At 53.2% G+C, this 68,594-nt stretch overlaps 1 protein-coding gene, 9 non-coding genes and 1 pseudogene across 11 annotated transcripts; 4 read left to right on the top strand and 7 right to left on the bottom strand.

The window, feature by feature from the left end:
- Positions 1–1,447: 1,447 nt before the first annotated feature.
- Positions 1,448–1,529, top strand: TRNAS-GCU (transfer RNA serine (anticodon GCU)). The gene has a single exon. It is a non-coding gene; the product is annotated as a tRNA-Ser (tRNA).
- A 6,178-nt stretch (positions 1,530–7,707) lies between these two features.
- TRNAF-GAA (transfer RNA phenylalanine (anticodon GAA)) lies at positions 7,708–7,780 on the bottom strand. Its single transcript has one exon. It is a non-coding gene; the product is annotated as a tRNA-Phe (tRNA).
- Positions 7,781–8,373: 593 nt separating this feature from the next.
- On the bottom strand, positions 8,374–8,445 carry TRNAE-UUC (transfer RNA glutamic acid (anticodon UUC)). The gene has a single exon. It is a non-coding gene; the product is annotated as a tRNA-Glu (tRNA).
- A 1,045-nt stretch (positions 8,446–9,490) lies between these two features.
- TRNAT-AGU (transfer RNA threonine (anticodon AGU)) lies at positions 9,491–9,564 on the bottom strand. The gene has a single exon. It is a non-coding gene; the product is annotated as a tRNA-Thr (tRNA).
- A 1,807-nt stretch (positions 9,565–11,371) lies between these two features.
- TRNAI-UAU (transfer RNA isoleucine (anticodon UAU)) lies at positions 11,372–11,465 on the bottom strand. Its single transcript has 2 exons — positions 11,428–11,465; positions 11,372–11,407 (listed from the first exon to the last, which is right to left on the bottom strand). It is a non-coding gene; the product is annotated as a tRNA-Ile (tRNA).
- Positions 11,466–15,822: 4,357 nt separating this feature from the next.
- TRNAS-GCU (transfer RNA serine (anticodon GCU)) lies at positions 15,823–15,904 on the bottom strand. The gene has a single exon. It is a non-coding gene; the product is annotated as a tRNA-Ser (tRNA).
- Positions 15,905–18,884: 2,980 nt separating this feature from the next.
- On the bottom strand, positions 18,885–18,956 carry TRNAQ-UUG (transfer RNA glutamine (anticodon UUG)). Its single transcript has one exon. It is a non-coding gene; the product is annotated as a tRNA-Gln (tRNA).
- A 987-nt stretch (positions 18,957–19,943) lies between these two features.
- On the top strand, positions 19,944–20,015 carry TRNAC-GCA (transfer RNA cysteine (anticodon GCA)). The gene has a single exon. It is a non-coding gene; the product is annotated as a tRNA-Cys (tRNA).
- A 4,051-nt stretch (positions 20,016–24,066) lies between these two features.
- On the top strand, positions 24,067–24,139 carry TRNAL-AAG (transfer RNA leucine (anticodon AAG)). The gene has a single exon. It is a non-coding gene; the product is annotated as a tRNA-Val (tRNA).
- Positions 24,140–43,082: 18,943 nt separating this feature from the next.
- LOC149522765 (uncharacterized) lies at positions 43,083–56,935 on the bottom strand. Its single transcript, XM_089770911.1, has 10 exons — positions 56,528–56,935; positions 55,646–56,102; positions 52,047–52,142; positions 51,264–51,494; positions 50,926–50,948; positions 50,119–50,234; positions 49,497–49,556; positions 48,436–48,636; positions 45,619–45,732; positions 43,083–45,332 (listed from the first exon to the last, which is right to left on the bottom strand). Exons 2-10 carry the CDS (start codon positions 56,015–56,017, stop codon positions 43,921–43,923), a joined length of 2,625 nt encoding a protein of 874 aa, XP_089627037.1. The 5' UTR covers positions 56,018–56,102; positions 56,528–56,935; the 3' UTR covers positions 43,083–43,920.
- A 2,244-nt stretch (positions 56,936–59,179) lies between these two features.
- On the top strand, positions 59,180–68,377 carry LOC149522764 (zinc finger protein RFP-like; annotated as a pseudogene). The gene is made up of 7 exons (XR_016347368.1): positions 59,180–59,702; positions 62,989–63,084; positions 63,511–63,741; positions 64,341–64,406; positions 65,183–65,327; positions 66,283–66,342; positions 67,222–68,377. The product of XR_016347368.1 is annotated as a zinc finger protein RFP-like (transcript).
- The last annotated feature ends 217 nt before the right edge of the window (positions 68,378–68,594 follow it).

Here is a 68,594-nt window from a genome sequence, read left to right as displayed (position 1 = left end):
TGTCTCTTTTGGGTGAGAAGGAAGGAAGATGGAGGGGGCCACTGAAATTAAAAGAGAGAGCTGTAACTGGAGAATGTGGGCATTGATGCCACTGCCTCTTGCATGCTAAGCGAGCACTCTACCACTTGAGCTAATTCCCCTGCCTGTGAAAGGCTTTGCTGCCTCACCCACCTTGTTCCAGAGCCCACAACATCCCTGCGAGTGCTACTTGTGAGACTCACAACTGTGGGTCGGCTAGCTCAGAGGTTTAGAGGACGTGGTGCTCATATCACACTGACGCGTCTTAAGAGCAAGCCCCTTATTTCAAGCTATAACAGGCTCGCTATTCCGACGTCCCTGCATGGGGATTTATTTCAAAGTGCTGTGTAGCCAGCGCCAAATTACAAAATAAGCTATTTCAAAATAGGCGCATTGATTATTTTGAAGTACGGGACGCACCCCTAGTGAGTTAGAGCTGAACTCTGCCCCCAGCTCCCTGCTTCACCCACCTACCTACTGACTCCCTCGCTGCCATGGGGCTGTTTGCATTGGCCTCTTCTCTCTGTCGCCAGGCTTCAGCCAGGACTGAGACTCAGGCAGGAGAATGTGACCCGGCTCCCTGCACCTGGGCCCTGCATTTCTCATCCCTTCAGAGACACTTGTTAGTGGAGGAATAAATCACAGTCACATGAGTGTAGATTATAAAACTTTGTAGTTGTTGTTGCCTTGGAAACTCCCCACAGACCTTCCCCTGGGGTCCCGGGCAGCCGCTCACATTGCACAGCTCACTTCGAGGTGAGGGTGCTGTGTAGACGTGCCCGTCCTGTTGAGGACCAGCCTGCTGGGGTGAGGCTCTGGCCACTTCATTTCCTCGTGCCTCTCAGGCTGTGTCTACACTGCAGGGCTACGTCTACACAGCAGGCTTTTTGTGCTAGAGCAACTGCTCTTGTGTAAAAACTTGCAGAGCGTCTACACTGAAGGCACATTTTTGCACAAGTAAATTTATAGTGCAGCATCAGACAACAGGGCTTCTTGCACAGAAGTTATTGCTCTCCCCATGAGTAATAAGCCCTCTTGTGCAAGAACTCGTAGACAAGGAGGCAGTGTGGACCGACAACAGGGGTTTCTTGCTCAAGAAAGCCAAATATCTAAAATGCCCGTCAGAGCTTTCCTACGCAGGAGACCGTCCACACTGCCATGGCTGCTTAACAGAAAAGCACTTCTCTTGTGCAACAGCACATGGCAGTGTGGACACACTGTTGGGCAAGACCTTTTGCACAAAACAGGGTAGATGTAGCCAGGGGGTGTTTGGGTTTGTTACGAGCACTGAGCTTTGTACAACAGCCCAGGGAACATTGTGAAAAGCCAAAACCTTCCAGCCCTGGGTGTCCTTGGCCAGTCAGCAAGTGGCAGAAAGGTTCCCTGAAGTGCTGACTTCATGTGATTTGAAGCAAATTGTAACAGCTCAGGTGAGGTGGCCGAGTGGTTAAGGCGATGGACTGCTAATCCATTGTGCTCTGCATGCATGGGTTCAAATCCCATCCTCACCGGGTGCTTGCAGCCCTTTCTCTTGCCTCTCTTGGAGGTTCAGTGCCAGCCTCTCCTGCAACCCTGCCTGCCCCACAGGGGAAATCTCCAGAGAGACACTCCCAGCTGGGACCCTCAATCCCTTCTGACCTCAAGGGGAAACCTCACAAAGGAGATTCCAGGCAGCCAGGCCATGGGGGTCTCTGAGATGCCCCAGCCCTGCAGCCTGTCCCACCTGGCTGTTGCCATGGTCCCTCTGTGAGGTCACTGCCTCCCAGCCAATGAGCTGAGGTGCTGAACAAGGCCCCTGTGATGTCACTGCTGCCTCCCAGGGCTCATGTCCTGCTCCTGGCCAGCCCCTTGGCATGTGTGAGCTGCTCCCCCTCTGCCCCCCTTACTCAGGGCTGGTTCTGGGGCTCACACAGGGAACATCAGAGGCTGCTCAGGGGTTCACATTGCTAGGCCAGGGACCCTCCTGTGGGGCTGTGAGTGTTGCTGTCCCTGCTGTACAGACACGGCCATAGAGCCTCAGGAGGCTGCAGCAGTGGGAGACACTTCCCTGGTTTCGGGAGGGAGACGAGATGTCAAGTCCCATGACTTGGAGCCAGCTACAGATACCCATGGAAAGTTGATTTTCAGAGAGGTGTGATCAGCCCTTCCTGTGTATCTGGCTTCTTCAAAGGGGCTTAATCAGGAGCTAAAGTTGAAGAAGGGACAGTTAGAAGGTGAATTTCTGTCTCTGGCACTGTCCCACCTGACAAAGAATTTACATTCCTCTGCTTTCTGAGACAGTTGACAAGGATGCTCCACAGTGGCTCTCTCTCTCTCTCCCTCTCTGCAGAAGCTGTTCAGACCCCTCACTAGCCAATGCTGGTGTTAGGTGCAGCTCTGAGTGCTAAAATCCCAGGTGTGCAAAGTCAGAATGAAGGGGATGCATTTTGCTCTAGAAGTGACAGCCGGAGGGAGGTGGCTGGAGCAGAGCAGGGTCTTTCTGGAGAAAAAGCAGAGCCTGAGGATGAGAAGGCCCATGAGAGGCAGAGACTCCAGAGTGGGGGGGCTAGTTATTTGGTCTGGCAAACTGGCATGTCCCAGTCTGGCTGCTTTGATGTTCTATTTGGCTGTTCTTGTCCCCTCTGGGCAAGGGAGAATGGACCCTCCCCGCATCCTGAAGTGGACATTAAATGGCCTGTGAAAGGCTAGTGTAGGTGAGCAAGGAGACATGCTTTATGTGTCTCTGAGGGTCTAGTGGTTAGGATCCAGCACTTTCACTGCTGTGGCCTGGGTTCAATTCCCAGTCAGGGAAGCAGCTGGCAACTTTTACCAAACAACTCCATAGTCTACTTTCATGGCCTTAGTCAACTTTCTTGCCACATGTTACAGCAGCTGTGACCCAAGAGGTTAACTCAGGCTCCTTTCCCACCTCTCCCTCACTGCTTAAAAAAAAGGGTCTAATGGTGCCAGCAGCCTTTCAGAACATCCCCCAGCCCTTCCCTCCCCCTTGGCTGGGCACTGCCTGGACTCAGGCGTCCCCAGTTCCAGCCTAAGGGCTCTGGAGAGGACAGGGCAGCTCCAGGGGCAGAGTCCTTTTTTCTGCAGTAGTTCAAACCCAGCCCCTTGGTTCCAACTAACTTTACTCCTCATTTTTTGCCCTCTGTGTCTCCCCCGCCAACACAGCCCCTTTCCCACTCCCCCTCCCCCTCCCCGCACTGGTAACACAGTCAGGACTTTTCCCTGTTGAAACGACAAACTCTCTGGTTTTTATGTGGGGAATGTAGAACCGGGGAGGGGCTGAGGAAAGACCCTGGGAGAGGGGTGGAGGCTGGGAGGAAGGGCTAAGGCTGGCACCTTCCTCTGGTGGTCCCACTGCCTCATGTTAGGGGCCTCAGCAGCACTGGGGGGGGAGGCTACAGGGGGAGAAGCTGGTTCAGGGGAACTTGAGCTGCTGGGCCACTGAAGCAGGCCCCCAGCAGCAGCCTCTGAGCAGGGCTCACACGTTCCAGGCCTCCCAGTCATATTGAGTCTCCCCGTGTGGCTTGGGCTCCAGAGCCTGCCCCCCAGCTGGTGCCTTGAGGTAGCCACTGCAGCAGCAGGAATTTGGGCATCAGGTCCCCTGCTTTTGGGGACAGGAAGCCAGGCCAAGGCCCTTTTAGCCACTGGAGCTGTACAGGCTGGAGCCTCCCCCTACCAGATCTCTGCCCTGCTTCCTGCAAAGCTCACATTTTTGCTTCTTTCTGCTTTCCTGTCCATAACAGGCAGCTAAGGGAAGGGAAGTCACCAAACCAAACACCCCTGTGGCCAGCATGGGGCTTGAACCCATGACCTTGGCATTATTAGCACCACGCTCTAACCAGCTGAGCCGGCCTACAAAAGTGCAGTTCACCAATGGCCCTTTCAAGAAAGGATGTCTCTGCAGCTGCCAATGGCTTTTCTCTGACAGGGCCACTGGCGACTCACTGTGACGTGGGCTGGCTAGTTCAGCTGGTTTGAGGGTTGGCCAAGGTGGCTGGCGGCCGGCAGACCCAGGGCAAAGAGGCAGCCGGAATCTCTTGCTGCCAGCACCTTGCCTCCCAGCTTCTTCCCTGCCAGCAGCAGCCATAGCCCCTTTTGGCCCCTGGGTCAGCCCGGGAATGGAGGCAGGAAAGGGGCCTCAGTTTGCAGGTTTCCGAGTCCTGAGCGCTGCCCATGACACCAACCACCCCTCAATCAACTAAGCCAAACTGGTGCCCAGTTCATGCCCACTAGGACCTGCTTTACTTGGTTTCTTTCCACCCAGAGCCGGGTCACATTCTCCTGCCTGAGTCTCAGTCCTGGCTGAAGCCTGGCTACAGAGAGAAGAGGCCAATGCAAACAGCCCCATGGCAGCGAGGGAGTCAGTAGGTAGGTGGGTGGGTGGAGCAGGGAGCTGGGGGCAGAGCTGGGCTCTAACTCACTAGGGTGCATCCCATAGCTCAGAATAAGCGATGCAATTGTGTAGCTTATTTCAAGTCAATTTTGAAATAGCTTATTTTGTAATTTGGCGCTGGCTCCACGGCCCTTATTTCAAAATAAATCACTATTCCGAAACATCCCTCCCTCCTCGTGCCATGAGCTTTGCAGGGACATCAGAATAGCGAGCCCGTTATGGCTTGAAACAAGGGGCTTGCTCTTAAGATGCGCCAGTGTGATATGAGCACCATGTTCTATACCTTCAAGTTAGCCGGCCCACGGGTGTCAGTCTCACAAATGGCCCTTTCAGAAAGGAGCCTTGGGCAGCCACAGGGATGTTGTGGGCTCTGGAACAAGGTAGGTGAGGAAGCAAAGGCTTTTGCAAGCAGAGGAATTAGTTCAAGTGGTAGAATGCTTGCTTAGCATGTAAGAAGCAGTGGGATTGATACCCCCGTTCTCCAACAGCAGCTCAGTTCTCACTGGGTTCAGTTGCCCCCTCTATCTTCCTACCTGCTCTCCCAAAAGAGACAGACCTGGCTCCCCTTTCTTTTCCCCCAGCAATTGCCATGCTGCAAAGCAGAGAGTGGAGATATCAAGATCCACAGTCTGTCAGGCTCTGTGGTGCAATAGAAAGCACGTTGGACTTTTAAGCTGCAGTGGTTAGGGTGAGCCAAGTTTGACATTCAAAGGTTGTGGGTTTGAGTCACTTTAGCTGCTTTCTCATTTCCAGGGCACAGCTTTTACAGACCAGGCAATCTTTAGTCTGACACCGGGGTGGGCTTGAGTCCAGGCAGTTCCCAGCTGACCCCAGTGAGGGCGGAGGGAAGGGCTGGTTCTTGGGGTTGGGGCTGGGGGTTGTTCTGAAAGGCTGCAAGTGCCGTTAAATCGTTTTGTCCCTCCCTGTCTCTACTAGTGCTGAGCAACACTCAGGCTGTGTCTACACTGCACGGCTCTTCTGGAAAAATTCTACGCACATTTCAAGACCAAATTTGTGCAGCTTTTTCTTCTGCTATTTTTGGAAGAGGCTTTTCTGACATTTGGCCTGTGTGCACTGGGAAAGTCACGCAAGGGAGGCAGCAGGCAGAGCCGGCCCAATGCACCAGCCTCCCAGGGCAGGGGAGGCCAAGCCACAAGCCTCCAGCAGCTGCCTTGCCAGATTCATCTCCCTTCCCCAGGCTGGCACCAAGGGGCATTATCAGCTGATGTCACCCCCTCTGTCATGTGGGAGTTGGGCTCATCCCAGGCAGCAGGCGCTGTGCTTACCAGGACACCCAGAGGAGCGGTAATAAGAGAAGAGACTATGTTTCTACCTGGCTTTTGCGCAAAGAGGAGCTGTGCAGACTGGGGCTCTTCCTGCCTCCTGCTTCCCCTGGTTCCAGCCTGACCTTGGCCTGTAGTGCCTGCTTGGCAAGTAATCCTTAGGTTGCTCTGCAATTGACAAAAAGTTTGTGGGTATGAGCTGTCAATCACATTTCTTGGCTGCACAGGCCTTGAGACCCCTCTGTGGCTGGAGGGAAACGGGGAATGGCTGCACCTTGGAATTCAAAGGTGTTGTCTGGGACCATAAATTGGAACAGTTTTAGAGACACTTTTCTTTTTTCAGAAGAGGCTTTTCTGACATTTGGCCCATCTACACGGGCGCAAATGTGGGGAAAACCTTCTCTTTGGGAAGAGCCTTACTCCTAATACAGTGAGGAATACAGGGCTTCTGAAAGAACATAGCCACTTTTTTGGAAACTGATCTAAAAGAGTTGACCCATTCCATGAATGCAGCAGAGTTTTTCACAAATACAAAAGTTATCCTGAAAAAGCTCTATATTGGGGGGGGGGGGGGGGAGTAGCCAAAAAGGGCACCATGGCTTAGCTGGCTAAAGATCCTGCCTTGTAAGAAGAAAATCCTGGGTTCAAATCCCAGTGGTGCCTTGTTGCCTTTGCTCATGTTTTCCTGTGTGCTTCTGAGACAGAGAAGAGGCCTCCCATGGAGCTGCTGGTTCAGGAAAAGGCTGATTGGGGAGGTGCATTGGGAAGAAGGAAACCACAAGCCTGGAGCGGGTGCAGAGGCTGCTGTGACTGGCACTGGCAAGGCAGGGCTCTGACTCCAATTGCTGGGACAGGAAAGCCAGCACCACATGCCCTTGTCATTCCCTTGGGGTATCACTGCCCAGAGAGCCTGTGAGGGATGCAAATGTAGACACTCAACATTGGAAATGAAGCTGGGATTTAAATATCCTGCACTTCATTTGCATATTCACAGACTGGTGCTATTTGAAAATACTTTATTTTGCAATACAAAACGCTGTTGAGATACGCTTATTGCAGGAGAAAACCCTTCGTCAGAACTAACCCTTAAACCTCATTTCATAAGGAATAAGGGTGATTTTGAAAGAAGGGTTTTCTTTCCAAAGAGCTGTGTCTAGACAGCGCCTGTTAGTTCAAAATAGCATATTTCAACATAGCAGCCAGACATGATTATGCAAATCTCCGCTTCATTTGCAATGTCACTCAGCTGAATTTGCATTTCTCTCTGGAAAGAGGAATGACGTGTAGACAAACCCTCACATGGGGAGATGCAGAGATCAGAATTTCCCCACCTCCCTCAGCTTGTCTGGCTCCTTTGCCCCATTTCCTGCCTCCCTCCCTGAGCTGACCCAATGGCCGAAAGGGACAGCAGCTGCTGCTGGGTAAGGAGTGGGGGGGGAGAAGACCAGCAACAAGACCCTGGAAGCAAGAAGGGCCTTCCCTGGCCACCCACCATTCAGTCTGACAAGTCTGAAGGGGGAATTTGACTGACAGTCTCCTCTGGGCTAGAATTCCAGCTCCCACAGCGATTACTGGAAGGGGACAGCCCAGTAGGGACTGAAAACCACTGCTCCAGGTGAGGTTTGAATTCACAACCTCAGCATGTCTCCTACACACACTGCTTTATAAATACTGTGCACTGACCCATTGCGCTACTGGAGCAGACATTTGAGAGTTTTCTCCAAAGTCCTTACATTGAGAAAGTGAAGAAGCACAAAGTAGAATTGAGCCAGAGGGGCAAGAAGATCAATTCTCAAGGATTTACACAAACCACCAATTCCCTAGCACATCCCCATCAGCCCTGTTCCATATCTAGGGCCAGCACTGGGTGGGCAGTAGTCAATGAGGCAGCAATTAACAGGAAGAAGTCAGCGTCGGGGCTAATGAGATGATCTTGATTTGTCAATACCAAGCTGTAACCAAAAACAGCAAGGCAAGAATTGAACACCAGGGAAGTTACTGCCACATGCCAGCACCTGCCAAAGCCTGGGATTGAACCAGGGACCTTTAGATTTTCAGTCTAATGCTCTCCCCACTGAGCTACTTTGGCTGCTGGATGCAGGTCTCGCTAGCCTGTAATTCTCTGTCTGGGATGTTTGGCAGCCAGGCCACATGGCGTCATGCCCTGCCCAAGAAGGCGAGACTGGCCTTACCACAGCGCCCCTCCCCCACAGCCCAGAGCCAAGGTTCCCTCTAAGCCAGGCCTGGGCAATACAGGCCAGCGGGCTGGATCCAGCCCATGAAGCCACCCAACATGGCAGCAAGAAGCCTCAGGCAGATTCCCTGCTCGCCCTGCCCCCACGCACAGCTGAGAGAAGGGGCTGCTGGGCCCTTTGTGTCTCTCAGCTGGAGAGGAAAAGGCTTCATGCCTGGTCCCTGCTCCAGGCTTGTTTGTGGCCAATGGGAGCTGCCTGCTTGAAGCCCTGGCCAGTCCCCACAAGCTCTTATTCACCCAGGGGTATGACCTGTACCCCCTGCGCAGGGAAGGGGCTGCCTGAGAAATGTGCTTGGCTGCTGGGAGTGTCTCCCAGTCAGAGCCTGCCTCTGGCACCCCAGCCTCTCCCTTCCCTCAGCCCACTGGCCCTCCCTGTGATGGAAAAGGACAAAGACTTAGAAGATCTCATTAATACAGATGAGGTTGGTTTCCCTGAGTGGGAATCAAACCCAGGCAACAGCAGTGAAAGTGCTGAATCCTAACCACTAGACCATCAGGGAGATGCTTTTGAACCTGTCAAAGGGAGGTTCCTCTGTCTCCTCCCCTGGCTGGGCCTTGGCGAGTCGAACGTCCCCCAAGTGTCCCCCAGAATAGTTGTGAGCACAAGGCGGAGACGATCCTGCCAGGGTGGGGCCAGAGGCTGAGCAGCTCGCAAGGGCCCTTCAGCAGCAGCACACGGCTGCCATCCCCCAGCCCATCGTGGGGCTTGTGCATCTCCCCCCTCCCACCGCCCTGCTGGTAACACAAACAGGACTTTTCCCTGTGGAAAGAACAAACTCTCTGGTTTCTCTGTGGGGAATGTAGAACTGGGGAGGGGCTGAGGGAAGAGCCTGGGAGGTGGGAGGAGGCAGGCGAAAAGGGGAGGAAGAAAGAGGGGGGGGTCGGGGATGGGGCTGGGACTGGCGCCTGCCTCGGATGATCCCACTGCCTCATGCGCAGGGACCTCGGCAGCCGTGGGGTGCATCAGGGAGAGAAGCTGGAGGAGCAGGAGCAAGTTTGGGTTCAGGGGGCAGCTGCTGGGCCACTGAAGCAGGCGACGAGCAGTTGGCAGCAGCTCTCTGTGCTGGGCACATGCTCCAGGCCTCCTGGAGATATTGAGCCTCCCTCTATGGCTGGGCTGGGGAGCCAGGCCCCTGCAGGCAGTCTGGGGCAGCAGGAATTTGGGCATCAGGTCACCCCATTAGGGTGAACAAACATTTTGTTACTAACTCTTTGGCCAACTCAGCTTGCTGTGGGGGAAGGAATTCTCTCTTGTTAACTCTGTGCCCTCAGGAAGGGACCAAACCAAATAGGGGCCGGGCTCCACCTGGGGACTCCAACCTCAATCCTGAGACCAAGGGGTTTACAAGCCAAATAATCAAAGTTTGCTGCACTTCTCCTTCCCACAACCCTGCAGAACCTCAAAGGCCACAGACCCAGCGACTGGGGGAGCCGTGCACTCCTCCCAATCAGCCTTTTCCTGAACCAGCAGTTCCATGGGTGGCCAGGGGAGGCCTCTTCTGTGTCCCAGAAGGACCTATGAAAATGTGAGCAAAGGCTGAAACAAGGCACCACTGGGAGTTGAACCCAGGATCTCCTGTTTACTAGACAGGTGCTTTAGCCAGCTAAGCCATGGTGCCCTGGGGGGGGGGGGGGGGGGGGGCACTTGGTAAAACTGTTCTATTCTATGGTCCCAGACAACACCTTTGACTCCCAAAGTGCAGCCAATCCCCATTTCCCTCCCGCCCTGGCTGTGTCTGACTCCCTGGGCACAGAAGGCTACAGCTCAGTGGGCAGAGGCTCTGACATGCACATCTCCCCCAGCTGCTGGGACTGTAGAGTTGGCCTTGAGGTTTGGCACAGTTGGGAGAGGGAGAAGTGCAGCAAACATTGATCATCTGGCTTGTAAACCCCTGTGTCTCTGGGTCTGGGTTGGAGTTGTGGAAACCATTTCATATTTAGCTAGAAGCCATCTTGTATAACAGAAACCACTTCAGCTTCTTGCTTCTGCACAGAGACCAGAGTGAACTTTCTGTCACCCAGCGTGAGAGGCCTACAGGATGGGCTACTGGAATGTGTTAATTGAGCTGGTTGAGAGAGACGCTTCACTCCCTCGCACATGCCCTCTATCTTGCTGAGAACGGGTTCACTTTTCTAAGTTTCATTGATGATTTCTGTAATTGGATGCCCTGACGTCAGACTGTTTGGTTAAGGGTATAAAGATACTAGGATTGATTGTATTAGCAGCCTGACTGGGCCCGGCTCTGCTGGGAACACGTTTGGCACTTTGTGCCTTATTGAGCAATAAAGCTGTTTATTAGCCGCCAAACCAGAGAGGACCTTTTGCTTCAACAGAGACCCCAGGGGGCTGGCCTCCTTTGGTTTGGTCCCGTCCTGAGGGCACAGAATGAACAAGAGAGAATTCCTTAACCCCACAGCAATCGGAGTCGGCCAAAGGGTTAGTAACAGAATAGTTTCCCAAGTTTAAGCGCAGACAAAAAAAAAAAAATAAAAAAACCCCTCTGTGGTGTTGTGGTCATTGTGTTTTCTTAACATGCAGCAAGTCCTTAGTTCAAAGGCAGGTAGAGACACAGGCTCTGGAGGTCCCTTTCAGATGGGACAGGCATGTTCTACTCTGAGCCAGGGGGCTTGGGTAGCTTGTTTCTGTACTCAGAGTCGTGCAGAGGAGTTCTGGTTGGAGGGGAGTTCTTCTTCCACTTCTCGTTTCCCCTTTTCCTTCTTCTTGCTGGTCTCCTTCTTGGACCCCAGTTTATATAGTGAAAATTGAGTCCTGTGAGTTCAAACCACACCTGGAGCAGTGGTTGTTAGTCCCTGCTGTGTTGCACCCTTGCATTGGTTCCCAGAGTCTTTGGGATCATGCCCCCTCCTTTTGATTTTTAAATAACCCTCACGCCCCCCCCAGCCAAAAAAAAAAAAAAAAAAAAGAACGTGATGGGGGGAAGGGCTGAGTCACCTAATGCCCCCCCTGGAATTTCTTCAGGCTCCCCACCTTGGGACCCCATGCCTTGCAGTGAACGCTGGGGGAGCTGGGATTCCACCCCAGATGATGGGATCAGTGAAAATTCCCACTTCATATATTATGGCCCCATCACAGTGAATGCTGGGTGGGCAGGATCTGAGGCCAAGGGGCGCAGAGAGGGTTGGACCCTTGACCTGCTTTCTGCCAGGGTCTTGTTGCCCATCTTCCCCACCCCTGTCGGCAGCAGCAGCCCCTTTCAGTCACTGGGTCAGCCCAGGAAAAGAACCAGGAAATGGGACAAAGTCGCCCGTCTCTGTTCATGAGCTTCTCCAGTGGCTGAAAGGGACAGTGGCTGCTGATGGGAGCGGGGGGAAGAAAATGGGCAACAAAGACCCTCCTCTGAGCTGGAATCCCAGCTCCCCCAGCGTTCACTGGAAGGGGCCAGCCCAGCAGGGACTAAAAACCACTGCTCCAGGTGAGGTTTGAACTCACAACCTCAGCATGTCTCCTACAAGTACTGCCATATAAGTACTGTGCGCTGACCCATTGCACCACTGGAGCAGATATTTGCACTGCTTCTTCAAAGTCCTTAGATTGAAAAAGTCAAGAAGCACAAAGTGGAATTGAACAAGTGGGGCTGGAAGCTCAGTTCCGAAGGATTAGAGGCGAAGGGAGAGTCAGAGAAGCCGCTGCCGGATGCTCTGCGTGGCCCAGGGATCCGGACGAAGAGCTGTGCTCATGTCTTCAGCCATAAAGCTTTGCTTCTGGGCAGTTTGGCTAAGATCGAGGGCTTCTTGCCTCCAGGAAAGGATGGGAAGCAGTGCAAGGCAGCCTGCAGCTGCAGCACCCACGCAGGCCCATTTTGGGGAGGTTAAAGGGAAACCTCCCTGAGGAGCTTTTCTGCTTCCTCCTCAGAGTGCACTGGTTGGCAATTGAATGCAGGTTAACTGCTTGGAAAGGAGCTATGCTCACCACTGTACCACCCATGCCTGCAGCTTTGCGCGCTAGGTGAGAGGGTGCCTGCATGGTTTGGGGTAAAGCATAACTTCTTGGCCATTTGGACAAGATCGGAAGTGACGATGGGGGGAGCGGCTGCCTTGCGTTCTCCGTGACGTGAAGAGCTGGGCGGGAGAGAAGTCCCAGAGGTTTCTGGGAGGGGGCAAGTGCAGCTTCTCGACTCTTGGGCTAAGTTCAAGAGCAGCAAAGGGAGAGGCAGGGAAGTGGCTATTGGGCACGCAGAGTGACCTGGGGATCCGGCCCAAGAGCTGTTCTCGTGTTTTTTGCCGTAAAGCGTTGTTTCTTGGCCATTTGCTTAAGATCAAGCGCTTCCTGCCTCTCGGCGAGCCATGTCACAGGCACAAGCCCCCAGAGTCTACACAGCAATTCCGTTATTTTAAAATAATTCTGAAGTAACAGACGGCTTATTCCAACTTCTGCAAACCTCATTCTACGAAGAATAAATCCTGTTCTAAATTAGCTATTTCAAAATAAGGCGTCTGTAGATGCTTCACTGCTGCTATTTTAAAATAACCCCTCTCTAGGGTTATTGCAAGTTATTCCTCCTGCAGCTCTTACTTGAGATAACTCTTCTATATTAGAGGAGCCTTCCTCGGACTATTCTGAGGTTTCCCTGCAGTGCAGACGTGCTATTTCGAAAGACACGATCTTGGAATAACTCTTCCAGAATAGCCTATTCCGAAGTAAATGTGCCATGTAGAAGTAGCCAGAGAGATGAAGCAGCTGGATGGAAGCCAGGAGAGCAGAGGCCAATCTGAGACCTGAGTGCCCAGGTACCCAACACAGGTTCCCTGTCTAGGTCCCATGGTGTGAGGGGCAGCGCTCAGGACTCTAAATTCTGAGATGAATTCTCAGTAGGACTTGCTGGGGCAGGCTGGATTGGTGTGAGGTCCTTGCACTCCATGATTATGTCTACACTTGTGGCTTCTTATGTGAGTAATATGTAAATGAGGCTAAGCATGGACTATTGCCGAGCCTTATTTGCATAGCTAATGAGCCACCATATTTGCAGAAGAGGCTCTTCCCTCAAAAGGAGCTGTCTACACTGCCCCTTTTGGCGCATCAAAAACCCTTGTGCGCACTGCCGTTCTTCCTGAAAATAATGGGTGTAACAGCATTGCACAAGAAGGGGCAGTGTAGACAGCTCCTTCTGGTGCAAGAGCCTCTTCTGCAAATATGGCGGCTCATTAGCTATGCAAACGTGGCTCAGAGATATTGCACGCTTAACTTCATTTGCATATTACTCACACAAGAAGCCGCAACCCTACATGCAATAACACCTTCTGTCGACAGAACTCTGTTGACAAAAGGTGTTATGCCGTGTAAAATGAGGTTTACCAGCATCGACAAAACTGCTGAGTTCTGTCGACGTTATGTCGACAGAACTCAGTGGTAGTGTAGACGCAGGTATAGTTTTGTCGACAAAAGTCCACCCTAAATGTCACTTCTTCAACTTTTAGGTGCCTGATTGAGCCCTTTGCAGAAGCCAGATGCACAGGAAGGGCTCATCGCACCCTCTCTGAAAATAAGCTCTTGGTAGGTATCTGCAGCTGGCTCCCAGTCATGGGTGAAAATCGACACCTTGACATCTTGTCTCCCTTCGGAAGCCAGGGGCTTGTCTCCCACAGCCACAGCCTCCGCAGGGAGCCGCACTGGCACTCACTGGTCCGGGGGAAGGGAGCGGGTCCCACAGTGGCTGGGGCTTGCGGGGAATGGCCGGTTGTTACTGAAGGGGGAGGATAAAACGCAGCCACATTGTGGAGGGTGCAGGAGAGCTGCTGGGGGAGCTCTGCAATGTGACCCTGGCTCCCAAGGCAGCAAGTGCGGAATCCCCCCCTTGGCGAGCGAGAGAGGCTCCAACCGGCCTGGTTTGAATCTGGCTGAAGGGCTGGATGCTGGACGCCCCTACTGCTGGAGTGTCAGAGCCCCTGTCAACCGGCCCTGTGTTTGTCCCCTCCCCCACCAGGAAGGAAGGGCAGGGCAGGGCCCACACACCCACCAGGAGTCTCAGGCACATCTCTTGCACCCAGAGCACTGAGATGACCATGGAGCAGGTCTCGGTAGCCAATGCGTGGTACCCCAGAGGCTCTATCCTGTCAACTGTGACCCCTCCCCCCCCCAGGGGAGTCTCACACAGAGGTCTTGGGACCACAAGCTTCCTGTCACTCCCATCATGCAACAGGGGCAGGTCCAGCCTGTTCTGTGAAAGCTGCTCTGGAAATCAGAGAGCAGCTAAAGGGACACTGGTGGGATTTGAACCCACAAGCTTTGAATGACTAGTCTGGCTCACCCTGATTTCTACAGCTTAGAAATCCAACCACCTTGCTATTGCACTGTAGCTCACAGCGCCGCTCCTTGTTTCTCTCTGCTTTGCAGCAGGGCAATTGCTGGGGTAGAAGAAAGGGAGAAGCTGAACCAGAGGAACACACGCTCCCCCCCCCACACTCAGACCCCCCCATACCCAGCCCCCTATCCAGAGTCTCAGCTGTGGCTTAAACCTCGTTCCAGAGAAAAGAGGCCAATGAAAACAGCCCCTGGCAGCGAGGGAGTCAGCACCTCGGTGGGTGGGGCAGGGAGCTGGGGGCAGATTTTGGTTCTAACTCACTGAGTGACCTTGGCCTGTTCAGTGAATCTCTCCCTGGCTCTATGGCCCTGTCTGTACAGCAGAGACAGCAACACTCACAGCTCCACAGAAGGATGGTAGTTTGATGCTTCACCCCAGGGCCCAGCAATGAGCCTCCCCACCTCCCCCTGTGCTCTGGGAGGCAGGTTTGCTGTGTGAATTCTGTGGGGCAGGTGCCATCAGGCCTGGGCACTGGGATTATTTACCAGTTTCCCCGGCCCTCTGACACTGCTAAGATCAGAGCTGAGGCGGCTGAGTGGTTCAGGTTTTCGATTAGAAAGCCAATAGATTAAGCAGGTTCACAAAATCCACTAGTTCTGCAGCCCCAGGAAAGTAAATATGAACCACAGTCCTCCCTGTCCCTTCCCCTCACGCCATGGGGCTGGAACGCCAGAGGAGTGAGGTGTCTTAGTTGGGGGCCACATCACAGAGGGCTGGGGGCCTTTGGAGGAGTTTCTTTGTGTCTCACTTTTGTGGTCCCTGATTTTTCTGTGGGTCAGTGGCTCCCGACCCAGAAAAGGTTCCCCACCCCTGCCATAAATAAAGCAACATTGAAACCTTGTGTGCTGGCAGTAATGTTTTCCTTTCTTTAAAATGAAGTTTGATCAACTAACATGAGACAGTTCAAACGCTTAATCAATTTAATTATTTAAATTAAACTGTTCTCCCCAGCTGCAGCCCTAGCAAAATGGCTGGGGTGTGATTATGTCATTAGTGGCGAGTGTCCATTAGTAACCAAGAGTCCATGGAAAGGTTTGGGGAGGGCAGGGGCTCAGCAAAGGGGTGGGGTCTTGGGGAAGGGACGGGATAGATCCTGGCTTGTCCTGACATTTAAAAGGTGACCTTGGGGGCATGTGGCCCCCCTGAGCAGCCTCTGATGTTCCCTGTGTGAGCCCCAGAACATGCCAAGGGGCTGGCCAGGGGCAGGACATGAGCCTGCCAGGCAGCAGTGACATCACAAGGAACTTTTGCAGCACCTCAGCTCATTGGATGAGAGACAGTGACCTCACAAAGGGGCCATGACAACAGCCAGGTGGGACAGGCTGCAGGGCTGGGGCATCTCAGAGACCCCCATGGCCTGGCTGCCTGGAATCTCCTTTGTGAGGTTTCCCCTTGAGGGCAGAAGGGATTGAGGGTCCCAGCTGGGAGTGTCTCTGTGGAGATTTCCCCTTTCCCCAGGCTGCAGTGGGAGGGGCTGGGGCAGGCAGGGTTACAGGAGGGGCTGGCACTGAACTGAAGAGAGAGCTGGGAGAAGCAAGAGGAAGGGCTGCAAAGATGCGATGAGAATGGGATTCGAACCCATGCATGCAGAGCACAATGGATTAGCAGTCCATCGCCTTAACCACTCGGCCACCTCATCTGAACTGTTATGATTTGTTACTAATTACCCAAAACCAGCACTGCCAGGAACCTTTGTGCCACTCGTTGGCTGGCCAGGGACACCCAGGGCTGGAAGGTTTTGGCTTTTCACAATGTTCCCTGGGCTGTTGTACAAAGCTCAGTGCTCGTAACAAACCCAAACACCCCCTGGCTACATCTACCCTGCAGGCTTCTTACACAAGAACTGTTTTGTGCAAGAGTTCTTGCGCAAAATGTCTTGTGCAAGAGCATGTCCACACTGCCATGTGCTTTTGCCCAAGAATGTCCGTGGCAGTGTGCACGCTGTCTTGTGCAAGAAAGCTCTGATGGCCATTTTAGCCATAGGGATTTCTTACACAAAAAAACCCTGTTGCCCATTCATACTACCTTCTTGTGCAAGAGCTCTTGCACAAGAGGGTTTACTCCTCATGGGGAGAGGAATAACTCTTGCCCAAGAAGCCCTCTTTTCCTACGTTTTGCTGTAAATTTAGTTGCTCAAGAACACGCGTGCAGTGTAGATGCTCCTCAAGTTTATGCACAAGAACGGCCATTCTTGAGCAAGAAGCCTGCAGTGTAGACGTAGCCCCTGGGTGCCCAGAGACGGGCTGTCTAGTCACAGTCTGGCTCGGCGCGCGCTCTGCAATGGGAAGATGTCCACGGAGCAGGCAGATGGCAGCGGCGCAGGGCTCTGGTGGGCCCAGTATCCAGAGGAGCGTTTCCGATATGAGTATTTACTGACAGTGTCCGTCTCTGGTCTGATTTCACAGTGTGGTGAGACACTGGCACCCACAGCAGCATGGATGGGGTGGCTGGCGGGAGTGGCTGGCGGGCGGCTGGTAGGAGCAGTGGCAAGTGGCCAATGGAGAGGGTGAGCCTCATTTGCATATCTAATGAGCCACCATTGTTGTGGAAGAGGCTCTTGCGCCAGAAGGTGCAGGGGACAATCAGCGGGCGGAGGGTTATTTTTTCTCCCCCCTGGGCTGATGTGGCTAGAACTGAGGAGAAGAAAATCCTCTTCCCTTCTCCTCAGGAGATGGAAATTGCAGTTTGCAGGATTCAGAGTCCTGAGTGCTGCCCCTTACACCATAGGACCTGTGGTGTGAAAGTGCAGTGGGCACCTCTGACTCTCAGCTCTCAGGCTGGCCTCTGCTCTCCTGGCTCCCTCCAGCTGCTTCATCTCCCAGGACTCCCTGTAAGAAATGTGTCACTTTCACCCCTGGGAACAGCTCAGCCATGCAAAGGGGCTGCCTGGGGCAGGACATTAGCCCTGGAGGGCAGGGGTGGGTGTGGCAGTGACATCACAAGGGCCTTTTGCAGCCCCTCAGCTGATTGGCTAACGGAGGTTGGGAGGTGATGACCTCACAGAGAGTCCATGACAATGGCCAGGTGGGACAGGCTGCAGGGCAGGGGCAATCTCAGAGGCCCCCCCCCCCCCCATGGCTTTGCTGCAGGGAGTCTCCTTGAGAGTTGCCCTTGAGGCCTTTTCGGAGCCTTCTCCTTTCCCACGACTAACTGACCTAGATGACAGACGTCCCTGTGCAGAAGGGAAGAGCCTCCAAGAAGACCTCTGTAAATGCAGTAGGGGAATTAGCTCAAGTGGTAGAGCGCTTGCTTAGCATGCGAGAGGTAGTGGGATTGATGCCCATGTTCTCCAACTGCAGCTCACCTCTTATCCCTTATTTTCACTGTCCGGGGCTCAGTGGCCCCCTCCCTCTTCCTACCTGCTCTCCCAAAAGAGACAGACCTGGCTCCCCTTTCTTTGCCACCAGCAATTGCCAAGCTGCAAAGCAGAGAGTGGAGATATCAGGCTCTGTGGTGCAATGGAAAGCATGTTGGACTTTTAAGCTGCAACAAAATACAGGACTATGTAGCACTTTAAAGACTAACAAGATGGTTTATTAGATGATGAGCTTTCGTGCGCCAGACCCACTTCCTCAGATCAAATAGTGGAAGAAAATTGTCACCACCATATATATCAAAGGATACAATTAAAAAAACTGAACACATATGAAAAGGACAAGTCAAATTTCAGGACACAACAGGGATGCGGAGGGGAAGGTAAATGTCTGTGAGCTAATGATATTAGAGGTGATAATTGGGGAAGCTATCTTTGTAATGGGTAAGATAACTAGAGTCTTTGTTAGGACCCCGCCGTAAAGTGTCGGATTTTAGCATGAATAACAGTTCAGAGGATTCCCTTGAAAGTGCAGTTTTAAAAGGCTTTTGAAGCAGGATGCAGGTAATTCAGTCATTGAGATAATGTCCTTTCTGAGTTAAAATGGCAAGAAACTGGTTTTTTTCTGTATTTTGTTTCAGCTACCCTAGACTAACATGGCTATTTTTCTATCACTCTTTTAAGCTGCAGTGATTCATGTGAGCCCAGCTAGACATTCAAAGTTTGTGGGTTCAAGTCCCACGAGTGTCACTTTAGCTGCTTTCTCATTTCCAGGGCGCAGCTTTTACAGAACAGGCAATCCTTAGGGTTAAACTGGGGTGGGCTTGAGTCCAGACAGTTCCCAGCAGACCCCAGTGAGGATGGAGGGAAGGGCTGGTTCTCGCGGTTGGGGCTGGGAGTTGTTCTGAAAGGCTTCAGGTGCCATTAGATCGTTTTATCCCTCCCTGTCTCATACCAGTGCTGAGCAACACTCAGGCTATGTCTGCCCTACTGAGGGGCTGGCCCCTTTCCTGCTGCCCATCTGCCCTGGAGCCAGGACCCTTCCCCAAATATACAACCCCCCCCCCCACACACAAACCCTCTGTTCAGCTCACACTGTCTGGCTGCCTCCAGCATGGTCTGAGCAGGTGACCTGACCAACAGCTGGGAGAGCATCAGGCACCTGAGCAGAAGTCTGATCAGTCTGGGGACCAAGCTCCATTTTGCCTCAGACACCCAGCACAGGAGTAAAACTGCCTCTGGGGAACCTCAGCACAAAAAATGTAAAACCCACAGAGTACAAGGAGCTCACAGCAACCAGCCCAACAGGTCCCACTGAGACTTGAACTCAGATTGCAGGATTCAAAGTCCTGAGTGCTGCCCCTTACACCATGGGACCTACATATACAAGTTCAGGTCTCAGGCTGGCCTCTGCTCCCCTGGCTTCCCACCAATGGTATGTCTACACTCGCGGCTTCTTGTGTGAGTAATATGCAAATGAGGCTAAGTGTGTAATATCTCCAAGCCTCATTTGCATACCTAATGAGACGCCATTTTTTTCAGAAGAGGCTTTTGGGCAAGAAGGAGTTACATCTATTACTTTTCAGGAAGAACGGCATTGCGTAAGAGGGTTTTTCTTGCGCAAGAAGGGGCAGTATAGACGCTCCTCCTTGCGCAAGAGCCTCTTCTGAAAAAAATGGTGGCTCATTAGGTATGCAAATGAGGGTCAGCAAGATTCCATGCTTAGCCTAATTTGCATATTACTCACGCAAGAAGCCGCGAGTGTAGACAAAGCCCAACAGTTTCATCTCCCAGGACTCTCTGGCTACATCTCCACGGCACATTTATTTTGGAATAAGCTATTCTTGAACAGTGATTTCAAAATAGCACGTCTACACTGCAGGGAAATTTCAGAATGAGTCCGAGTCAGGCTCTGCTAATGTAGACGAGTTATCTCGATTTAGATCCCTGGTAGAAATAACTTAGAATGGGCCTAGGTAGGGGCCATTTTGAAATAGCGGAAGTGGAGCATCTCCACATGCATTATTCTGAAATAGCTAATTGGGAATAGGCGTTATTCCTCGTAGAGTGAGGTTTACAGAAGTTGGAATAAACCATCTATTACTTCAGATTATTTCACATTAACGGAATTGCTGCACAGACTTTGGCATTGTTATTCTAAATGGCCATTATTCCAAAATAACTTTTCTGTGTAGACAGAACCTGTGTCCTGTCCCAGCTCTGCTGCTTTCAGGACAAATTCCTTGTTAGCATCCATCACAGTCTGGGGTCAGTGAGGGTCTATCCCACCTGAGATGTGTGTTACGCAAAAGCCTCGTGTTCTCTGCCCAGGGCCCAACATGGGCTGCAGGTATTTGTTTTGTGTGGGGGTGGAGCTCAGTGGCAGAGTATTTGACTGCAGATCAAGTGGTCCTTGGTTCAAATCCAAGTGCCCCTTTAGGAAATCTTCCTTCAATAAACATTTACCTCTCCAGTTCTATTGCCTCCTGGATTTCTGTTGTATGTGGACTCTTTAAATGAATACAAACCATTAATGTTTTCTGGCACCAATACACATAAACCAGGTAAACCTGTTCCTCAGCTGGAACCAGCTCAAACCCGCTGTGTGTCTGGTTTGCGTTTCCAGCAATTCAACAAGGGTGTGATGTAGATGCCCATTGGCACGTCCTTGGTCTCTAAGGGCTGGGCTGTGCAGAAGAAAAAGAACCACACCCAGCTGGGGAGGACGGGCTGCGGTCAACCTTCTGGAGTTCAATTTAGTGAGTCCAACTAAGACCAGAGAGCACCTGACTAGGGGCCAGAAATCTGCTCTTGCTGCCTTTGGTTTCCTGCTGCGGGGACATGGCCAAGCTCAACTGCAGGAAGCCGACTCCAGCTACATAAGGAGGGATGGTGGGAGAAGCAGACACATTGGCCAGGCACCACTGGGGGCTGCCTCCCTCACCTCCCCCGTACCTGGCAGGTGCCTGGGCCAGCTTAGCCATGGGTCCGTTCTCTGGGACAGCAAACATGGACACAAGGCAGGATTCTCTCATTCTAGGACCATTTGTTGGTTTTTCACCTGTCACAGCTACAGACTAGCAGGGCCCCACCAAAGGGAACGACTATGTGGCCCTCAGACCTTTTGTTTGCTGTTGCCCAGGGATTGCTGAGCTCACAGCTGTGTTGGCCAAGTGATTAAGGTGTTGGACTTAAAATCCACTAGGTTTTCCCAGCTAAGGTTCAAATCCTGCTCACAGCGAGGCTTGTGTTTTGGCCACACCTCTAACCAAAGCAACAAACCCCTGAGACACTCTCACCACGCTCCCCATCCCCTGTCAATCCCCTTCTACTTCTTTCAGTGCCACGTCCAGACTGAAGAGGACACTCTTTCTACGAGGCAGAAGGGACGTGTCCAGAGAACAGGGTTTTCCAAAATGTGGTGCCATGTAGCAGCAGATGGCAGGAGCCAAAGAGGCTTGACAGCCTGTTCCATCCCAGCGCGCCGCCCTCCCAGCCTGCTGCTGCTCCAGGAGGGGGTGTCAAGCCATGTGCATCGGGGCATTGTGATGTCACGTGTGATACCAACACACAAAGCCCTGTCCCCCACCCCAGGAGCTACTGGCAGATGGGCACAGACCCTCTGTCCTCACCTCTGCAACCAGCTGTTTCCAAGAGGGTGAGTCTGGGCAGAAGGTGATTCCAGGATTCTGTTCCTGCCCCTTGTGGACAGAGACACCAGGACCAAGCAGCAGCCCCAAAAGGCCCCTCCATAGCTCAGCTTATAGAGCAGAGGACTGGAGCGGCTGCCCCTAGGTGGCTGGTTTGACTCCACCTCTAAGGAGAGTTCTTTTCCTCTCTTCTGCCTGAGGGAAGGCAGAGCAGCAGGGCAGACAAGGCTCTTCTAGGGGGACAGACAGGTTCTCCACAGAGGACTCAACCAACAACTCAGCCACAGGGACAAAGGTTTCTGCTAAAGCCTAGAATTAAACCAGGCACCTTTAAACCTTCAGTTTAACACTCTCCCCACGGAGCTAATTCAGCAGCTGTCAGGGAAGCTTTTCCCCACAGCACAGCAGCACACAAGAGAGCAGCTGTTGCCAGTGGCCCTGTAGGGCAAGATGAGCTTGACCAAGCCTCAAACCAACTGGACTAGCCAGCCCACGTCACAGTGAGTCGCAAGTGGACCCATCAGAGAAGAGCCATTGGCAGCTGCAGAAACGTCCCTGCAGCTGCCTGTGGTGTCTTTCCCAAAGGGCCACTTGTGGGCCTGCTGGCTCAGCTGTTTAGTGCTTGATACTAATAATGCCAAGGCTGTGGATTCGAGCCCCATGCTGGCCACAGAGGTGTCTGGTTTGGTGACTTGCCTTTGTGTAGCTGCCTGCTATGGACAAGGAAGGAGAAACAAGCCTTGAGAGATGAAACAGCAGAAGGGAAGCACGGAGTGGTGTCAGCTGTCAGCCCCTCTTCCTATAGCACTGCCCTTGCAGGAGAGAGAAGGGGCAGTTTGAGTCACCAGCTCTGCCCCATGTGAAAATGGCAAGTGTTGCCTTAGCAGCAAGGGAGAGGTGGGAAGGAGCCTGAAGTAACCTCTTGGGTCACAGCTGCTGTAACACGAGACAATGAGGTGAGAAAAATGACTAGGCAGTGGCCATGTGAAACATCAGGCTGGTTTCCCTGAGTGTGAATCAGACCAGCAAGAGTTTTGTATCCTAGCCACTAGACCACCAGGGACACAGGACACATGCTTCTTTGCTCACCTGCACTAGCCTTTCACAGGATGAGGGGACAAGAACAGAAACCAAACAGAACATCAAAGCAGCCAGACTGGGCCATGCCAGTTGTCTAACTAGCCCAGGATCCTGTCTCACAACAGCAGCCAATTTCATTGTCCCGAGGGAATCCTCAGGACAGACAGTTATTAAGTGATCCCTCCCGTCACCCATTCCCAGCTTCTGGAATACACCAGCTAGGGACACCTGCCCTGTCCATCCTCGTTAAATGCCTTTGATTATGGCTGCCAGGGCTCCCAAAGTTGAGTAGCTCTGCATTAAGGATTCTTATTAATGTCAAGAACCTCAAGCAATGTATAGCCAGAGTGTGATGGAACTGGAAAGGAAAATGTTTACACTAGAAGGAATTTTTTCCAAGGGGGCACTTGGAGTTGAGACAAGGACCAGTTGATCTGCAGTCAAAGACTCTATCACTGAGCTACACCCCCATGGAAGTTAGCATCAGCAGCCAATGTTGGGAACTGGGCAGGGAACAAGAGGCTTTTGTGTAACACACAACTCAGGTGCTACCCTTGGGCTTGGTCTGCACACTGAGCAGACGGGTGGCAGGGGTCTGATGCTGTCACATATGCAAGGCAAGTCACTCACCTGGCCCCTGAGGCGGGCGGGGGATTTGTATATTTTAGGAAGGGTCCTAAGTCCTGGCTCCCAGCCACGCAACTTGGCAGAAAGACCAATGGCCCCTGCACAAAGTGCATTGTGGGAATAAGAGTTGGGGCAGCAGGAAAGGGGCCGGCCTCTCAGTACCAGGGCGCAGGCAGGAGAAGACGGGAGTGAATCCTGCTACCTCTGCCATGGCCTGGCCCAGGACGGCTGGGGTCTAGCAGCTTTTCACCCCAGCTTTGTGCAAGGCCAGGTAGGAAGGGGCCTCTGGAGGCTCATAGCCCCCTGGCCTGCTGTGTCTGTGGAAAGGGGGGAAGAGGACACATACCTCTCACTGGGGAACAGGGCTCATGGATCCCACTCGTTCCTGCAGAAAATGAAACAGGCTGAGCATTTTGCATAGACCAGGCCAGAGACCTTCTCCAGTCCCAAGAGAGATAGAGATGGGGCCGTTCCTTGTGGGGAAAGAAGTGGGTGTGTCGGGAGTGGGGTTCGAGTTCAAACCTCTCCACAGACCAGAACCCCTCATTAGGGGCAAGAAAGAGCCTTGAGTCAGGCAGTGGAGAACACTTGGCTCCTGTTACCTTGAGGTGGGATATTAGGAAACTTTTCACATGCAGCCTGGCTAGCTCAGTTGCTAGAGCACGAGAGTCTTAATCTCAGGGTCATGGGTTCAAGTCCTATGCTGGGCTGTGTCCTTCCTTAACTCACATTCTCAGCCTGTGAGCAATTGGCTCTCAGTTTTCGCCAGGGTTTTAGAAAGAAAAAGTCTAGTCCTGGGGTCCAGCTTTAGGAGAACCAACTGCAATTTCCATCTTCTGAGGAGAAGGGAAGAGGATTTTCTTCTCCTCAGTTCTAGCCACATCAGACCAGGGGGGAGAAAAAATAACCCTCCGCCCCCTGATTGTCCCCTGTCTGCTTCTGTAGCTTCACCTCCTTCCACAGCAGCTTCAGCTTTGAGCTACAAATCTCAAGGGGCTGGTGAGGAAATGAGGTGCTTTCCTGAGAACAAGAGGAGGAGTGTTCACAAGGAGCATCCCCCTCCCCTGCAGAGCAGGGTGTTAGAAAGAGCCAGGAACAGAACAATCAGACAAGTTCCATCCCTTGAAGTGTGTTTCTGTGGTGTAGTGGTTATTACGTTTGCCTAACATGCAAAAGGTCCCTGGTTCAAAGCCAGGCAGGAACACAGGGTCTTCTCTTATTGCGGTGCCCAGGTAGCTGCTGATGACCAGCCTGTTGATGAGCCCAACGGTCATACGACGGGGGGTAATGTCAGCTGATGGTGCCAACCTGGGGAAGCCAGATAAATTAGGCCAGGCAGCTGCTTGTGCCTTGGCCTCCCCTGCCCTGGGAAGCTGGTGCATTGGGCTGGCTCTGCCTGCTACCTCCCTTGTGTGACTCTTCCCCCCCCCCAAAAAAAAGCAGAAGAAAAAGCTGCACACATTGGGTTTTGAAATTTGCGTAGCTTTTTCCAGAAGAGCAGTGTAGGGCAGACATAGCCTGAGTGTTGCTCAGCACTGGTAGGAGACAGGGAGGGATAAAACGATCTAATGGCACCTGAAGCCTTTCAGAACAACTCCCAGCCCCAACCGCGAGAACCAGCCCTTCCCTCCATCCTCACTGGAATTTATGGTCCCAGACAACACCTTTGAATTCCAAAGTGCAGCCATTCCCCATTTCCTTCCAGCCTCGGAGGGGTCTCAAGGCCTGTGCAGCCCAAGAAATGTGATTAGCAGCTCACACCCACAAACTTTTTGTCAATTTCAGTGCTGCCTAAGGATTACTTACGAAGCAAGCACGACAGTGCACCACTCTCCCAGCTGAGCTATCGAATGGTGCCTGAGTGCTGCTGGTTTGTCCGTGTTGGGCCGTCTACAAGTGTCAGGGCCTGTGCTCTCCCAAGTGAGTGGCATCACAGAAGAACCCAGGGGCACAGGGGAGCTTCCCATGCAGAAGGACCCCTGAGCTAGATCCATTCATGCCACAGCAAAAGAAAAATAGCTGGGTTCTTCTCATGGGTCTTTTTTTGTTTCAATGTCTCTAGGGGTGCAGAAGGGGCAGACCCAAAAGAACCAAACCGGTCGAGTGCATCTGGGTCCTGCCTCTCACTTGTGCTGCTCCCTCTCCCAGACTGTTCCTACGCCCAAGGCAATAGCTCCACACCGAATGGATGGGTTAGTAGAGGCCAGAGGGCAATAGGCAGAGCCCGGCAGCTGCTGGGACCGGACCTGAGGGCATCAGGGGAAGCAGTGAGAAACACAAACTCAGCCCCCTGCATCTCTAGCCAGGCTGGTGGGTTTCATGGCTCCAGCTCATCTGAGCCAGCCAGATGAGAGACCGAGCCCCAGTGGACATTAGACACCCAGCAGAAGGCACAAAATCTCTTCTCACCAGCCTGAGAACAAGAAACCTAAAGCAGGAGGGGTTTGCAACAACGAGCCTAGGAAAATCCCACTGACAGTTGAACTCAGGTTGCAAAGTTCAGAGCCCTGAGCGCTGCCCCTTGCAGCATCGGACAAACAGCTGATGTTTTTGGTGGGTACCTGGGGCTCTCAGCTCTCAGGCTGCCTCTGCTCTCCCGGCTCCCTCCTGCTGCCCCATCCCCACTGCTCTAGTAGAAGCCGTGTGACACTCTCCCCTCCCCCATCACAACATGGACAGGTCGCCGTCCCCAACCAGACTCTGAAATGGCCCCCTGCATTTCCCCTGGCCCCATGGGGCTGGCAGGAAAGAGGCCCAGGGCTAGGCTGGAGCCAGGGGGAGCAGGAGGCAGGGAGATCCCCAATTTACACAGCTCCTTTTTGTGCAAAAGCCTCTTGTGCAAAAACAGACCCCAATTAATTATACAAATGAGCATGGCAATATGCTAATCTGTGCTACATTTGCATGAGCTTTTGGGGAAGAGAGATGCAGTATGGAGATAGCCTAGGTGGTAGAGAGCCATGAAGTGACATAGACTCAGGAAAAATCCCTGGGCTGCAATACTTAGTTACACAAATAATTCACCAGCTCAGACGTGATTTCTAAACCCCCAAACAAGGAAAATAATAAAACCCGATGGACTAGGGAGCCTTTTACCTACCTACACATTTCAAGAAGTCCAGTTCTATGTAAGGCAAGATTGTGTGGCCTAATGGATATGGCATCTGACTTGGGATCAGAAGATTGAAGGTTTGAGTCCCTTCACAGTTTTGTTTACCTTCCTTGGTCTGTGCTTGTGGATCCTGCTGTCTTTGATCTGGAAAGATCCTATGTAACAATGTGGTTTTTCTATAACCCTATGGAAAGGCCTATAGCTATTCAGTAGGTCTAAACTAAAGCCTTCTTCTGCAGCCAAACTGAAGAGCAGCTGCAAAGCCTGGAGTCACATGATCACATTCCATCTAAATGACATTGAAATAGTGTCACACTAGGCTGAGAGAAGGAATCTTATCCTAGTGGCACCCACTGTCATCAGGCAAGAAGCAGATCTGTAGGTGGGTAGAGAAAACTTAATCAGTAGCCTTTTGTCTGGTATAAGACTGCTTACCAATAGCTGTGGTTGTGCAATTGGCATTCTATGATTCTTGTCCTCACTTACCTGTTGTTTGTCTGTAATAGTCTGGTTTGGATCTGTTTCTGTCCGCTGTATAATTGATTTTGCTAGGTGTAAATCAACTAAGGCAGTGGGATTTGATTGGTTAGGTAATTCTGTTACAGTATGTTCTGATTGGTGAGTGAAATTACACTAAAATAATTGGTTAAGGAAGAACTAAGCAGTATTGAGTTTCTCTATGTAAACTGGGGTCCAACAAGGAGACCAGCAAGAAGAAGGAAAAGGGGAGAAGAGAAGAAGAAGGAAAAGGGAAAGGAAGGGAGAAGACCAAGAAGGAGGAGAGAAGACCTTGAAGCAGAACTCACCTCCAAGGCAGCCTAAGACCAGAACAGCCAGGACTCCTCTTCACAGCTGTTGCAATGGTTTGCTGTGTGAATTCTATGGCAGGAGACGTCAGGCCTGCGCACTGGGATTATTTACCAGTTTCCCTGGCTTACCATTGCCTGCAGCTGTGATGGCCAAGTGGTTAAGGCATTGGCTGTGAAATCCAATAGGGTTTCCCTGTGCAGGTTCAAATCCTGCTCACAGTGAGGTCTGTGTTTTGGCCACACCCCTTCCTAGGGCAACAAGGGCCTCTGGTAACTAATCCCAGTGCCCAGGCCTGATGTTGCCTGCCCCACAGAATTCAAACAGGAAACCTGGCTCCTAGTGCACAGGGGGAATTTGGGGGTTTGTTGCTGAGCTGTGGGGTGAAGCATCAAACTAGGCCCTTCCTGTGAGCATTGATGAATCTGGGCCCCTGTGTCTGGACAATGGCAAACATAAGGTGTGGGGGCGACACAGACACACTGAGCAGGAAGTGGCTCTGGGACTTTTCTGTCTTTGCCTGTGGGTTTGGCTTTCTGCAGCCAGGAAACCTCCTGGCTCCTCAGACCACTGGTCTGGATGGAGCGTTACAGAAGTCAGAATAATGGAATTGCTGTGTAGACGCTCCCATTGTTATTCCCAAATAACACTGCTGTGTAGATGCAGCCTAAGAGAAATGCTGAGCAAGGGCTCCTGCAATGTCAGGGGAGATGAGGTCACCTCTCTAGATATAAACCAGATGATGTGTCAGGAGACCAGAACACCCAACTAAGGGAAAACGCATCCTTGAGTCTGGCACCTTAGACCACTCAGCCATCCTGACACCCATGCAAATACCGCCAATGGCAGTTTTCTTACATGTGTGAGTTTCTCAGGGAGGCCAAGGGGGCCCCTCTCTTTCTCTTTCCCCATCTAACAGCCACTCTACAGCACAGCTGGGTTTATCTCCATTCACCCTCATCTACCGTAGTGAGGTGCTTTGCAGGGAGCTGACAAGAAACGGAAGAGGGGAAACCGCTGGCCGGCAGAACGGAGGCCTGGGATTGTCCTGTGCCAGGGAGTCTGAGTCTGTGTCACTGCCCTTGGGGATCCTGAGCTGGGCGGCTCCTGGGTTTGTTGGCTCCAGACCAGGGGTGTCTCTTCTGCATGGCTGTGCTTGTTCCCGGGGCTAACACTTATCCCTGTGACACACTTTGTGCAGGGACCATTGGTCTTTGTGCCACAGTACATGTCTGGGACGTGGGAGTGAGGAACCTGCCTCAAATACACACGTATCCACCCCCAGCAGTGCTCTGCTTGAGACCCCGGAGCCCTGGCTTTGACTGGTGCCTGGAACGTGGGGAATTAGATCTAGGGGGAGATTTCTAGAACCCCACAACAGCTGCTGCTCGCAGGCAGATGTGCACATCTGTCTGGGGTTACTGGGCACCTGGCCTGCTTTCTGTTCCTGCCAACCTGGGCAAAGCGGCATCACTGGCTCAGAGGTTCCTCCCCTCAGCGTGCTGCAGAGAAAACCCTTGTGTGCTAAAGGGCCTCAGGGAGCCCAGAGCAGAGGGAGCTGGGAATCTAGTCCCATTGATCCCCTCAACACTCACACACAGTCCCAGCCCCAAGCACCCCCACATCCCTATTCCTGTGCCCTGACTCCCATATCCTCCCACGTCCTCACCCCTGCCCTGAGCCCCACCCCCCACTGACACACTCCCCAAGTACCTACCTTGAGCCTCCCACACTCCACTCCTCACTTTAATTTCTTACAGGTACTGTCCTAGCACAACCCCTCTCCCAACTTCCTGCCTTGAACCCCCCCCCCCCCATTCCAAAGGGTGGTGCCCAATAGAACGGTCCCTGTAAGAAATGTGTCACTTTCACCCCTGGGAGCAGCTCAGCCATGCAAAGGGGCTGCCTGGGGCAGGACATTAGCCCTGGAGGGCAGGGGTGGGTGTGGCAGTGACATCACAAGGGCCTTTTGCAGCCCCTCAGCTTATTGGCTAAAGGAGGTTGGGAGGTGATGACCTCACAGAGAGTCCATGACAATGGCCAGGTGGGACAGGCTGCAGGGCAGTGGAAACCTCAGAGACTTTGCTGCAGGAGTCTCAGAGCCCCCCATGGCTTTGCTGCAGGGAGTCTCCTTCTGGAGATCTGCTCCTGAGGCCAGAGAGAGAATGAGGGTCCCAAGCACGAGTGTGAGGAGGAGCCTCCTTGGAGTTTTCTCCTTTCCCTCCACTAGCTGAACTAGAAGACAGACAGCCCCTTGGAGAAGGTAAGAGCCTCCAAGAGGGCTTCTGCTGATGCAGCAGGCTAATTAGCTCAAGTGGTAGAGTGCTTGTTTTGCATGTGAGAGGCAGTGGGATCGATACCCACATTCTCCACTAATGGGAGCAATTCCCATTTTTCTTCTCACAGATAGAGCCAGTCAGGGGGCTTAGTGTCTCCAGTAGCCCCCTCCCTCTTCCTACTTTGTCTCCCCAAAAGCCAGCCACACTGGGGCAGAAAGCGGCTGGGACTCAGACTGGCAGTGACAGAAGTGATGGAGACAGGCCCCAGGGGGCAGAGTTGCCCCCACTGGGAAAGTGCCTGCTACACAGCAGATAGGTCCCTCCACATGGTCTCTAGCTGGCTCCCTGGGGTTGGGGCATTGGCTGCTTCCTTGCTGGCCTAACAAGAGAGCTCTTTGCTCCGCCTCCATGATCCTCCTCACAAAGCTGATTGGCTGGCTGAGAATGCCACTCAAGAGCACAATCGCTCAGCTCCCTGGCATGCCCTGAGTGACAGAGCAGACTGATGGGAGGTGTCGGTGGAGCAGGTCACCAGCTCGGCCCCTGAGCTCAGCCCATGCAGGAGGCAGCCAGGCAGGAGTCGGAGCTGGGCAGGACCAGGTGACAGGAAAGGGGCGAGTCAGAGAACAGAGACAGGGGAGCAGTAAAGAACATCCACAAACCCAGCCTAACTGCTTGGCCGGCTGCCTTGCGAACCACGACTCCATCCTCCGCCAGCCCCCAGTGCTTTCCCCACCCAGCCCCACTGGGCTAGTGCTGAGTGCGCCACGGAGCTTCCTGTAGTGCTGCCCATGCAGGAGAGGGGAGGGGCAGTTTGAGTCACCAGCTCTGCCCCTTCTGAAAATGGCAAGTGTTGTCTTAGCAGTGAGGGAGAGGAGCCTGAAGTAACCTCTTGGGTCACAGCTGCTGTAACATGTGGCAGTGAGGTGAGAAAAATGACTAGGCAGTGTCTATGTGAAACATCAGGCTGGTTTCCCTGACTGGGAATTGAACCCAGGCCACAGCAGTGAAAGTGCTGGATCCTAACCATTAGACCACTAGGGACACATGAAACAAACCCCTTTGCTCACGTACACTAGCCTTTCACAGGCCATTTTCTGTCCACTTCAGGATGGGGGGAGGGTCCATTCTCCCTTGCCCAGAGGGGACAAGAACAGCCAAACAGAACATCAAAGCATCCAGACTGGGCCATGCCAGTTGTCCAGGATCCTGTCTCAGGACAGCAGCCAAGTTCATTCTCCCAAGGGAATCCTCAGCACAGACAATTATTACATGATCCCTCCCATCACCCATTACCAGCTTCTGGAATACACCAACTAGGGACACCTGCCCTGTCCATCCTGGTTAAATGCCATTCATTGTGGCCCCCAGCGCTTCCAAAGTTGAGTAGCTCTGCATTAAGGAGTCTTATTAATGTCAAGCAATGTAAAGCCAGAGTGTGATGGAACTGGAGAGGAAATTATTGTCACTAGAAGGAATTTTCTCAGAAGGGGTACTTGGCTTTGAACCAAGGACCACTTGAGGCACAATCAAACACTCTACCACTGAGCTACACAGCCCATGGGAACAGCTATCTGCAGTCAGTGTTGGGAACAAGGTAAGGAACACGTGGCTTTTGCGTAACACACATCTCAGGTGGGAGGGACCCTCACTGACCCCAGATTGTGATTGGTCCTAACAAGGGATTTGCCCTGAAAGCAGCTGAGCTGGGGCAGGACAGAGAGTCCTGAGCGATGGAGGGGCTGGACAAAAGCCAAGAGAGCAGAGGCCAGCCTGAGAGCTGAGAGCCCCAGGTACCACCCTTGGGTGTCAGCTGTAGGTACCATGGTGTAAGGGGCATTGTTGGAATAAGAGTTGGGGCAGCAGGAAAGGGGCCGGCCCCTCAGCACCAGCGAGCAGGTGGGAGAAGATGGGAGTGAATCCTGCTACCTCTCATGGGCAAAGGCAGCACATTTCCAGTGGAGCTAATTCTGCCCCACCTGCAACCTGTCTCCAGTGCTCCTGCCACTGTCTGGCCCAGGAGAGCTGGTATCCAGCAGCTTTCTGCCCCAACATGGCTGGATTTTGGGGAGATCAAGTAGAAAGAGGGGGGTGGCTACTGGAGCCACTTAGCCCCCTGGCTTGCTCTGCTGGTAAAAAGAAAAATTGGAAATTTCTCCCCTCATTGGAGAATGTGGGTATCTATCCCACTACCTCTCACATGCGAAGCGAGCGCTCTACCACTTGAGCTAATTCCCCTGCTACATTTACAAAGCCCTTCTTGGAGGCTCTTCCCTTCTCCACAGAGACGTCGGCCTTCTAGGTCAGTTAGTTGTGAGAAAGGAGAAGGCTCCAAAAAGGCCACAAGGGCAACTCTCAAGGAGAATCCCTGAGAAAAGCCATGGGGGGGGGGGGTCTCTGAGGTTTCCTCTGCCCTGCAGCCTGTCCCACCTGGCCATTGTCATGGACTCTCTGTGAGGTCAGCACCTTCCAGCCTCCAATAGCCAATAAGCTGAGGGGCTGCAAAAGGCCCTTGTGATGTCACTGCCACACCCACCCCTGCCCTCCAGGGCTAATGTCCTGCCCCAGGCAGCCCCTTTGCATGGCTGAGCTGCTCCCAGGGGTGAAAGTGACACATTTCTTACAGGGCCTGTTCTATTGGGCACCACCCCTTGGGCGGGGGGAGGCAGGGAGTTACAGGCATATCGCTTGCTCCCAGAGCACTGGGACGACCATGGAGCAGGACTCAGTGGCCAGTTTGTGGTTCAGAGTGGGAGTCAGAGCCCTGCCTTGCTCGTGCCAGTCACAGCAACCTCTGCACCAGTTCCAGCCTCGTAGTTTCCTTCTTCCCAATGTTCCTCTCTAATCAGCCTTTTCCTGAACCAGCAGTTCCATGGGTGGCCAGGGGAGGCCTCTTCTGTGTCCCAGAAGGACCTAGGAAAATGTGAGCAAAGACTACAACAAGGCATCAACAGTAGTTGAATCCAGGATTTCCCATATATGAAGAAGGTGTTTTAGCCAGATGAGCCATGGTGCCCTACTTAGCTGGGTTTATATTACTGGGTTTTTCTAGGATACCTCTCGTGTCCTGGAAAAACTCTGCCACTTCCAGGGAATCAGTCCCCTTTTTCGGATCACTTTCCAAAAAAATGGGCGTGTTTTTTCAGAAGGCCTGTATTCCTCATTTTATTAGGAATAAAGGCTCTTCCGAAAGAGGAGGTTTTCCCCACCTTTGGGCCCGTGTAGATGGGCCAATTGTCGGAACAGCCTCTTCTGAAAAAAGAAAAGTGTCTCTAAAACTGTTCGAATTTATGGTTGCAGATAACATCTTTAAATTCCAAAGTGCAGCCATTCCCCATTTCCCGCCAGCCTTCCAGGGTCTCAAGGCCTGTGCAGCCCAAGAAACGTGATTGGCAACTGGTACCCAGAATCTTATTGTCAATTGAGTTCAGGGCTCTGAAAACATGGACTCAAGGGAACCAGCTTGTGCGAAGGGTGGACTCTAGGGAAAAGGCTCTTCTTCAAGCCAGAGTCAAAGCAGCAACCTAAGGATTGATTTACCAAGCACACACTACAGCTTTCCACCAGCTGAGCTATCGAAAGGGGTCTCAGGAATGTTGGTTTGTCCAGACTGGTCCTTCTACAAGTGTCACGGGACCTGCTACCCCAAGTGGATGGCATCATAGATGAGGGTCAGAATAACCCAGCAGTACAGAGGTTGTCACAGGTACTTCTCATGCAGAAAGAAGCCGGAGTGAAATCTGAGTTAGATCACAAGGAAAGAAAGTTGGGTTCTTCTCATGTGTCTTTTTTGTTCCAGAGTCTCTAGGGGAGCCGATGGGGCAGAGCTACGAAAAACAAACCACTTGAGTGAACCTTGGTCTAGTCTCTCACTTGTGCCGCTCGCTCTCACAGACAATTCCTATGCCCAAGGCAATAGATCCACAACCAAGGTGTATTGACTCAATTTCCTTCAGCCTAGAGCCAGCGCAGGGAGTAGAACAGGTTTCTTTTCCTCTCTCAGAAGCAGGGAACCCACATTCTCTGAGGCCCAGTCCTGAGACTCCCTCCCTTTAGCACCAGGGAGCACTAGGCAGAGCCTGGCAGCTGCTGGGAACAGACGTGAGAACATCTGCGAGAAATACAAACTCAGCCCCCTGCATCTCCAGCCAGGCTGGTAGGTTCTATGGCCCCAGCACATCCCAGCCTCCTGCTGAGCCAGCCAGACAAGACTCCAAGCACCAGTGAGCATTAGACACCCAGCAGGAGGCACAAAATTCTCTTCTCACCAGCCTGAGGGCAAGGAAGCTAAAGCACATGGAATGGGAGGGTTTTGCAGCAACCAGACAATGAAAGTCCTAATGAAATTTGGACTCAGATTGCAGGATTCAGAGTCCTGAATGCTGCCCATACACCAGGGGCCCAACAGCAAACCCGTAAAGTGAAGAGGCCCAGGGCCAAACTGGAGTCGGGGGAAGCAGGAGGCAGGAAGAGCCCCAGTCTACACAGCTACTTTTTGTGCAAGAATGGACCCTAATTAATTATGCAACTAAAGCATGGCAATATGCTAATCAGCGCTTCATTTCCATATGCTTTTGTGGAAGAGAGGTGCAGTATAGAGATAGCCTAGGTGGTAGATAGCCATGAAGAGACATAGACTCAGGAAAAATCCCTGGGCTGCAATCCTTAGTTACACCAATTAAAAATAATTCACCAGTTCAGACATGATTTCTAAGCCCCCACACAAGGAAAATAATAAATCCAAATGGCCTCTCTAGACTACTCCCAACTTACACATGTCAAGATATCCATTGCTAAGACTGCATGGCTTAATGGATAAGGCATCTGACTTTGGATCAGAAGATTGAGGGTTTGTGCCCCTTTGCAGTTGTGTTTTGTGTGCTTGGGGTCCTGCTACCTTGTGCCTGTAACAATATGGTTTTTCTACAGTCCTCTTGCAAGGCCTGTAGCTATTTGGTGAGCCTAAACTAAAGCCTTCTTCTGTAGCCAGACTGAAGAGTGGCAGCAATGAGCTGTAAAGTATAGAGTCACATTCAATCTAAATGACCATGAGAAGGGGGTCCGATCCTAATGACACCCACTGTCACCAAGGAAGAAACAGATCTCAGGATGGGTAGAGAAAACTTAGGTAACAGCATTTTGTCTGGCATAAAACTGCTTATCAATAGTTGTGTTTGTGCAATTGGCATTCTATGATTATTGTCCTCACTTTCCTATTGTTTGTCTGTGTGATGGCTGTCTGCACTGTAGCTGTTTCTGTCTGTTGTATAATTAATTTTGCTGGGGGAAAATCAATAAAGGTGATGGAGTATGATTGGTTAGGTAAATCATAATAGTATGTTAGCTTTGGTTAGTAAAATCATATTAAAAGAATTGGTTAAGCAGGACTCAATTTTCACTCTATAAACTGGGGTCCAAGAAGGAGACCAGGGAGAAGAGGGATAAGAGGAAAAGAGAAGAGGAAGAAGGCCAAGGAGGAGGGAAGATCTGGAAGCAGAACTCACCTCCAAGGCAGCCTCAGACCAGAGCGGCCAGGACCCTCTGCATGACAATTGAAATGGTTTGCTGTGTGAATTCTGTGGGTCAGGTGATGTCAGGCCTGGGCACTGAGATTATTTACCAGTTTCCCGGGCTCATTTTTTCCCGCAGCTGTGATGGCCGACTGGTTTGTTAGAGAAAAGAAACTGCCCCCCCCAGTAAAAAAGTTTGGCCAGGCTGCTCTTGTTATAGCGGGCTGCAGTACTCCTTGAGAGAAACCGGCCGCACCCTTCCTGCATACCATTGCCTTTAGAAAAAGGGAAGATGTGAAAAGGGGAAAATAGCCTCAGACTCTCCCACCCGTCACCTTGGCGTGAGAACTGCGGGGCTTACCTGGTCGCATGAAACCTGCACAGTTTCGGCCCAACCCTTGGGACACAGACCCCCACTTGGTGACCATTGGGCCATATATGGTAATATGCAAGCGCGGGAAAGCGATGTGTAGATTTGAGGATAAATACCCATCGCACAGTTCGCTCAAAGAGGTCTTCGCAACACACGTACCACCGTGCGTGTGCCTTCTCATATACTTCAAAGCGCTGCCGGCCTGATCAACCGACCAGCCACCTCCCCCGACTCTCGGGCATAACCAAGGCCTTCGCAACCGAACCGATATCTCTGAAATGTTCCGTGTGCTGTGTAAGTTGGTATGTATGATTTGATTTTTTCTTGTTGTATAAGCTTAGTGTTGTAGTTGTTTTTGGGTAGTACATAGAGTTTGTAGTTATCACTGTTATTTAATTAGTGTAGCTGGATATTTTAAGATTAGAGACTATTTCCCTTGCCATTCCCATCCTTATATCTCTGACACGTTTAACTAGAAGTTGTAGAATAAATATAATAAATACTGTAAATTCATTATTAACACGGTCTACTAAAAATCTTAGAATAAATACTATAAATTCACCATCATATATAAATATTTTTTATTTGATAAAACTGTCCACCTGGTTCTGTCCTTCCCCCCTTGGGTATGCATCATCAGACCTGTGATTCTCGCGACATGGCGTCACGAACAGGATGCCTGTGGGAAGACAGAACTAATTTAACCCCGGAAGATTTACTCTTCCATGCCCAATATCACCAAATTACCAATACAGGTGACAGCATACTGGGACACCTGAGTATCGCTAATGGGGATCAAAAACGGGAGGTATGCCTTGATGGCCTGTCACTGGGTTGCGTCCTCCGCACACACCCCGCTAGTCATTTTTTCCTGTTGCTGGAGGAAAAACAGGTAAAACTAGCAGGGCTTAAAAAGCCACTATATCCAGCAGCGACCCCTCCCCCCACCCGTCATGCCCTTAAGGCTATGGAGGCCTGCATAAAAAAGGCAGGAGCCTCTGTCTCTCCCTCGACATTCTACCCCGACTTAGAGACTGGGGACTGAGCACACACCTTAGCCGCCAACGTAGCCGCCACCCTCGTAAACGCGCAAATGCGCCATAAGTTAAAACCTGATACTTATGAACCTCACCACCTTTTAGGAGCACGATACGGCCAGTTCATAACCACACTGCGCCTAATAGACCAGTACGAAGTTACTGCACGAACAGTCACACAGCAAATGTGCCCCACAAACAGCACTAGAGCTGGCGGCACACAAAACCCCATTGAGGAACCAAGACCACCTTTACCTGAACCACCCTCCCCGTACCCGTCCGCCCCACTCCTGCCCGAAAAATCCCCCGCCCCCACCGAAGAAGATAAACGGCCCCGGGAGGTTTGCCCCATGGTGGTCACCAAGCACCTGGTGGACCAACAAGGTAACACCACGACTCAATCCGTCATCCGCACCCGGACTGCGGCAGAAAGGAGGGAACTGGCTGAATCCACCCATAGATGCCCCGGAGAACCGGTAGTCATTTGGTTGGGGAGCGTCTCTTTAGAAAATAGCGAAATTGTAGACTCGGAGGAGTGCACCTATTTGGTGCGCAACGCCAGTTGGCATGGCGGGGCAGGAAACCCCATCATCGTCCAATGCAATAATGTTTGGCCAATCCCTCTCCCCTCTGTGATCACCCAGCTCATGGGCACCACGCTGGCCTCATTTAACATCCCTTGTGGAGCTGTAAAAGCTCCACAAGATCTAATGCATGGCGTAGCTGGACTCTCTATAGTTGTTTGGAGTCCTGCAAGGCATCCCCTCAACCTGACACTGGCCCAACAGACTGGGGGGCAGCCACATAGATTTGTCAACGACATCTCACAATTCCCGGTTGCGGGAATAGCAATAGATGCAGTTTGTGAGGCCACAGGGCATCCAGATGCTGGCCAAATAATGTGGTTATGCACTGTTGTTGACCAACCATTAACTAGCTTGTACATCATAATAAATAAGATCCACATTCCGACCCGCCAATCTGAACCATCGGCGGGAGCGGTAGCCGCCGTAACTTCAGGACCCCACCCCCGGTCGCAGTGGAGAAAAACGTACCCCGAACGCACCCCCCAAGAGAGGGCTGTGTTTGGTTTCCTGCTTAACAGCGGGCTTACCAAAGAGGAGGTTAGGAGACTCTTGACCCCCGAACAACTCCTCTTAGCAAAAGCAAAGGGCTTCAAGTCATGGGGCAATGAAAGCAAACCCCTGAACACCTGCCAAAAAACGAGTAGCGGCCACATACCATCAGGTGGTCGCCCCAGATGACGATCTAAGGCCATTCGCCACCCTTAGGGTACATCTAGACTACATGCCTCCATCGATGGAGGCATGTAGATTAGACAGATCGGCAGAGGGAAATGAAGCCGCGATTAAAATAATCGCGGCTTCATTTAAATTTAAATGGCTGCCCCGCTCTGCCGATCAGCTGTTTGTTGGCAGATCGGGGCAGTCTGGACGCGCCGCGTCGACAAAGAAGCCTTTCTTGATCGGCACAGGTATGCCTCGTGAAACCAGGTTTACCTGTGCCGATCAAGAAAGGCTTCTTTGTCGACGCGGCGCGTCCAGACTGCCCCGATCTGCCGACAAACAGCTGATCGGCAGAGCGGGGCAGCCATTTAAATTTAAATGAAGCCGCGATTATTTTAATCGCGGCTTCATTTCCCTCTGCCGATCTGTCTAATCTACATGCCTCTGTCGACGGAGGCATGTAGTCTAAACATACCCCTATAGTTGAGCGGAACCCGGAAAAGTTCTTACTAGACACCGGCGCACAAGTATCCATAGTCACCCCCTCGACACCGCATAAAAAACAAGGGAGGAAGCTGTGGGTTCAAGGCCTAAACCAAGCCACCCAAGCGGAGCTTGTAGAAATTAAAATCACTCACAATGGGAGGGTGCACCGAGTCAAAGCCCTGGTAGGAGGCCAGAACTTGCTTGGAGTGGGGGAGCTAAAAAGACTTGACTTAAAAGACCAAGTATTATCAGCGCTACCTAACTGCCTGAACGCCCAGCCTTTAGCCCACTCCCCTATGCTAGTCAGTCCCGCACAATGGAAACACCAGCACATTCCCCCCCCCCCCCCCCCGATGGCATCGGCCAAATCTGAATGCTAATAAACAATCTCATGGCCGAGGGAAAGCTACGAGAAGTTAGCGGTAGCAAATATCTTTCAGCAGGCTGGGGTGTACCTAAACCGAATCGTCCTAGAGATAACCCCCATATACTGCCTGGTCATAGATTACTGCCAAGCAAATGACCATGTAGAATCTGTGCCATTTACCTCCCCTCACTCACTACCGGAACTCCTGGCCATGGTGCGCAACAAGACGTTTGTGTGAGGGGGCTACACTGGACCTGAAAGACATGTTCTACTAGGTCCCTATGGTAGATGAAAAGGGGGTGCTTAATTTTTCTTTTGGGGGCCGCATGTTTAATTGGCTAGTTTGCCCCCAAGAGTACAGAAACTCACCTGCTGTCTGTAATGCACACCTACAGCGCACTCTCAACAAGATCACCCCCCACAAGGGTTCGCGCAACCTCAGCTATGTCGATGACACTTTGGTTATCGGCAGTGCAAAAGACATCACACAGGTCACCCTTATCGCTGTATGGGATGCCCTACAGCACGATGGGTGGGCTGTGAACGAGGTAAAAAGCCAAAGGGATGTAGCGACCACATTTACCTTTCTAGGCATCACGATCTCCCCCCAGACAATTTCCCCCAATTTGGATAATGAGTCACCCCTCGGGAAGTGGACCCTTAACCCCCCCCCAAAACAAGCGCGAGTTACAAGCACTGTTGGGGGTGCTTAATTACTACCTCCACTTTGTGAGTCCAAAATACACTTCAGCCCTAGACACGCTACAGCTGCTAGTCTGAAAACGCGCTCCCCTTTCCTGGGGCAAGGAGCACCGTCAGACTCTGCAGGTGTTAGTGCGGGCCACGGAAACCCCTCCTCCCCTAAGTTGTTATGACCCGGAGGTGCAATTGTCGATAGCAGTCAATTGGACAAATAGTCACTTCATTCTAGAGGTCTGTCAGGAGGATGTGGCAGTTTACCAAGAAATGCACCATATCCAAGGGCCAGAACACCGGTATGATCCCCATGGGAAACTGCTGCTTGCCCTCAAGTATGCAGAACCCTGGGCGAGGAGTTGTTGGGGAATCCTGTGTGCCCCTGGGTTGTTAGCCCTCCAATGGTTAGATGATGTACCCCCTTATGATTTCGGGGGCCCGGATAAAACATGGTCTGACCTTTGGTGCTGAGCCAGGTACTGCTGGAGCCACTGAAATCACCACGATGACTTGTGTCAAGCCTATGATGATCAAAACAGACCCGCCTTTATCGGCATCTTGGGTGACCCCTGGCTTGTAACCGATGGCAGTACAAAAGGCTCAGACAAGACTGGCATGTATTGAACCAAATGCGAACACCTGGAAGTAAGGGCCCTAGCCCCTGGCATGGGAGCACAAAAGGCAGAAGCCGAGGCATTCACAATCGGAATCAACCATGCCATTAAGACTCACCCCCCTACCGAGCCCCTCATTATGGGCGTTGATTCCAAGTATGTTTATATGCTAGCCACTGGACCCAGAAAGACCCAGAATTTTGGGAACCCTTACTTACCATGGCTTGTCAGCATCATCGGTGCTGCTTTATAGTCTACTGCCCCTCACACAAACCAGATACGTATTGGGCCCATGCCTTTTTAGATTCTAGGTTGCAGGAGGCTAGTGTAAGCACTGTCAGTGCTACGATCCCCAATGATGACAACGGTGAGCCTCCTAGCACTGAACCCCTGGCCATCTGGCTCCACAAAGAGTGGGGACACTTTAGCGCAGACAAAAACTACCACCTTTATAATCGCACCTGCTTAGGTGCTCCTGATCTCACAGTCGCTAGCTGGAGGCAGGCAGCGCGCCAGTTTCCAAAATGCCAGGAGCATAAACACATGGGTACAGTATCCCATTGTGCAGGGGCTTTTTCCACTGAAAAGTTTGTACCAGGTCAGGTGAGGCAAGTTGATTTCATTGGACCCCTTCCTGGCGCCAAGCAGTACCCAAAGGGCATTGTGGTTGTAGAACTTGGGTTCCGCCAAACGTGGTGCATGCCTTTACACCGCGCCACGTCCAGCACGCTTACTAATGCCTTGCTGGAGCTCTTGGCCGCCTGGGGAGTGCCCAGACAAGTTCAAATTGATGGGGGCCCCCCATTCCAGTCAAATGTACTACAGCAGTTTTTCCTATAGTTTAACATCGCTCACCATGTCCACTTGCAGTATCATCCCCAAAGTAATGGCGTGGTGGAACGTAAAATCGGGATCCAAAAGACTACCCTCTGCACTTCCTTGAAAGGAAGTGACTTTAAGAGCTGGCATCTCCACCTACAGCCTACGCTAATTAACCTTAATAAGCGGTGCAGCCGGTGGCCAGACCTTAAGGCCCAGCTTCAAGGGCCATGCATGGACACCCCGATTCAAAGCAGATGACCCAATATGGGTCTGCATCCCTGCCCATGATGGGAAACGGCATCCACAGCAGGCCGTCATTCAGGATCCCGCCAAGTACCCCAATACGTATTGGGTGCTGGTTAGTGACTCTGAGCGCCACCTGCTGGCCCACCATAACTGATTAAGCAGATGCAACTAACTGACTTGGGCCAGTTCCGTGGTAACTGAGCCACCATGTGTTTTATCATAGATGCTGTTTGCAACCCTACCATCCAGAAAGGGCCAGAAAAGTGTCACCAACACCGTGGAGCTTTGGGCCACTGCATATGCGGTCACCAGCAACCTCACCGATTGCATCGTCTGCACCCGCCCCATACTCTCAGCCGCTGACGTGCTGTTTTTAGTCCAGCCCATTTTCCTAAATATGTCGGACCCGCTTAACGGGACTGACTGGGGCTTGGATGCGTGCCGACAGCTGTGCCCTATTTCCCGGGCTCCCACCCTTACCACCCTCTCGATTCACCCCACCCTTTGCCCCACCAGGCACGTTCTGTTGGGAGTTCCCTCCCCCAGTGGTAGCTTCATTTTGTTGCCCCAAAGATCCTAAGCACTAGCCTGTTTTTGTTGGTAATCAGTCAGGCTGCACCTGGGTCCTTAGTCCGTATGGACTATTTAACAGCTCTGGCAGTAACGTCACCTCTCAGTTTGTTAATGTCCCGGACCACAGTTTCCCACCCAACCTTACTTCCATTGCCTTTATTTCTGCTGAGGAGAACGCCTCATGGGCATATCCCTTTATCTCCGCTAATGCCATGTTTAGGGAACTTGTTAATCTGTCTATTTCTTGCATTCATATGGAAACCAACGGCCACGAATACGGCAACCCGGTTCCCATTCCCTGGTATTGGGGCAATGAGGACGAGTACGACCTCACTACCTTTCTAATGGACCACCAAAAGCCAAACACACCGACTTTTTCAAAGCTCAATGCACTCCGCCTTGGACACTTCTGGATTTGCGACAACCAAGCCCACGCCACCCTTCCTGCACATGCCATAGGACACTGCACCCTTGGCTACATCCAAATTGAGGGAGGAGGCATCTACTCCTACATGAGAGACGAACATCCCCACTTCACCCATCGACAAAAACGTGGATCTTGGGACATTTAGAAGTCAATTGAGGGCTGGTTTAGTAAAATCGCACAGGCTGTGGTCACATTTAACCCCGTAGGCAATTTGATTTTGCAAGAGGAAGTTCGAGCCGTTGGCATTAGCATTGAAAGACTTGGCAATAAGACTGCTACTGCCTTACTTCTTACTAACCAAAAGGTAGAAGAAATGCGCGTGTATGTAATGCAAAACGGTTTAGCTTTAGATTATTTGTTGTTAAAGGAATCTGGGTTTTGTCATTGGTTAGGCAACAGCTACCCTCAGTTTGCAGGTAAATGTATGGAAATTAAATCTATTGAGCAAAATCTAACACAGATTATTGATGATATCGAGGAGATTGCTAAGAAGGCCAGAGAGTCCGTTTATTGGTGGGAGAACATATTCGGCTGGGTCCCTTCCATATTTGGCCTTGGGAGATTAAGACAGTTTTTCTGGTCCCTTTGTGTCTTATTGCTGGCTGTTAGCTTTGTGCTGTGCCTTGTTTGCGGCATCATAAAAAACCTCACCAACCGCATCTCCGCCCTATCTCCACGCCCGAACAAGAGGGGCTGCTTGCATTTGAGGAAGCGGAGACAGACGAGGAGGTGGAGGTCTAGGTCTTCCCAGACGCGGCCATGGCCACGGGGGCATGTTAGAGAAAAGAAACTGCCCCCCCCAGTAAAAAAGTTTGGTCAGGCCACTCTTGTTATAGCGGGCTGCAGTACTCCTTGAGAGAAACCGGCCGCACCCTTCCTGCATACCATTGCCTTTAGAAAAAGGGAAGATGTGAAAAGGGGAAAATAGCCTCAGACTCTCCCACCCATCACCTTGGCATGAGAACTGCAGGGCTTACCTGTTCGCATGAAACCTCCACAATTTCAGCCCAACCCCTGGGACACAGACCCCCCACTTGGTGACCATTGGGCCATATATGGTAATATGCAAGCGCGGGAAAGCGATGTGCAGATTGAGGATAAATACCCATCGCACAGTTCGCTCAAAGAGGTCTTCGCAACACACATACCACCGTGCGTGTGCCTTCTCGTATACTTCAAAGCGCTGCCGGCCTGATCAACCGACCAGCCACCTCCCCCGACTCTCGGGCGTAACCAAGGCCTTCGCAACCGAACTGATATCTGTGAAATGTTCCGTGTGCTGTGTAAGTTGGTATGTATGATTTGATTTTTTCTTGTTGTATAAGCTTAGTGTTGTAGTTGTTTTTGGGTAGTACATAGAGTTTGTAGTTACCATTGTTATTTAATTAGTGTAGCTGGATATTTTAAGATTAGAGACTATTTCCCTTGCCATTCCCATCCTTATATCTCTGACACGTTTAACTAGAAATTGTAGACTAAACATAATAAATACTGTACATTTATTATTAACACAGTCTATTAAAAATCTTAGAATAAATACTATAAATTCACCACGGTCATAAATATTTTTTAATTGATAAAACTGTCCACCTGGTTCTGCCCTTCCCCCCTTGGGTATGCATCATCAGACCTGTGATTCTCGTGACATGGTTAAGGCGTTGGACTCGAAATCCAATAGGGTTTCCCTGTGCAGGTTCAAATCCTGCTCACAGTGAGGCATCTTTTGGCCACACCCCTTCCTAGGGCAACATGGTACTCAAACCCTGAGAAGAACATGCCTGTCCCATCAGAAAGGACACGTGGAGAAGGCAACAGAGGCTACAAAAGCGGGAGAGAACATGGATTGCAGGGTTGTTCTTGCACAAGAGGCGAGTGTAGATTGGTAACATGAATTTCTCGTGCAAAAAATCCCTGTTGTTAAAATGGCACATTTTTTTACACAAAGGCACATGCCAGTGTAGACTTTCTCTTGCTGAAATACTCTAATGCAAAAATTCTTATGTTAACGAGTATTTGCGCAAAATCTTGCCAATATACATTGGCAGTAGCCAATTACTCTAATGCAGGTGTAAGGAATGGTGCTCCTGGCCTGTTTGTCTAAGGCTGGAGAAGGATGGTAGGAGACAAATTGCTTGATCATGATCTTTGGTCCACCCCCTCTGGGGCACATGGTACTGGCCACTGTTGAAAAACAGGATACTAGGCTAGGTGGACCTTTGGTCTGACCCAGTATGGCCGTTTTTATGTTAAAGTTTGACCTGTGTTTGAAGCCTTTTCTGCAATCAGAGCTGTTATGAGGTGATTCTCTTGTATGTTTTATCTGATGGTTAGTAGGGCAGGAGCACTGACTAAAGCTTTCCCTACAGTCAGAGCAGGTGAAGAGTCTCGCTCATGTGTGGGTTCTCCTATGTATAACAAGGTGTGAGCTTCTACTGAAGCTTTTCCCACAGTCAGAGCAGGTAAAGGGTTTCTCTCCTGTGTGGGTTCTTCTATGTCTACCAAGCACTGCCTTCTGACGGAAGCATCTCCCGCAGTCAAAGCAACTGAAAGGTTTCTCTCCCGTGTGAGTTATCCTATGTCTAACAAGGTCTGATCTCTCCATAAAGCTTTTCCCACAGTCAGTGCAATTGAAAGGTTTCTCTCCCGTGTGGGTTCTCCTATGTCTAACAAGGCGTGACCTGTGACTGAAGCTTTTCCCACAGTCAGAGCAAATGAAAGGTTTCTCCCCTGTGTGGGTCCTCCTATGGATAACAAACTCTGAACTTGTACCATAACTTTTCCCACAGTCAGAGCAATTGAAAGGTTTCTCTCCCGTGTGGGTTCTCCTATGTCTAACAAGGCGTGACCTGTGACTGAAGCTTTTCCCACAGTCAGAGCAAATGAAAGGTTTCTCCCCTGTGTGGGTCCTTCTATGGATAACAAACTCTGAACTTGTACCATAACTTTTCCCACAGTCAGAGCAATGGAAAAGTTTCTCTCCTGTGTGGGTTCTCCTATGTCTAACAAGGTGCGAGTTGCAAGTGAAGCTTTTCCCACAGTCAGAGCAATGGAAAGGTGTGTCTCCTGTGTGGGTCCTCCTATGGTTAACAAGGTTTGAGCTGCAACTGAAGCTTTTCCCACAGTCAGAGCAATGGAAAGGTTTGTCTCCTGTGTGGGTCCTCCTATGGTTAACAAGTTTTGAGCTGCAACTGAAGCTTTTCCCACAGTCAGAGCAACGGAAAGGTTTGTCTCCTGTGTGGGTCCTCTTATGGTTAACAAGGTGTGAGTGGCTCAGAAAGCTTTTCCCACAGTCAGAGCAATTGAAAGGTTTGTCTTCTGCGTGGGTCCTCCTATGTCTTACAAGGTGATTGCTTCTACTGAAGCTTTTCCCACAGTCAGAGTAGTTATGGGGTGTCTCTTTTGTATGTATTTTCTGATGGTTTGTAAAGTGAGAGTGCTGACTGAGGCTTTTCCCAGAGTGAGAGCACTTAAAGGGCTTCTCTCTCATATGGGCTCTTTGATGTTCAATAAGAGTTTCACAGTCACTACAAGTGCAGGGTGACTGTTGATGGGGGATTTTCTGTTCAACAGTTTCTGTGTTTCTTTTCTCCCCTCTGCTCCTGTGACTGGAATTACCCTGTCCCTCTCCTGGATGGTTTCCATGCTGCCTTTCTGGGCTATGCTGACTCTCGCAAGTCTCTCCCTGCTCATGTATGTGGGAAACATGCCCTTCAGGTCTTCCCAGTAACATCTCACATGGAGACACTAGCTCCGATCTGTCCTGCTGAACAAGATCATGGTTCTCAGTCAGCATCCCATCACCTGTTGGGATAGAGAAATAATTCAGACAGGAGTTATTGTCTATGATGAGCTGAATGAAAACTCTGAAAGAGGAAAGGAAAGGGGGACAAGCTAAAATAATGACTGAATTATCATGAGCTTAGCCCCCTTCACAACTCTTCCACAGAGGAGAGATCCCAGCCTTTCCCCACCCACCACGCTCTGGCTCAAGTTGAAGACAGGTTGAAAAGTCAGACAGACTTCATGAAAACACACAAGTTACACCTGCTATAAACTGGTTTCTGAGGCAATTTAACTGATTGCTCACATGTGTAGGTGCCACTGATGATCTCCCCTTCCTTACAGCTCTGGTGATCTGGGACCTGCAACTCCTCCTCTCGCTCCACCCAGGAGATCACATGAGCTTCAGAGAGTGGAAATCCTGTTTGGAGAGCAATTAATCGAGTGCTGATCTTGTTCATTAAGGTCTCTGCCATTACTGCTTCCGGAGTCAGGATCTGAGTCACCCATCCAGAGAGGCTCCTTTCCCCACCTTGCAGAGACTGGGATCTGGCTGGTACAAGAGCCCAGGACACACACACCTGCAGTAAAGGTGCACCCCCACCCCCACCTTGAGAATGGCCCACCTCTTTCCCCAGGGGAGCTGAGTGCTCTGCTGCAATCTCTAGGGTACAACTCAGTCCCCCTCAAAGCCCATTCCATCCCCCCCCCCATCCCGAATATCTCAGGGCAGGACAGGGACACACTGCTCAGAAGGGGAGCTCTAGGGAGGGCTGGCAGGTCTGACACCAAGGCCCCCAGACAGGGCTCAGACTGTAGCGGCCACATGCCAGGTCACTAGGACTTAGAGAGGAAGGACTAGCTCTAGCTCCCCAAGGCTCTGTCCACAAAGCTCCTGGCGGGTGGGCTCCCGCTGCTCTTTGGTTCAAATGTTTTACTTGGGCCAGAAGGAGGCAGAGGAAGTTGTCTGAGCAGCTAAGTGAATCCTTGGCAGGCTGCTTCAGGCCCTGCCTATGCTCCTGACTCCTGACCCCGACTACCTGTGTCTGGGTGAGCCCTGCTAGCTGCCCACAACAGCTGCCATTCCCGCGGCTGCCCAGGGTGGCGCTAGGCTTCTCCAGCGACCAGCCAGGGTGAAGCTGGGCCATGCTGCTTCTCTGATGCTTGTGGCTGTTACTCAGCTCCTCGTCTGTAGCCTTGGTACTACTCTGCCAACAGCAGCCTTTGTGTGGTTTCCCAGCCTGCCTCTTCCGGCGAGCCTGGCCTTTGATTTCGGTCCGCTCCAGGGAGACACAGAATCTACCACATTTGCACCTTGTGAGCGCCTTCCCCTCAGCTTTGCTTCCACCCCTTCCTGGACCTGCATTTAGTGTTTGGAAGAGCCACCTGTGATGTGACCATGGAGATCATTGTGCTACCAGTGTTACACAATCGCAAGAAAGCTTCTGCGAAGCATGCTGTGTGCCGAGTCAATGGGAAAATTCTGATCTGATGACTAGGATTATCTTGTTTATGTCCATTATTTTTTAACTAAAACAAGCCAGGCTTTGGCAGAATGGTGGAGCACTGCTATCAACTAACCAAGAAATCACATTCCTGAGCAGGAGGAGGGCCATCAACACACCGCTCTCTGCAGGAACTGCAAACACACAGTCCTAACAGATAGCTCACTGACCCTTGTGCACATGAACGGGATGAGGGGAGAATGGATATGGATGTTTTGTTCAAACAAACAGGGAGAAGGCCAAGGGGGGTAGCAACACATTGAACGCAACATGAATTTTGTTTGTGTCAATGTGAGAAAAGAAGTCACAGAAGGGGCATGTTGATACTGGCTGAGGGGCAGTGTTCTAGCTGCTGACTGAGCAGGTATCATTATTAGGTTGGAACAAGTCTCACTATACCTATGCCTGAGGTGCTGGGACACTAGCACCCTGCTCCTTTCACAATAAACCTGGCCGAGTGCCTTAGCCTCCGAATGGAGCCTGGGTCTTTCTTAGCAGTAACCCTGTGGTGTGCTGCATGGATAAGCTGCATGCTCTGCCAGTGCTGCTGGCATCAAGGCTCCAGAAAGAGCCGCCCACCCTGAACAGCTGTAATGACGCTCTGTGGCGCTAGCAGCAATTCATAGGGCACTGCAGTCGCTATGGGAAGCAAAATTATCAATCCCAGCAGCACTTGGGTACTCTGGTGTAAATCAGGACCCCACTGTGCTATCGGGATGCTCATATGGAGCTAAGCATCACCCCTCTTTAGTGTAGGTATCCTTCCCAGCCCTGAGAAACAGGGACACACTATAATAGCTATTGCAGAGAGAGGCGACCGCACACAGAGAGTCTAAGGGACTTGATCAAGGTCACACAGGAAGTCTATGACAGAGGGAGAGAACTGATCACAGGTCTCCTGAGCATGAAGCCAGACATTCACACAGGAAGAAAAAGTTCCTACCCGAAGATATAAAAAGACAAGACAGATGACGTGATTTATCTCCACTGCACAGAGAGGCAAGTGAGCCCCAGAGAGAATAAAGCTGAAGTTTTGAAAGGAGACCCAGCCTGTGCCTGAAATGCAAGGAGAGCTCTGCTCACGTTTCTCTACTACAGAGCTACCTTGGACAAAATACTCGCAGAGCGTCAACTGCCTCATCCATCCTCCCTCAGCGCCAGCATCCAGCCCCTCCCACTGACAAATACCAGCATGTCACAGAGATTAGCTACAGGCAGGGAAGGACTCTGGGAACCGAACCCTCCTTCCAATCGCTGAGCACACTGCCGCACGGGGACCCTGAAGACACTAACAGCAGCCAGATCCAGACCTCTAGTACCTGCTGCTCCTGCCTGAGCCCTTCCACTCACACCTCTGGTCAAGGCACAAGATGGGCAAGATGGGGGGAAGCGCAGCGAGACCTTAGCTGTGGGAAGAGCCGCACCATTGTTACATCCCTGAACCTGTTTTCCCTGGGAGGGGGTACGGAGGGGACAGTCTTTCACACAAGAGCCAGGATTATTATGGCAGATACTCCTGACATTGGGAGCAGAGGCAATGAATAACCCTAAACCAAACACAACCCAGATGCTTCAGAGCCCACCCAGCTGCTGTTACCCAAGGGGACAGGAATCCTTACTCAGCCAGTTCACAGCCTCATAATTCTCCTGCATCACATCCCTGTAGAGGGCTCTCTGGCCCGGGTCCAGCAGAGCACATTCCTCCTCAGAGAAATACACAGCCACCTCCTCGAAGCTCACAGGCTCCGCCACGGCCATTTCCTGTCCCTGGCTCCGCAGGCCAGGGGCTAAGCTGGGGTCAGACATGGGTGTTCTGCAGCCTGGCAGGGGAGAAGAGGAATTGGAGACAGTTCAGAAGAGGCTTTAATCCTTTCCACGCCCCCATTCTGCCCAGACTCTGTCCATGGTGACACACATGCTAGACTCTGCCATTGTGGGCAAAAGTTTTAGTCTAGATATTCCATAAACAGCGCACAGGAGTTAGATCCTAAATACACATTCATTTCTGTCTGTACCTGGCTTGTGTTACAACATTACTGCGCCCGTAACAATGGGATTTAATTCTCAGCACCCAGTGTTTCTGATAACAAGCCACATATTCATCTGCCTGACCATGGACGTAGGTTAAATGTAGGCTGCTGTATTTAAAACCCTTAGTCTTTGATTCATTGATTTGCAGCACAAACTTTGCTCTCTCATCTGAAAGACGGTATAAACCCTTTCCACAACAGAGTCAGTGAAATTAACCCCAACATTCAGATGCTTATTATTAAACATGTGCTGTTAGCAGGATGAGATCTTAAAACTAATGAAGATATTCTCAGTCATGCAGTCTTACCCCCTCAATGGCACAAGCTATTGCACTTAGGGTATGTCTATAAGAGCACCCTAGTTCGAACTAGGGTGGTTAATGTAGTCATACGAACTTGCAAATGAAGCCCGGGATTTGAATTTCCCGGGCTTCATTTGCATGTTGCCGGCTGCTGCCATTTTTAAATGTCCGCTAGAGCGGACTCCGTGCCCGCGGCTACACGCGGCACGGACTAGATAGTTCGGACTAGGGTTTTTTTTCCGAACTATTGTTACACTGAGTTTGGTTGGTAACTTCAGTGACAATCCCATGAAGATGTTTTCAAAGGAATTTACTTATCATTTAAAGAATCTCCACCTGCAAACTCACCCCGCCTGAAAGCTCCCAGGGATTTTCTTTTTTCTCTCTCCAGTGCAGAGGGCAGAGTGCCTAGTGGGGGAAGGGATAAGAGAGGTGAGATTCCAGGCTGTCCTCTTTATAACAATGTCCCCACTTTGAACTCTGTGTTTCAATTGTATCAGAGACCAGACAGAGACACACTCAGGTATTTAGTATGAAAGTCTGAAACTTTCATTTCCTCTCTCACTCGGGCACCTCCCAGCAATGGAGCCAATAGCCCTGCAGCCTCACACATGTCCTAGGAGAGACAAGCTGTAAATGAGATTTACTCTTCCCTCCTCACCCCCTCCCACTTGGTTTCTCATTCACTTACTGCCTCTTATCATAACCTGGAGCTGTGGTGGTGGGACACGTGGCCATCACAGTAACTTTAGCCATTTTGATCTCTGAATGAGAGGTTCAGAGTTCGCAAACCCCTGGCTCTATCTGCAAGCAGGTGGGTCTGTTCGCTCAGTGTCTCTAAGGAGAGCAGACTGACGGGGCTGTCATTCTCCATGTGGGAATTGAGGCAGGGGAAGGTTGGCTTCAGAGGCCAGATTCAATGGTATCAGATATTTGAACCACTTTCCCCTCATCCATCCCTTCCAGGTACCTTTGAACTCCCTCAGAGTCTCCGACAGAGCAATCGTTTTCTGGGAGAAACCTCTGACTTGTTCTTCTAGTTCAGGAGAAATCTCTTCCGGCAGCTGGAACTGCCCCGTCTCAAACCTGGACAGAAACAATTCCCTGTGATTGTATGTCGTTTACTGCTGATAAGTTCTGGCTAGTGAGTCTCAGCTCTAACAGGCCTGGAGTTAGAATTCCTCCAATTCCCCCAGCCTGAGAGCAGGGACAACATATCCCATGGCCGTGAAACCTTCCCCTGAACAGTCCCGTTGCTGTACTTCACTTTTGGTCTGGGGAGACTGGCTGGAGGACTAAAGGGGAATTAAGTCTTCATGGCCAAATCACTCCTTGGCCCAGGTGACAAGGGACAGGAGGTTCCCATGTCAAGGGCTGAAGGAATCTGTCCACTAGGGACTAGACTGAGACACCAGCTCCCCCCTCCCCAGCTCCTCCCCCACAGGTCTCCAAACAGCCCTCAGGTGGGACAGACTCTTGGTCCCTGCTGCTCTGGGCTGACAGTGCCCAGCAGTGACAGGCCCATGTTTCACCCCACAGTCCTGAAGCAGCCAGTCCCCAGGGAGGTGACAGCTCTAGGAAACACCTGAGGTCAGACTGTGCCCTGAATGGGGAATTCCAGAGTCTAAAGTGCGAGGATGAGACCCTCAGAATTAAATGAGTCAGAGATATTTGTATCTAACATCTGGCTGTAGAGCCCTGGGGAGATGTGGTGCTAACATCAGTTCCAAGCCCTTTTCCTGCGCTCTGCAATGTGAGGGGAGTGAGAGCCACGTACCTACTCAGGGTGCTTCTGCCATCCTAGAAAAAAAGACACAGAAAAGAAACTCAGCCCCATTGGACACACACAGGGGACCTCTGAGAAGTGATTTTGCAAACATGGGAAGAGAGGCCCTGCCCTGGCCCCGGCCCCAGGAACATGGATCCCCTGGGCGAATGGGGCTTTGCCATCTCTAATAGCTCTGCGCCTGTAACTCTACAAAGCACAAGAGTCACTCACATGGCAGCAATGCACAAGGTGTTACACTGAGATCTGAATGCTGGACCCCAGCACTTCTGATTCAGGAGCCTCCCTTCCCTGTGTGGGGAGCTGGGATGTTTCTCCCTCAATCTCACCTGCAGGAATTCACTCGCTGGCTTCTGACACGTCACCTCCAGCTCACCGATCCCCTCACTGAGGTGGGAAATCTGTGCAGAGAGTTTCCTGACAGTGTCAGTCTGGAACCTCCAAATCTCCTCATCCAGCTTCTCCAGCTGGGCCAGCAGGAGTCGCTCTTGTTCCACCAGGAACTGCTGCAGCTGCTGAAACTCAGCCACAATCATCTGCCTCTCGGCTTGGGTCCATTTCTGTGTGAAAACAGGGAAAGGGCTGGTGAGGAGCATGGACAGAGCCCAGGGCTCTTTCATGGTGAGATGAGTGCGCAGCAGCAAGAATTTCTTGGAAAACCCTAAAATGTGTGACATTTGACTCTACTTTGTGGTTACTCAGCAGAGGCATCTCTCCCAGCATCTCCTTTGACCCATGTCCCTCAGTCATGGGCAACATCTTCTGTCATTCATGGGCTCTGGGAATTCAGACCCAGAGCAGCAGGAGGCAGGACTCAGCACCAGCCTGACAGAGATACCCAGAGAGGAAAAAGAAGCAAACATGTTAATGCACCAAGTGAGCAGACAGCCCTTCAGGGGACATTCAGCTCCCTTGGAAAGCCACAAAGGCTGGACACGAACTCATACTGACATGGATGCTCAGGGCCTGTCTATAGCTGGATCTCAGCCAGCAATCCATGATCCAGGAGAAACACAAACAAGCCCAACCTCACCAGGGCCACACAGGAGTCTGCCTCCTAACACAGCCCTCCCACTGCCAGTCCCTGCTGCTCCATAGCCACAAGCACTTACCAGATACTCCTGGCTTTTCCCTTCTGCTGTTGTTTTCCTTCTCAGCAGCTTCTCTCTCTCCTCCCTCAGAGTCTTCAAATGAGTCTCCAATTTTTCCTGAAGAAACAGAAATAATCACAAGTGCAAACCCCATTAGATGTTGGGAGCCCATTTATTTGAGAGAGTCCCAGTTTTGTGGAACTCTGCCCTTGTCCAGCAGGGACTCAGCCCTGGACGTGGGTTTGTCCATAGAAAAAGAGACAGGAGAAGACTGAGGGTATGTCTACACAGCAAAGTTAATTTGGAAACACAGCCTGGAAGGAGCCTACCGTGCACCCCGGCACCCAGAGCCATGCCAGCAAGCTTGTTGCCAGTGTCGTCCGAGGCCAGGGAGGCCTCAACATGCGAGTGCCATCACTGTCCCCTTATGTGGGGGAGGAGGGGGAGCCTAGGGACTGCGTGTGTGGTCCTTGCTGACCACAGATCATGCAGCAACATGTGCATGTGCCACACAGGGGCCCTGGCCTGTTACTCAAACGCATGTATGTATGAAGGCACATGACATGCTCCTGACCCCGGGGAGAGACACTGCACAATGCCCTCTCTCCAGAAGCTCCCTCTATGCAGAGGCAGGGCACATCTCCCCCCCTCCCGCCCCACACAATATACAGCACAGGGGCATCGATACAGTCCTGGGCCAGCTCACACTCCCAGGGATAGCAGGACATGATGGTGCGGAGACCTGCCGTCCTCACCTTGCAGAGCGGGGCAGGGTTTCACCCACCGTGTCCCCAGGGATAACTGAGCAGGTCTCTTGTTTCTCCACAGCTGCACCAGCCACGAGAGCAGGGCGCACCACCCCGCCCAGGACAGCCTCCCGCACCCGGGCCAGCAGGATGACCCGGCACCTAGAGTACCACACCACCAGCAGCACCTGGCACTATATGCCAGGCAGGTCTGCTGCCAGGAGCGCTGGGTGGAGGAAGACCTGCAGCAGGAGGGCTTGCAGGAGCTGCTGGAGCAGGGCCGTGCCATCCACGACAACCTGTAGACCCTGGTGCAGAGATTGGTGCTGGCTGCCGCTCCAGCCCCCATGGCTGCCCCAGCTATCGCTCCTCCTCCCACTCCTGCTCTCCCTCCCGCTGCTTCTTCTTCCTCCCCCCGCACCTGTTCCCCCTCCCCCCCCCGGGGACGCCAAGGCCCCCACACATGCAGTGCTGGGAGACAGAAGGGCCGGCAAGACCCCCAACCCTGAGGTTCTCCTCTCCCTTGCCTTCTCCTTCCAGATCCCTCCTCCCAGGTGTCCCTCTCCCTCCTCCCCTCTCCAGCTTTCTTTCCCAACTCTCACCAGGGATTCATCCCCCCCAGTTTTGTTAAATAAAGAGTTTTTGTTCATGAAAATACAGGTATTTTATTGGGCATCAGGAAGGGGGGTTAGGGGAAGGACATGAGGGAGGAATGAGGCACAAGCCCCCAGTGGGGCAGACCAAGGAGGCTGAGTGCTCCTCAGGGTGGACTCTCTCCCACAGGGCCTCCTGGATACTGACAGCCCCCCCGATGGATGTCCCGGATGGCAGCCTGCAGCAGGCTGATAGCAACGCATCCATGAGATGCACCCGGGTGCCCAGGGGCTGCTCTGGCTCCATGTTGCAGAGTGCTATGGTGTCTTGAGTGAGAGCAACCAGAGTACTCCGAGATACAAATGCTTTGCTGTCCCACAGTAAGGCAGGAAAGCAAGCAGGGAAACCTGAGCATTGGCTGCCCGGGGCGGGGCGGGGGTTATGTGTGTGTCCCCTTACGCACAAGCTTCAGCCTCAGGCAACAGCCACACAAAGACACCCCTGACCTGGTTCCAGCAGGCCTTAAATCTGATTCTGTGTCCACTCAGTGGACAACTCAATTCAAACTGCATTTTGTGTGTACACGTGTTAATTCAAGTTAACTTAATTCGAATTCACAATTTCAAATTAAGGTAACTCACATTAACACTGTGGTGTAGACATACCCTGAGGATGCAGGAGGACACCTGCAAAGGTGGAGGACGGATCGGTGGTGGCACTTTCCTAAAAAATGATGCAGGTGGGGATTAGGGAGGTAAAATGCTTAACAATACTAATCCTGTAACCCAGCGGTCCCCAAACTTTTGGGGCTGCCGGGAGCCTGGGGGCGGGGCCGCCCACTTTTGCGTGTACGGGGGCACTCACAGGCCACGTGACTGGGGGCGGGGCCAAGCATGCGCCACATGCCCGAGGCCAGCAGTGGCATGTGCAGCGATCCCGGGCAGGGACTGCCCAGGTTCCGCGCGGCTGGGGCCAGCACACACGGCACCCCAGGGCCAGCGCCAGCGCCGGCAAGGGCACACGCGGCGCACTCGGGGGCTGGGGCCGGCAAGGGCACGCGTGGTGCACCCGGGGGCGGGGCCAAGGCCGGCAAGGGCACGCGCGGCGCACCCGGGGGCGGGGCCGGCCATGTGCCCGGGGCTGGCACCTGCCACACGCCCGGGGGCGGGGCCAGCCCAGGTTGCTCCGCGGGCATACGTAAAGGGGCCAGCGGGCGCCACGGCGCTGGCGGGCACCGAGTTGGGGACCACGGCTGAAACCAAATACAATTTTATCAATAACAGTATTTTTTAACCTGCTGACAGGCAGGGCTGGTAGTGGAAATGGGCTCTCCTGGTATCGGGGATCTCTCACAAGGTCTGCTGGGGGCAGCCACAATAACTGCTGGCAGACAGGAACTCCCAGCAGCTGTAGACTGACGTTAGCTGCCAGAGGCAAGCAGGCACTGCTGGGACAGTGGGAAGTTTAACTAGCACCGATAAACATTAGCTCATCAGTTAACCAGTTTGAACTCTTGCTACAATCCAGCTGAATCCCAGTTCTGCCTGGCATAGACCTGTGCTTCCTGAAACCCTGCTATGGGTGGACTGAAGGTGCTTGGGGTCCCACACAGCATCCAGCCTAGCAACCTCATCTAGTACCAGCTGCTGCATCAGAGTTTAACCCCTCATGGAGGAGCCCAGGAGTTCAGCATCTTAGTGGGAAACCTCCTCTCCCTGCTGGGCCTGGGGCTTTATCAAGGCATCTTTTCCTAATAAGGGCCACACTTCATCACTGTTCAGTGATGCTGAGGGGCAGGGAGCTGGGTCCCTACCAGTTAGGGCAGGGACTTTCCCATGCTGGGTGTTGTGCAGGGCCCAGATGCCACAGCGGGTCTATAAGGCAAATGCCAGATTATTAGTCCTGTTCCTCCAATCAGTAACAGCTTGTAACCTCCCCTTCTCCAGTCCCAAGACAGCTCACTGGCTGAGTGGCCTGTAGCTCCTGTGATCTAAACCTCTCTGATTGTTAACAACTTCCCTTGTGCAAACACCCCTCGCGCCACCAGTGAGAGCCGGGTTTCAGGATTCAGAGCCTCAGAGAAACATTTCCCACATCAGGTATCTGTAAAGACTTGACATAAGTTGCCACAAAGCCAGAATGTTTACTTTTTACAGCATCTCTTGTACCATGAAGGCTTCACAGAGCTGTGCTACACCTGTGCCCGATAACACTCAGTGAAATTAGCCTGCAATTAAAATCCAACGTTATTTCCCATCACACTGGACAGCAACTCTGTACCTTGTACTCCTGGGCAGCTTCCTGTATAGGCGCCACCGTTTGATCCCAGGATCTGTCACACACCACACAGATGGGAGTTTGATCCTCTTCACAGAACAGCGTCAGAGCCTCCTGGTGCTCCCCGCACACCCCGTCCCATCTTGCTCTCTGTGCTGCCTGGAAACTCAGCGGCTTGGCTAGTTCCACCACGTTTGCCAGCTGCCGGTTGGGCCGGAGGGGTCCCTGCTGCTCAGTGTCTCTGCCCTGAGGGCTGAGGGGGGCCTGGCAGGAATTGTGCCCACACTCCAGAGTGACAGGGGCTGTGAAATCCTCCAGACAGACGGGACGCGGCGCTTCCTCCCGGACACTTTCCACGGGGCTCTCTGCAGCCATGGCTGCCGCTGGGCTGGGGAGCCACTTCCCTGCGCTCGGCAATGGGGGGGCAGGTCCGGGGGGGGCGGGGTCTGAGGCACCAGCACTGAGGATACAAAAAATCAAAAGTAAAAACCAAAAAAACCCCAAACGCTTCGCTCTCCCCCTGCCCCCTCACAGGGCCTCCCCTGCGCCCCTCAGCCCGCTGCCCAGCCAGGCCCCCCCCCTGCCCCCTCACAGGGCCTCCCCTGCGCCCCTCAGCCAGGCCCCCCCCTGACCCCTCACAGGGCCTCCCCTGCGCCCCTCAGCCAGGCCCCCCCCTGCCCCCTCACAGGGTCTCCCCTGCGCCCCTCAGCCAGGCCCCCCCCTGACCCCTCACAGGGCCTCCCCTGCGCCCCTCAGCCCGCTGCCCAGCCAGGCCCCCCCCGTGTTCAAATCCCCCCCACAGTCCCCCCGCGCACCCCCCGCCCGGCGGGAGCATCAGGAGGGGCCGAGAGCACGAGGGGGGCCGATCCCCAGCGCCGGACCCACCCGCAGCGCAGGCCGGGGGGTCGCAGCCCCTCCCCCCAGCTCCCTCGCGCTGCGCTGCGGCCAGCCCCTCAGCGAGTAACGGCACCAACGGCTCCTTCCAACGGCTCCCGCCTCAGGGCGCGCGGCGCGGGGCCAGAGCACGGCCGGGAACGCAGGGAATGGGGCGGGCGCGGTCAGACCGCGCATGCGCAGCGGGTCAATGACTCCGATGCGAATCCAGCGCCAGGGCTTAGCTCAGACCGAGGGGCTCCCCTCAGTGACGTTGTTTGCTCCGCCCCTTGCTCTGAAGCCCGAGTGACAAGCGAACCCCCGGCTGTCAGGCCCGAGTGACGTGCGATTTCCCCGCCTCCGTATGGCGTCATCAATGACGTTAATTGCCCCGCCCCTTGCTCTCCCGCCCGGGTGACGGGGATTCCCCTGCCCAGCTGCCGCGCCTGGAGTGACGGGCTGCGCCAGAGACACTGAGGGCGGGGGGCGAGGGATTCGGAAGGGGGCCGGGTCCGGGGCTCCATGAACCAATCAGAGCGCGGAGCCACAGCGACGTCACGGGCCCCGCCTCCTGGCGCGTGACATGGACCCGCCGCTCGGGACCCTGCGGCGGGAGCGCGCGAGCTCGGGCCCCGCCTCCCGCCCAGACCCGGAGCCCGGGCCCAGAACGTGTCACCCCGGCTGGGCTGAGACACGCGGCACGTGCGGGGGGGCCGGGCCCTGGGCCGGGGCAGGCAGCTCCTGGGAGCCCCCCCACCCCCTCTGCGACCGTGACACCCCCTGCGAGCCCCCCACAAGCTCCCCTGCGACCGTGACACCCCCTGCGAGCCCCCCGCAACCTCCCCTGCGACCGTGACACCCCCTGCGAGCCCCCCGCAACCTCCCCTGCGACCGTGACACCCCCTGCGAGCCCTCCCGCAACCTCCCCTGCGACCGTGTCACCCCCCTGCGAGCCCCCCACAACCTCCCCTGTGACCGTGACACCCCCTGCGAGCCCCCCGCAACCCCCCTGTGACCGTGACACCCCCTGCGAGCCCCCCACAAGCTCCCCTGCGACCGTGACACCCCCTGCGAGCCCCCCACAACCTCCCCTGTGACCGTGACACCCCCTGCGAGCCCCCACAACCTCCCCTGTGACCGTGACACCCCCCTGCGAGCCCCCCCAACCTCCCCTGCAATCGTGACACCCCCCTGCGAGCCCCCCACAACCTCCCCTGCAATCGTGACACCCCCTGTGAGCCCCCCACAACCTCCCCTGCAATCGTGACACCCCCCTGCGAGCCCCCACAACCTCCCCTGTGATCGTGACACCCCCCTGCGAGCCCCCCACAACCTCCCCTGCAATCGTGACACCCCCCTGCGAGCCCCCACAACCTCCCCTGTGATCGTGACACCCCCCTGCGAGCCCCCCACAACCTCCCCTGCGATCGTGACACCCCCCTGCGAGCCCCCCGCAACCTCCCCTGAGATCGTGACACCCCCCTGCAAGCCCCCCGCAACCTCCCCTGCGATCGTGACACCCCCCTGCGAGCCCCCCACAACCTCCCCTGAGATCGTGACACCCCCCTGCGAGCCCCCACAACCTCCCCTGCAATCGTGACACCCCCCCACGAACCCCACCCCACAGCTCCCTTGCGAGCTCTCACAGCCTCCCTTGCAAGCCCCTTACAATCCTCCCTATGGGGCCCCCCACAGCCCTCCCTGTGAGCCCGCCACACTCCCTCTGAACTTCCCACTTCATCTCACGGGGCTTTGACAGAAGTGTCCTGGGCTCTCACTTGGGGATCCCTGTTCTGTTCATTCCCTCTGGGGCACCTGCACTGGCCACTGGGCAGACTGGCCACTGGGCAGACAGGACACTGGGCACGAGGGGCCTTTGGTCGGACCCAGCCTGGTCACTCCTGTGTGGGAGACCCATAAAGTCATTAATATCGACAGCGCTAGTGACACTGAGGCTCCTTTAGAACGAGCCAGAGCAGCCTTAGCGCACGTCAGAATCAGGCCCTGGAAACATGGATTCCAGCTGGAATAAGTGTTTGGCCTGAGAACTGAATGTCACTGGGCTTGGAGGGAGCAGATGCCAGCGAACCTCGATTTCACTGTCCACTCGCAAACTGAGGGACAAATCTTTCCATTCATAGGAACTGAAAGTTACACACAGGCCCAGAGAGAACTGAGGCTGCTTGAGAACTTCTTAGAGTTTAAGGACTTGAATTAGTCTGTCTTGAGAGTCACATTGACAGTTTGTGGTTTAATAATAAAGAGTTTACTCCTTGAGTCTCAGTGTCACTGGATAGTTAGTGTCTGAGCCAAATATTGCCTGCCCCTCCCCCTAGCGTTTCCCACTGCTGTGAAAATTGAACATGGTAAAACGGTGCAACTGGGAGCATGTAACTAGATACACACAAATACTCAACTATTACTTTGTGTCCACATCACACATCAAACACAATGAATTCTGCACAAGCCTCACTCTCACTCCTTACACGACAGTTCTGGGAGTTGATCAGCCCAGCCTGGTGGATTCCGGGGAACATGTGATGCCCCAGGGACCCTCCACACCAGCCCAGGGGTGGGTGCCAGGGCCAGAGCCCTAGTGGGACATTGCTCACAAAGCATCCAGGGCTGAGTTGTCCTCATTGGCTCCTTCCAATCCAGCAAACAGCCTGAGTCAGCTCCAGGGAGGGGCACAGCCAGTTGTTGCTGGAGGCGGGGCAAAGGCTGAGTTCAGGAAATTAAAACTGTCTCTCTTCCCCCGCCCAGAGGAGCCATGGCTGCGGCGAGCCCTGTAAAAAGCCTGCAGGAGGAAGCGACGTGTCCCCTCTGCCTGGAGTATTTCACAGACCCGGTGGTCACAGCCTGCGGGCACAATTTCTGCCGCGCCTGCCTCAGCTGGTGCTGGGAGGGACCCAACCCAGCCGCCTCCTGCCCGCAGTGCAGGGACCCGGTGCAGCAGGGCCCCCTCCGGCCCAACAGGCAGCTGGCAAACATGGTAGAACTTGTCAAACAGCTGAGCCTGCAGGCAGTGAAGGGGGCAGGTGGGGACGGGGTGTGTGAGGAGCATCAGGAGGCGCTGAAGCTGTTCTGCGAGGAGGATCAAGCCCTCATCTGCCTGATCTGCAGAGAGTCCCGGGCTCACCGCGCGCACACGGTGCTGCCCATAGCGGAGGCTGCCCAGGAGTACAAGGTACGGAGCTGCTGCCCTTTCTGCTGGGAATTACTCTGGGTTTTACTCACTGGCTAATTTCCCTGACTCTTCCTGGGAGAGGCTGTGACAAAAGAAATGTTCTGGCCAGGGGGCAACTGAGGCAACAGAGCAAGTCATTAGAGACACCGGCTGAGAGAAACTTCTCTGAGATCCTTCTGGACCCAGCCCTGTGCTGGGGAAATGAGGAGCCGTTACCCAGTGGGAGGGATATGGGTCAGCAGCAGGCTGGCTATGGGACTGTGCTGCCTTCAGACTGGAGAAGGGGGGGGGGGTGGTACAAGCGGCTGTTACTACAGATTTATTGCTAGAATTTATTGTTACTTGTATTTGCATTACAGTTGCCCCGACAGACCCCATGTGAGATCCGGGCTCTGCACAAAACCCAGCCAGGGACAATCCCTGCCCTGAGCACTTTACACTCTGGGTAGACAAAATGTGGAGAGGGAAACTGAGGCACAAAGGCTCGTGAGTCACTCAGTAGGTCAGTGGCTGAATTCGGCATGGAACCCCAGTTTCTCCAGACCCCATCCATGAGCTTAACCACTAGGCCATGTTGATACCTCAGCTTTGGTGTTGAAATGATTGAGTTAGAAGGGAAAGACGCCTTGCTACAGGCCCAGGCCCAGCAAGGAGAGGAGGTTTCCCACGGGGATGCTGAACTCCTGGGCTGCTCTGGGAGGGGTTAAACTCAGATGCTGCGGCCAGCACTAGAGGAGGTCACTGGGCTGGACACTGTGGGATCTGGAGTGTCTTGAGTCCACCCACAGCACCACTCCAGGCAGCACAGGGTTATGGCAGGCACCACTGGGATTAGACTGGGATGGAGCAAAACTACCCCCAGGCTGGCGCTGCCCGGTGCCGGTCTGACCTGTGCCAGTGGGTACCTGGGCACGGACCAGCCAGCAAGGTTCTGTTAGTCCCACCAGGCAGCCTGTGGGAATCTCCCAGAATGCACTGCTGCCGGGAGCTGTACCAGGGACTGGGGCAGCGGTACCTGCCCAGAGGGCGTTGCTCTAAAAAGGATTTAGGGCAGCACTGGGGCAAACCTGAACCCTACTTACTACAAATCAGCCTGTTTAATTACGGGGGCCACTGACCCATTCCCAGAGCACAGGACATGCTCACGTCTACCTGACCAAGCCCACCCTCAATGCTTGGTCGGCCTCTGTGGGCCTGTCCCTGCCTCGGTCAGACCATCCCGTGGTCTATAGGCCGGTCAGTCTTACCTCGGTTCCTGGAAAAATCATGGAAGGGATCCTGAAGGAATCCATATTGAGGCACTTGGATGAGAGGAAAGTGATTAGGGATAGTCAGCATGGATTCACAAAGGGCAAGTCGTGCCTGACCAATCTGATTAGCTTCTATGATGAGGTAACTGGCTCGGTGGACATGGGGAAGTCAGTGGATGTGATATACCTTGACTTTAGCAAGGCTTTTGATACGGTCTCCCACAATATTCTTGCCAGCAAGTTAAGGGATTGTGGATTGGATAAATGGATGGTAAGATGGATAGAAAGATGGCTAGAAGGCCGGGCCCAGCGGGTAGTGATCAACGGCTCGATGTCAGGATGGCAGTCGGTTTCTAGCGGAGTGCCCCAAGGTTCGGTTCTAGGACCGGTTTTGTTCAATATCTTTATTAATGACCTGGATGAGGGGATGGATTGCACCCTCAGCAAGTTTGCGGATGACACTAAACTGGGGGGAGAGGTAGATACGCTTAAGGGCAGAGATAGGGTACAGAATGACTTAGACAAATTGGAGGATTGGGCCACAAGAAATCTGATGAGGTTCAACAAGGACAAGTGTAAAGTCCTGCACTTGGGACGGAAGAATCCCAAGCATAGTTACAAGCTGGGGACCAACCGGTTAAGTAGTAGTTCTGCAGAAAAGGACCTGGATGAGAAGCTGGATATGAGTCAACAGTGAGCCCTTGTAGCCAAGAAGGCTAATGGCATATTAGGTTGCATTAAGAGGAGCATTGCCAGCAGATCCAGAGATGTCATCATTCCCCTTTATTCGGCTTTGGTGAGGCCGCATCTGGAGTATTGTGTCCAGTTCTGGGCCCCCCACTACAAAAAGGATGTGGACGCATTGGAGAGGGTCCAGCGGAGGGCAACCAAAATGATCAGGGGACTGGAGCATATGACTTATGAGGAGAGGCTGAGGGACTTGGGTCTGTTTAGTCTGCAGAAGAGAAGAGCGAGGGGGGATTTGATAGAAGCCTTCAACTTCCTGAAGGGAGGTTCCAAAGAGGATGGAGAGAGGCTGTTCACAGTAGTGACAGATGGCAGAACAAGGAGCAATGGTCTCAAGTTGTGGTGGGAGAGGTCCAGGTTGGATATTAGGAAAAACTATTTCACTAGGAGGGTGGTGAAGCACTGGAATGGGTTACCTAGGGAAGTAGTGGAGTCTCCATCCCTAGAGGTGTTTAAGTCTCGGCTTGACAAAGCCCTGGCCGGGTTGATTTAGTTGGAATTGGTCCTGCCTAGAGCAGGGGGCTGGACTTGATGACCTTCTGAGGTCTCTTCCAGTTCTATGATTCTATAATCCCCACCTACGTCATTCTGCGTGGAGGTGCCGTCCCCTCCTGCTGCAGCCTCAGTCTCCTCCTGTCCCTTTCTCACCGGACAAAGCCACGGCCAGGGCTGAGTCCCCACTGGACAGGGACAGAGCCCCACAGAACTGGGACTGTGCAGCGTAAAGCCGGACAAAAGGCCTCCTCAGGCCCTCAGACTGGGGGAAGGGAGGGAGATAGAAGAGCCTGGTGATCTGCCCAGGGGCCCGTTGACGTTGCTCTGCTGAGCCTCCCTATAACTAATGGGCTGGCCCTGGTGCCAAGCCCAGCTTTGTCCAACCAGCGCAACCCCCAGAGCTAAGCTCCCAGCCTCTGTGTAAGCCCTGGTGGCTCCTGGGTTTGGCATCTTTTAGCTATTTCAATCCTCTCACTCAGAGATGTGTTGATTCACCCCCAGTGCGAGTCAGGGCCGGTCCCGGGCTGCGCTGCCAATCGTTTCACACACACCAACAACGCGCGGTGATAACTGAGCTCTCTCTCTAACCACTAAACAGTCTCAACCTGCCTTGGTAACAGTCAGATTCTGACACACTCCCAGGCTGTATTAATAAGGTTTCATCTGCTTGGGGGCCCTGATGTCACACAGCGACTGGGACCAACAGTCACTGGGGCTGAGGATGGGAAAACACCCCGTTCCCCACCCCTTTCGGCCTCACAATGAAACCTTCCAGCCCATTTCTGTTTCCTCAGGGGAAAATCCAGGCCCATTTGAAGACTCTGCGGGAAGAGAGAGAAAAGCTGCTGGGATGGAAAGCGACGGGGGAGGGGAGAAGTCAGGAGTGTCTGGTAGGTGCCTGTGGCTATGGACCGGCAGGGGAAGGTCTGAATGTTGGGCAGCAGCTCAGGAGAGATTCAGATGGTGCCCATCTGATTAGCAGAATGTTCACAGCTAGATTTTGTTTCAACTGGTGGTGCACATTTACATGCCTCAGTGCACACTGAAAAAATTATTCCACACATGGATGGAGAAGATTAAAGAGAACACCGATGCTGAGTTCTGTCCCCTGCAGCTCTGGGTGTGATTTCCCAGAGTCCAAGAATAACAGAACTTGCTGCCCATGGCAGGCAGGGAACCGTCCCTTTCAGAGGGATATGGGCCAAACTGGAAACTGAGGGAAACTGAGGGATGCCTCAGCCTAGTACCCACAGATGGTATTACAGGTTCTCAGGCTCTGCCCACGCCCCTGACCAGCCCTTTCCCTGTTTTCACAGAAACAGACACAAGCCGAGAGGCAGATGATTGTGGCCGAGTTTCAGCAGCTGCGGCAGTTCCTGGAGGAACAAGAGCGACTCCTGCTGGCCCAGCTGCAGAAGCTGGACGAGGAGATTGGGAGGCTCCAGACTGACACTGTCAGGAAACTCTCTGCACAGATTTCCCATCTCAGCGAGCGGATCAGTGAGCTGGAGGGGAAGTGTCAGAAGCCGGCGAGTGAATTCCTGCAGGTGAGACTGAGGGAGAAACGTCCCAGCTTCCCACACAGGGAAGGGAGGCTCCTGAATCAGAAGCGCTGAGTGTGACGGCGCGTTGGGGTCCCCCGCCTCCTGCACCCCCAAAATGGCACAAACAGACTCCACCAGCCAGTAGAACAGAGGGAGTTTATTGCCTCACCAGACAATCTGAGCACGGCACAGATGTCACCAGGTTACAGGGCAGGCCTAGGATGCCTCAGCCCACCTTGATATGGGGGGCGGTCTCGGCTTCTAAACCCCCCAGCCTGTTGCTGAGGCTGCTTCCTCCATGCTCCCAGACTGAAACTAAACTAACCCTCCTCCAGCCCTGCCCCCCAGCCAGGGCAGCAGTCACCTTCCTTTGTTCCTCTCCATGGGGGGTAGCTGGTCGGACCGGTTGAGAGACCCCTTTGCATAATGACTCATCCCTGTCCTTCTGGGCTGTGGTACTGGCAGCAGCCAGTGGGGGTTACCACAGACCCATAGAAACCAGCAAGTTCCCCCCACTACATCACACTGGGGTCCAGCTGTCAGATCTGGGTGTAACTCGGCAAGTGTGTTGCTGCCATGTGCGTGACTGTTGTGCTTTGCAGAGTCACAGGCACAGAGCTATTAGAGATGGCAAAGCCCCATTCGCTCAGGGGATCCATGGCCCTGGAGCCAGGACAGGGCCTCTCTTCCCATGTTTGCAAAATCCCTTCCCTGGGTCCTGTGTGTGTCGATGGGGACTGAGGTTCTTTTCTCTCTCTCCTCTCCAGGATGTGAGAAGCACTGCACAGTGCAGGGAAAGGGCTTGGAGCTGATGTTGGCACCACATCTCCCCAGGGCCTTGCAGCCAGATGTGAGGGGAAGGTCACAGGCTGGGCACAAATCTCTGATCAGCGTCAGCCTGCGGCACTCCCCTAGCCCAGTAGACTCTGGGATTCCCCATTCAGGGCACAGTCTGAGCTCAAGTGTTTCCTGGAGCTGTCACCTCCCTGGGGACTGGCTGCCTCAGGACTGTGGGGTGGGACATGGGCCTGTCACTGCCGGGCACTGGGCACATTCAGCCCAGGGCAGCAGGGACCCAGAGTCTGTCCCACCCGAGGGCTGTTTGGAGACCTGTGGGAATGGGCTGGGGAGGAGGGAGCTGGTGTCTCTGTCTAGTCCCTAGTGGGCAGATTCCTACAGCCCTTCCCCAGGGAACCTCCTGTCCCTCAGCGCCTGGGGGCCAAGGGGTGAGTTGGCCGGGGAGACTCAGTTCCCCTTTTGTCCCCCAGCTGGTCTCCCCAGGCCAGAGCTGCAGACTGTTCATGGGACCTTTGAGGGGACGTTGCAGGGCCAAGGGCTGCGCTGCCCCTTCTCTGGGGCTGGGAGAACTGGAGGATTCGAACTCCAGGCCCAGCAGAGCAGTGACTCACTGGCCGGAGCTGGAGAACTGAGTCACTCGGTGCAGTGTCACCATGTGACGTTGTCTCTCCCCAGGTGTGAGACGGGGCCGTTCCAGCCACCAGAGGAGATTTCTCCTGAACTGGGCGAGCGAGTCAGGGGTTTCTCCCAGAAAACGACTGCGCTGTCGGAGACACTGAGTCAGTTCACAGGTACCTTGAAGGGACGGGGGAGGGGAGAGTGAGTGAAGTGTCTGAGGCCAAGGAAAGAGACCGATGTTGGTCATTTGGTTCCTTGTTAGATGAGGCTTCTGTTGAATTGTGAGGTGAGAATGGCGCCCAGTTGCCGTCCCAGACACTCGGGTTGAACCTTATTTGTTCCAAAAGCCTCTTTGTAATAACAGCGACTGTTGGAGCACAAAATGGCCGACACATGGACAGAAACACGCCCAGCTCCGTGCTGCTCTCTGTGGAGACGCTGAGTACCCAGACCCCACGGCTCACAGGTAGAGCCAGGAGTTCACAAACTCTGAACCTCCTGCTCGTGTCAAAGGGACCCAAGTGGATGAAGTTACTTGGAGGCCAAAATCTTGGCAGGATTTGGGCTTAGGCTGTGACAAATGTCAGGAAGTGAATGAGCCAAACCCTGTGGAGTCTGAAGGGCAGGAGGGATGTTGAGGAGAAAGCGAATCTCTTCACACATTGTCCTGGGCTGGCTGCGAGGCTGCAGGGACGTTGGTTCCTTTGCTGGGAGAGGCCTGAGTGAAGGATGAAGTAGGAGGCTTCAGACCCTTTTATATTAAATACCTGAGGGTGCATCTACACAACTTACATTAATTGAGTAGCTGAAGTTGATGTAGCTTAACTTGGCTGTTGCCAGCAGACAGAGAAGGGAAGAGCATTCTCCGTCCGACTTCCCTTACTCCTCATGAAATGAGGGCTACGAGCACTGACACGAGCACCCCTCAGTGCGATTAGCTGTCTTCACTCAACTGCTAATTCAAGCCCTGGGAGATCAACAGGCGCAGCCTCCATCTTCTCTGCAGTATAGACGTACCCAAGTGTGTCTCTGCTGTAACGAAAACCCAGGTCTCTGTGTTAGGATTGGGGATGTCGTGGGCAATACGGACTCCTGAAGTCTCACCTCTATTCTCCCTTCCCTCACCAGACATGCTGCCCTCTGCACTGGAGAGAGCAGGAGGAAAGTCCCTGGGAGCTTTCAGACAGGGTGAGGTTTCGAGTGGAGACTGAAAACACCTTCCTGAGCTTGTAGCTCGTCGTCACCCACCAAACCCCCAGCGACCACGACAGGCAGAGCCCCAAACCTGCCCACTGAGCGGTGAGGCACCCCAGGGGACTGAATCAGAAGGACGAGGAGCCGTGTCCTGCCCCCTTTAAGAAATGGGATGGTCGGACCCCCCACTTCTCACTATGGGCACAGTTTGCAGGCAGGGGCTGCGCTTTGTGTCGGGGCAGCTGATCAGCACAGCCCCTCCTTGGGCACCAGCCTCTGCCCTGTGCTGCCCCCTCCCAGTGACCCCACCCCAGATCCCCTTCCCCAGAGCCCTGCCCCTGGCCAGGCCAGAAGCCAGAGCTGGGCTCCCCCCATTGAGCCCGGCTGCCCTGAGGAGCCCTGGACCCTCCACTGCCCTGGGGGTGACTAATGCCCAGGCCCTGCTCTCTGGGGTGAGGCGGCTCTTCCCCCGCGCTGCCCCCTCCCCTCTGTGCCCTGGGCGGGGGGGTGGAGGCTGCAGCAGGGGAGGGAGTTTCCATCTGGGGGTTAAAGCTGGAACCCGCCTCCTCTGTCCCCTCCCCGCCACTGAACCCTCCTGCTCTGGGCCTGGCCCTGGGGATGGAGCAGCCCAAGCTGGGGGGCAGGAGGCTGCAGCCTCTGCACACAAATGAGAAGCTGATGAAGCGGGTCCCATTGCCCAGGCTGAGGCGCTGCAGTGACAGCTCGGCTCAGTCTCAGGGCCCAGGGCAGAGGCAGCTCCCTGGGGCCCAGGCCTGTCCCAGCCACAACAGGGCTGCTGGGGAGGGGGAGAAATGGCCCCAGCCACCCCCAGGGCTGAGCTCTGCCCCTCACGCCCTGATTCTCTCTCCCCAGCGATGGTGACTCTGAATCCAGACACGGCTCATCCCAACCTCGTCCTGTCTCCGGATCGGAAACGTGTGAGCTGGGAAAACACACGGCAGACACTGCCCAACAACCCGGAGAGATTTGACTCTGAGCCCTGTGTGCTGGGCCGTGAGGGGTTCACCTCGGGTAGACATTGCTGGGAGATGGAGGTGGGGGATGGGCGACACTGGGCTGTGGGGGTGGCCAGAGAGTCTGTGAGCAGGAAGGGATGGATCAGCCGTAGCCCTGAGGGGGGGATCTGGGCTGTGCAGTGGTGGGGGGGTCAGTTCCGGGCTCTCACCTCCCCTGCGACCCTCCTGCCTCTGAGCCCCCCCCCGCAGGATCCGGGTTTGTCTGGACTGTGGCCGGGGGCAGGTGACATTTATTGATGCTGGTGCCAAGGCCCCGATCTTCACTTTCCCGCCGGGCTCCCTCCCTGGGGAGAGAATCCGACCCTGGCTCTGGGTGTGGCCAGGATCCCGGCTGCGACTGTGCCCCTGAAATCAGCCTCTCTGGCCTCACACACGCCGGTCTCTGTGACCCTGGAGGACTCCCCTGAACCCAGCCCCAGAGATGGGAGGGATCTCTATGATGCCTTAAAGCTCCTCTCCCTCCCTTCCTCCAGCCCCAGAGATGGGAGGGATAAGAAGACACCCTAGGAGGGGCAGAGGTTTGGGCTGGGTAGGGGTTTAGGTTGGACATGAGGAAAAACTTCCTGCCTGTCAGGGTGGTTTAACACTGGAATAAATTGTCCAGCGAGATTGTGGAATCTCCATCACTGGAAATATTTAAGAGCAGGTTGGACAGACACCTGTCAGGATGATCTAGACAGTGCTCACGGACTGGACTTGATGTCCTCTCAAGGTCCCTTTCAGTTCTACGATTCTATGACCTTGATGGCCCATATTCTTGCTGCCCAAGGTGTCCACCCAAATGCACCCTCAGGGTAAGTCCACACTGCAATGCTATTTCTGGATACCAGAGTATCTCGCAATAGCTACCCTGAGTCTTCACAGGAAGCCCATTATTTCAGGCTTGTTATTCTGACGTGCCTGTAAGTCTCATTCTACGAGGAGGAAGAGATATTTTGGAATAGCGCGTTATTTGAAATTTGGTGCTGTGCGCCTAATGATGAGATAAGCAATTTTGAAATAGCATTGAAAGAAGATACACAATTTGCATATTTTATTTTGAGTTACAATGCAGTGTACATGCACCCCTAGGCACCCAGCATGAGAGACCACCCCAGGCGTATCTCTGAAAGGAGCAGAAGGGGATTTATGGAGGATGGGGAGTGTGAGGAGAGTGTCTCTGGGTACGTCTACACTACAGCGCTAGTTCGAACTAACTTAGTTCGAATT

The sequence above is a fragment of the Pelodiscus sinensis genome, chromosome 19, assembly GCF_052426305.1.
Source record: "Pelodiscus sinensis isolate ZL-2025 chromosome 19, ASM5242630v1, whole genome shotgun sequence".
Classification (NCBI taxonomy): Eukaryota; Metazoa; Chordata; order Testudines; family Trionychidae; genus Pelodiscus; species Pelodiscus sinensis.
The sequence above is the reverse complement of the archived record's forward strand: the minus strand, read 5'-3'. Positions and strand labels throughout refer to the sequence as shown.

Coding starts and splice junctions, on each gene's coding strand:
- LOC149522765 (XM_089770911.1), bottom strand. CDS start 56,017: ATGGCTGCAGAGAGCCCCGTGGAAAGTGTCCGGGAGGAAGCGCCGCGT. Junction 50,235..50,925: donor GGCAGAAGCACCCTGAGTAG/GTACGTGGCTCT, acceptor GTTTCTGTCCAG/GTTTGAGACGGGGCAGTTCC. Junction 45,333..45,618: donor CATCAGTGGCACCTACACAT/GTGAGCAATCAG, acceptor CTATCCCAACAG/GTGATGGGATGCTGACTGAG.